Source organism: Salvelinus sp. IW2-2015, linkage group LG23 (genome assembly GCF_002910315.2).
Source record: "Salvelinus sp. IW2-2015 linkage group LG23, ASM291031v2, whole genome shotgun sequence".
Classification (NCBI taxonomy): Eukaryota; Metazoa; Chordata; class Actinopteri; order Salmoniformes; family Salmonidae; genus Salvelinus; species Salvelinus sp. IW2-2015.
This window is the reverse complement of record NC_036863.1, coordinates 25,168,567-25,237,061: the sequence shown is the minus strand read 5'-3', so window position 1 is coordinate 25,237,061 and position 68,495 is coordinate 25,168,567. Positions and strand designations below refer to the sequence as shown.

General features: G+C 42.7%; 5 protein-coding genes across 16 annotated transcripts in view; all 5 read left to right on the top strand.

Annotated features, from left to right (window-relative positions):
- The first annotated feature begins 8,669 nt into the window (after positions 1 to 8,669).
- On the top strand, positions 8,670 to 14,652 carry LOC111950385 (etoposide-induced protein 2.4 homolog). Its single transcript, XM_023967927.2, has 11 exons — positions 8,670 to 8,777; positions 9,925 to 10,072; positions 10,756 to 10,901; positions 11,505 to 11,565; positions 11,704 to 11,770; positions 11,885 to 12,009; positions 12,943 to 13,062; positions 13,283 to 13,394; positions 13,504 to 13,615; positions 13,747 to 13,821; positions 13,949 to 14,652. Exons 2-11 carry the CDS (start codon positions 10,031 to 10,033, stop codon positions 14,112 to 14,114), a joined length of 1,026 nt encoding a protein of 341 aa, XP_023823695.1. The 5' UTR covers positions 8,670 to 8,777; positions 9,925 to 10,030; the 3' UTR covers positions 14,115 to 14,652.
- Positions 14,653 to 16,168: 1,516 nt separating this feature from the next.
- On the top strand, positions 16,169 to 24,467 carry LOC111950419 (dolichyl-diphosphooligosaccharide--protein glycosyltransferase subunit STT3A). The gene is made up of 18 exons (XM_070434442.1): positions 16,169 to 16,254; positions 17,196 to 17,323; positions 17,465 to 17,525; positions 17,646 to 17,767; positions 18,118 to 18,263; positions 18,380 to 18,470; positions 18,561 to 18,667; positions 18,895 to 19,059; positions 19,299 to 19,479; positions 21,192 to 21,347; positions 21,518 to 21,609; positions 21,873 to 22,028; positions 22,288 to 22,570; positions 22,682 to 22,704; positions 22,838 to 22,940; positions 23,364 to 23,552; positions 23,641 to 23,756; positions 24,120 to 24,467. Exons 2-18 carry the CDS (start codon positions 17,236 to 17,238, stop codon positions 24,156 to 24,158), a joined length of 2,118 nt encoding a protein of 705 aa, XP_070290543.1. The 5' UTR covers positions 16,169 to 16,254; positions 17,196 to 17,235; the 3' UTR covers positions 24,159 to 24,467.
- Positions 24,468 to 32,327: 7,860 nt separating this feature from the next.
- Positions 32,328 to 36,406, top strand: LOC111950730 (cytoskeleton-associated protein 2). 9 transcript variants are annotated; one of them, XM_023968571.2, is made up of 7 exons: positions 32,328 to 32,659; positions 32,749 to 32,822; positions 33,355 to 34,166; positions 34,277 to 34,631; positions 34,709 to 34,772; positions 34,938 to 35,205; positions 35,388 to 36,406. In XM_023968571.2, exons 2-7 carry the CDS (start codon positions 32,784 to 32,786, stop codon positions 35,662 to 35,664), a joined length of 1,815 nt encoding a protein of 604 aa, XP_023824339.1. In that variant the 5' UTR covers positions 32,328 to 32,659; positions 32,749 to 32,783; the 3' UTR covers positions 35,665 to 36,406. The 9 variants fall into 9 exon arrangements, with proteins under 9 accessions (XP_023824339.1, XP_023824343.1, XP_023824341.1 ...); XM_023968575.2 differs by having other exon boundaries at positions 32,329 to 32,443; positions 34,709 to 34,760; positions 34,941 to 35,205; XM_023968573.2 differs by having other exon boundaries at positions 32,329 to 32,443; positions 34,709 to 34,760.
- Positions 36,407 to 46,469: 10,063 nt separating this feature from the next.
- Positions 46,470 to 55,206, top strand: LOC111950831 (52 kDa repressor of the inhibitor of the protein kinase). Its single transcript, XM_023968732.2, has 5 exons — positions 46,470 to 46,726; positions 47,410 to 47,530; positions 48,025 to 48,132; positions 48,250 to 48,286; positions 48,495 to 55,206. Exons 1-5 carry the CDS (start codon positions 46,638 to 46,640, stop codon positions 50,384 to 50,386), a joined length of 2,247 nt encoding a protein of 748 aa, XP_023824500.1. The 5' UTR covers positions 46,470 to 46,637; the 3' UTR covers positions 50,387 to 55,206.
- Positions 55,207 to 66,539: 11,333 nt separating this feature from the next.
- The window catches only part of LOC111950928 (uncharacterized), a 17,352-nt gene continuing 15,396 nt past the window's right edge, over positions 66,540 to 68,495 (top strand). For all 4 annotated transcript variants that reach the window (XM_023968876.2, XM_023968875.2, XM_023968874.2 and 1 more), the window contains exon 1: positions 66,540 to 66,840. In XM_023968876.2, the coding sequence (XP_023824644.1) occupies positions 66,740 to 66,840 (101 nt within the window). In that variant the 5' untranslated portion in view covers positions 66,540 to 66,739. The remainder of the gene's footprint in view (positions 66,841 to 68,495) is intronic.

The window sequence follows — 68,495 nt, the reverse complement described above, 5'->3', positions numbered from 1 at the left end:
CACACTATCCTCCCCAAGCACAAACCCTCTCTCAATCATGTGCTCACACTACCCTCCCCCTGCACCTTCCACTCACCTGATCTGTCTGACCTTCCCCCACCTCACTTCACCTGCTCTCTCTGACCTCCCCATACCACTCTCCTCTTGAAATGCACCGTTGCCACTGCTGCAGAGTAGAGATGTAGCTACTGTACACACGGGGGTTGGGTTGTGTAAGACACTGCTACATTATATCCTCTTCCCAGTTCTCCTTCCTCAAGTCTCCACACAGATCAGACGCGGCTGGTGCATACTGCTGCAGTCCCTGCCTCTCAGCTACGCTCCGCTGTGTGAGAACGTGTGTGTGTGTGGTGTGTGTGCACGTATTTGTGCAATCACAACCAGCACTGCAGTGCCGGGGAAGAGGTAGGGGGAGGGAGGGAGGGAGAGTGAGGAGAGAGAGAAAGCAAGGAGAAATGGAGAGTGAGAGAGATATAGCGGGAGAGGGAGAGATAGAACAAAGCGAGATATATAGAGCTATTGGAAAAGAGAAAGAGAGAGAGAGAGGAGAAGGAAAGAGAGAAAACGAGAGCCTGCGTCATCCTTTAGTGTCACCAGGGACATTTTTCTGCACTAGAAATGACTGCACTCAGAGCAGAGCGGGAGCAGGAGGTTTAAGAGGGAGGGGGAGGGGGAGGTGTTGTCATTTGGAAACAGCTGAATGAGAGGGGAGGAGGATGCAGGAACACATGGCCCACAGTGCAGCTGGCTGCTTCGGATCACCGTTCACTCTCACCCATTTAAAGGGACCAGCATGCATTTGGTTCACCAGCAGCAAATAGGGCTACCTCATTGGGTAGCTACAGTAACACAATTTCAGGGGTTAGAAGTGGAGGACTTTACAGCACAGACGTAACCTGTAAGCAATTCTAGACCTCTGAAATAAAATGTTTTAATCCATGAATATTTGTTCCACATGAATCAGAAACAGTGATATTGACAATGAACGTTCAATGACAGTTTCTGTCATGTATATGGATTAGGTATTAGTAAATATACTTGAATAACAATTGAACATGCTGCTGAATGTACAGTAAGATAAAGACTATACACAAGGAATGATCAAATGTTACTCTTGTAGAGTACATAAGAAACAGATAAGCAATTCAGGGTAACACTTTCCCCCGGGTACTTTAGGGTAGAATTGTTTCATATTGCCATATAAACATATTTATAGCACCTATGAATTAAGATGCAGTCTATAGAACATTATGGAGCTGTATAGTAAAGTAACAAGGCACAAGATGCTATGATATATTATGAATAAATCACAGATCACCTTACTGCTTTATTATAAAGTTCCCTAATGCTGACAGCATCTACAGTATCATGTGCTATGAATCTATGTTAACGACTTACAGTGAATGTGTACCATTAAGCATACATTACACATCTATACACACATCATAAACATTGCATTATAGCTACATAGAGCATTATGAAAATGTAATTAATATTTTTGTAGTAGTAGCGTGTATGTCGTGTTCCAAAAACACTGTGAATATTCTGATTGGAGAGTGAGCAGAGTGGAGGAGTTAGCTGGGCTTGATAAGGTGATGCCATAATATCAACAAAGACATTTTAAATTAACAAGGCCAGTTAGCTCCAATATATACATACGTTAATCTTTAATAACGGTCTATGTAGCTATGATGCCATGTTGCCATGTTTTTTATGTTTATAGATATGCAATGTAACCTACCTAACCTACCAATGTAACCTACCTAACCTACCAATGTAACCTACCTAACCTACCAATGTAACCTACCTAACCTACCAATGTAACCTACCTAACCTACCAATGTAACCTACCTAACCTACCAATGTAACCTACCTAACCTACCAATGTAACCTACCTAACCTACCAATGTAACCTATACAAGCTTCGGAAAGTATTCAGACCCTTTGACTTTTCCACATTTTGTTACATTACAGCCTTATTCAAAAATGTATTAAAAAATATATTTTCCCTCAACAATCTACACAATACCCCATAATGACAAAGCAAAAACAGAAGGTTTTTTTGTGCTAATTTATAAAAAATAAAAAACGTAAATATTATATTTACATAAGTATTCAGACCCTTTACTCAGTACTTTGCTGAAGCACCTTTGGCAGCGATAACCGCCTTGAMTCTTCTTGGGTATGATGATACAAGTTTGGCATACCTGTATTTGGGAAGTTTCTCCCATTCTTCTCTGCAGATACTCTCAAGCTCTATCAGATTGGATTGGGAGCGTTGCTACACAGCTATTTTCAGCTTTCTCCAGAGATGTTCGATCGGGTTAAAGTCCGGGGTCTGGCTGGGCCACTCAAGGACATTCAGAGACTTGTCCCGAAGCCACTCTTGTGTTGTCTTGGCTGTGTGCTTAGGGTCGTTGTCCTGTTGGAAGGTGAACCTTCGCCCCAGTCTGAGGTCCTGAGCAGGTTTTCATCAAGGATCTCTCTGTACTTTGCTCCGTTCATCTTTCCCTCGATCCTGACTAGTATCCCAGTCCCTGCCGCTGAAAAACATCCCCACAGCATGATGCTGCCACCACCATGCTTAGAGATGGTGCCAGGTTTTGTCCAGACGTGACACTTGGCATTCAGGCCAAAGAGTTCAATCTTGGTTTCATCAGACCAGAGAATCTTGTTTCTCATGGTCTGAGAGTCTTTAGGTGGCTTTTGGCAAACTCAAAGCGGGCTGTCATGTGCCTTTTATTGAGGAGTGGCATCCGTCTGGCCACTCTACCATAAAGGCCTGATTGGTGGAGTGCTGCAGAGATTTAAAAATGTTTTTATTTCACCTTTATTTAACCAGGTAGGCTAGTTGAGAACAAGTTCTCATTTACAACTGCGACCTGGCCAAGATAAAGCAAAGCAGTGCGACAGAAACAACAACACAGAGTTACACATGGAATAAACAAGCGTACACAATAGAAAAAAAAGAAAGTCTATATACAGTGTGTGCAAATGGCATGAGGTGGTAAGGCAATAAATAGGCCATAGTAGCAAAGTAATTACAATTTAGCAGATTAACACTGGAGTGATAGATGAGCAGATGATGATGATCAGATGATGGTGTGTAAGTAGTGATACTGGTGTMCAAAAGAGCAGCAAAGTGAATAAAAACAATATGGAGATGAGGTAGGTAGATTGGATGGTTGTCCTTCTGGAAGGTTCTCCCATCTCCACAGACGAACTCTAGAGCTCTGTCAGAGTGACCATTGGGTTCTTGGTCACCTCCCTGACTATAGGAAGAGTCTTCGTGGTTCCAAACTTCTTCCATTTAAGAATGATGGAGGCCACTGTGTTCTTGGGAACCTTCAATGCTGCAGAAATGTTTTGGTACGCTTCCCCAGATCTGTGCCTCGATACAATCCTGTTTCGGATGTCTACGGACAATTCCTTCAACCTCATGGCTTGGTTTTTGCTCTGACATGCACTGTCAACTGTGGGACCTTATATAGACAGGTGTGTGCCTTTCCAAATCATGTCCAATCAATTGAATTTACCATAGGTGGACTCCAATGTAGTTGTAGAAACATCTCAAGGATGATCGATGGAAAGAGGATGCACCTGAGCTCAATTTCGAGTCTCATAGCAAAGGGTCTGAATAGTGTAAATAAGGTATTACTGTTATTTATTTTTAATACATTTGAAACAATTTCGAAAAACCTGTTTTCATTTTGTCATTATGGAGTATTGTGTGTAGATTGCTGAGGATTTTTTGTTATTTAATCCATTTTAGAATAAGGCTGTAACGTAACAAAATGTGGAAAAAGTCAAGGGGTCAATACTTTCCGAAGGCACTGTATGATTTGTAATATAGCCTAGAATGAATGTACATATTTTTTATTCAAGGCATACAATACAGTAAGTTTTATATTATTCAATTCTCAGAAACAGGCCTTCAGCACCATAGCATTTTGCAATCCTGGTGCATTCTTTCTATGAGTTTCAGTAATGTTTTCAAATGACTAGTACACAATACATATTATGTTATCATTTGTGAAAAATAATAACAATTTGTCCATTGTCAATTTCTTTAGGTTAAATAAAAAGTTGAATGTGAACTCTAAACAAAGACTCAAGCTGAGTAGACCATTAGGTTCACTAAATCAAATAACCTTGGTTTCTACTTACTGAACTCAAAAGTATTTACCACTGGGCCAAAGCCATGTTTAGTCTTGTTTTTTCCTTATAACTGAAAAACAGAAATAAAGAGTCACTTTCTTATCTCAAAATCGTAATAGTTTTCGCTAGAATGGGAACTTCAACAATTCTAAGTAATGTTTTCCCGACAGTAACAGCCAAAGGCAACAAAAGGTCATGGCCTACACAGGAGTGACCTGGAAAGTAAAGCTGCAATTATCAATAACTGTCAATTACGGCCTTGGTTAGTCGGCTAAATACTTGATTTGTTTTGCTAAAGATATACAAACATGTTCCTAATCCTTCTTCTGTTGAGTGTGACAAGTATTGAGCGATTTCAGTGCCAACAGAAATGTTTTGGAATTCCATCATTTTTTATTTGTATTAGGATATAGAATTAGAATTTTATATTTTAGAATTTGTAATGCACAAATTGAATACTTGAATTCAGAAATTGAACTTGTATTTCATAATTTGAAACTGAATTGAATAAATATTGCATTAATTTTTACAATTCTATTTCCAATTGAATTAAATATTCAAATTCAATATTTATATGTTCAGTTTCAATATGGTAGATATTGCATTCGTTGTCTGTGTATCAAGTTTACAAACTATAATTTCATAAGTTTATCAAAGTTTCATATATTCAACTTCTCAGATTCAGTCTCTAAATTAAGATCGAAAACCAGAGACAACATCCTGATAGAATCAAACACTATCTGTGGTCAACAGCAGCTTCTGGCGGTTTCTGAAGCCGATGTGGCATGTTGAATACATTTTCTATCTATGAATTTGACTCTAGCGTTTGAACCGTTTGGGTTAGAAGCTATTATGACCGTTTATGACCCATTCCTAAAAGCTAAGACTGTAACATGGACGTCCCTTCAATTCCGCTCTATGATGATTACAGGCTGCACAGGACACGTTAAAAAGGAGTGTGATAAAAACCTAAATTTGGCCCCCGTAAGAACATAGTTGAATAGCCCTGTCATTGCACTTCTAAGGATAGCCTTTCCACTCCCTATTTKATCTTGCTCTTGTGACCTACTGGGTTTGTACTGGGTCTCCTGCCTGTCACAAGACTGTGTTAGCCCACTTAGCTAAAGCCCATAGGGATTAGTTCAGGAAGTTAACACAAGTCTTAAAGTCTACAGCAAGGTTACTCATCCAAAGAGCGTGGTTCATCGAACCACCTCAATAACATTTCACCCCCTTTCACCTCAAACTCAGATCCCAGAACCAATATAACTGACTGGGTTCAAAATCAGGCCTACTGCACAACAATAAAATGTATTGTGGCAAACAGAAGCAGAAGGATCTGTGCACCCTATTTAATGAGAATGCGATAGAGGTGGTTTGGTGATCCATGCATGTGATGAGCAACTTTGCCTAAGATCTCAAGAAATGTGTTAGTTTGACTGATGAGATTCTAACCCAGGTCTCCTGTGCGCCAGAGAATGCAAAGGTCTCAGACGAGTTACTCATCACGTGAGCGTGGTCATTGAACCACCTGTGTTACACTTCAGTCCCCTTTGACCACTTCCTAAAAGAGACCCATCCAAGTCACAGGACCAATCCCTAGGCTTTAGCTCAAGAGGCTAACGATTTCTTAACACAGTCAGTCACTATACTAACAGTAACACATTTCTAACACAAACAAACATGTCAAACTAACAAGTCTTCCGGTTTTCAGGCAAGGTTCTCATCAATAAGGCCTTTTTCAATAGCGTGGTGGGTTGGAACGCTTTAGGAGGGTGGTCACGTATGTTTGCGAGGCAGAGGTCCTGAGTTTGAGTCTCGGTATGAGCTGAATCACGGGGAAGTGGTACGCGTTAAGCAAGCAGTGTATCCTCCTTTACATTAACTTCCTTAAGTTATCCCTATAGGCTTCAGCTAAGTTGACTAACACAGTCTTGTGACATGCAGAAGACCCAGTTCGAACCCAGTAGGTCACAAAAGCAAGATTAAATAGGGAGTGGAAAGGCTATCCTTAGAAAGGCTATGACAGGGTTATTCTATATTCTTATGGAGGCCAAGTTTTTATCACACTCCTTTCTAATGTGTTCTGTGTGGCCTGTGATCATAATATTTTATTTATATTATTATTTACCCTTATTTTACCAGGTGACTGAGAACACATTCTCATTTACAGCAATGACCTGGGAATAGTTACAGGGGAAAGAAGGGGCGATGAATGAGCCAATTGGAAGTTGGGGATGATTTGTTGGCCTTACTGAAGAGCTCAGTGACTTTCAACGTGGCATCGTCATAGGATGCCACCTTTCCAACAAGTCCTTTCATTAAATTTCTGCTGTGCTAGAGTTGTGCATGGTTGTGACGACAAGCATTTCGCTACACCCGCAATAAAATCTGCTAAATAGGTTGACCTATAAAATTTGATTTGATGAAGTATGTGTGGTGACAGTGTTGAGTCTACAGTGGACTGCTCTGCGACTGAGGAACTCTTTTAACCTATTTTAAAAAGCTGGTATATCAGGGACATTTAAATGTTATCTTTTTTTTAAATTCACCTTCTTCCTCCTTATATGCTGCCCTAGCTATCAGGTCTCAACTTTTCTCTCAAAGTTTTCATGTGGTTTTGGCACAGAGGAAAAGATAGACATTGACTTTGTTCATATTGTTATTCATTCATATCCTGGAAAAAGTGGTTGTCTCTCCATTGACGTCACACTTTGTTGGTCCCATTAGTTCCCAGCATGAGAATTATTAAAGTGTCAATAAGCCTGTCATTCAAAGTATTTTAGTAATGGGAATGGAAAAATTATGTAGGCCTACTACAGTGTTAAATTGTATGAAATCCATGAGTGATGATTCCTTGGAACATTTTATTTACAAAACAAAAAACCTTTAGGCCTACATCAATAGTTGTCACGAGTGATTCACCCAAGGGTCCAGGGTTTCGTTCTAGAACAGGGGTCGGCAAACGTTTTGGCTCGAGGGCCACATCGGGATTTTGAAATTCAACGGAGGGATGCATTTTTGGGGGGACCAACTGTTTGTTAAATTTGCGGGGGCCTCCCGAGTGGTGCAGCGGTCTAAGGCACCACTGAGGCATCACTACAGACCCGGGTTCGATCCCAGGCTGTGTCACAGCTGGCAGTGACTGGGAAGACTCATGAGGCAGCGCACAATTGGCCCAGCATCATCCGGGGTAGGAGAAGGGTTTGGCAGGCCGAGATTTCCTTGTCCCATTGCGCTTCTAGCGACTCCTGTGGTGGGCCAGGCGCATGCACGCTGACACGGTTGCCAGGTGTACGGTGTTTCTTCCGACACATTGGTGCGGCTGGCTTCTGGGTTAAGCGGGCATTGTCAAGAAGCAGTGCGGCTTGGCTGGGTCGTGTTTCGGAGGACGCACGGCACTCAACCTTCACCTCTCCCGAGTCCGTACGGGAGTTGCAGCGATGGGACAAGACTATAACTACCAATTGGGTACCATGAAATTGGGGAGACATTTTTTGTAAATGTCTTGCGGACCGGATTGAAGTGCCCCCTGGTCTAGAAGCATGGTTTAGACTGCTCCTACAGTTTTGCTTCGGTACTACAGTTTAACTGACTCCCGGCCCAGAAAGAAAATTCCATAGATGGCCACAAGTCAGATTTGAAAATTCCTAATAAGACACTTTAGTCATCACCTTTATGCACAGAATATCCATTGAATTATTCCAATAATTGTCGCTGAGGACAATTTTTTCCATCCCTCACAGCCGAAGATAGTCACTGCTCGCGCTGCTCCCTGTTGGCCCGTATAAACTGATGCAACCCGGATATAGACAGTCCATGAATCGGCGAACATGAGTAGATTACCTTGAAAACAACGGACGGACAAATGAACAGTCTCCAGTTAATATTATACCTCAGTGGCATCACCTGGCCTAAATCCCAAAAGTGCAAGCATAACAATGATTTATATACACTAGATGACTGATAGGGGTGCTGTGTTGAAGCCACCATGACTCCACCGTCGTAAAAACTATTTTGGAAGCTATAAAAATTCAAATGTATTTAATGTCTACGTTCATTTTTGCCACATTTATTATATTACAGACACCTTAATGCATACTTTTAAATTATATTATGTGAGCTAAACATAAAATACATTATTTAGAAAAATTCCTTAAAGTATAATTTTTTGAGATTACTAATGTTACTGTCCCCACTACAACAATGCTCATGAAACATTTAATTGAAATACTGTAGAATTCCATTCTGCTCCTAATGGGGAGTGTCAATATGGCCAGCAGGAGGCAAAGCCTCTCAATGACCAATACATCAGCAATCCAGGGTTTATATACCTTATTGAAGCAGAAGCACTGTGGCAGGGCAAGAAAGATACCTAAGGGGGGTCTTTGCCTTCATATCGTGTGAGTGAAGGGAAGTCACTCTGATGAAGTTCAACTTGAGTGGACACAACTTTTAGCCATCATTCCACACCACACTACACCTCCCACAATCCCCTTGGTTGGAGGTTGCCCAATACACAAATTACGGGCCAGGGGTTGGTTTGTTGTTGCAGAAGAGCTAAAGAAACAGCAATAAAAAAAAGTGAATATAATATTTCAGTGAAGGTGTCGCATGAGGTAGGTCATGGGGACTAAATGCTCGATTATCTGACCTGTCTTTAATGTCCGCTTGATTCAAGTAAATCATTTTCGTTGTTAGCTTAGCTAACGAGCCAGTGAGGCAAGTTAGCTTGCGTGCTAACTAGCTTGCACTGTTTGAATTTGATAGATTTAACGTTGGCTAAGTCAGCTTGCACCGTTTGAATTTGGACGATGTAATGTTAGCTAGCTAAAAAAATAAGTTAGTTAGTAAAGTTTGACACCTAAAATATGGACTATTCTTAACTGAACGTATGTACTATATACTAGCTAAATAACGATCTACCGTTAGTTATTCTAAGTAACGTTAACGATGTGGTTACTATACCATGTTTGGTTTTGTATGTGTTAGCTAGCGTTACCGTTTCAGTATTGTCTGCACAAGAAGGTCACAAGTCTGAGGCAAAGCGATGTTTCAACCATGACTGGCTAACAACAGATGGCTGGCTAGCTAGCGAGAAATTGAATTCAGAAATGTTTATTTGATAACATTACCTGATAAGGTAGCTAACTGGCTATTCAATAAATGTCACCAATAAAGCCAGTGAACAATCAGTGTACAGACCCGCTGAGTAAAGTGAACCTGTTGCTCTAAATATTTTCCTGTGTGAATCGTGTTGTGACTGATGTCGACACAGCCAGGTCGCTTGGTTGGGTGGATATAATTTGTGGAACGTTCCAACAGGAATCTGTTCCAAAAACTTCGTAAATAACAAGGTTGCCAACAAACACATACAAAGTTGTATAGCGGCAGAATAAGATACCGGGTAGAATTGGGCTATTTCTTTAAGTTTTTCACTCACCGTCCACGTTTATTCCGAAAAATGTCTCACTCTGGTAGCCTATGGACAAACATTAAGAATAAGCTACGTAGTGAGTTGATGCTTATTCGGCAGCTAATTAGTTAGGTGAATTGATCATGCTACTGTGTATGCGTTGTTTTTTGGCATCTTTGTACTTCACGTTTTTGGAAGAGATTCCTGTTGGAACGTTCCACAAATTATACCCATTCCGCTTGGTTTGCCTCCCTGATGTCTGATGTGAATAAATATAGTCTGTATAACATGACATGCGCCTTTTAATATAATGAGACTTGGAGCAAAGTGACCCTGCTGCTCTCTAACAGCTTTCCTGTGTGGTGTTGCTGGGTGTGACCCTCCCTGCCATGAGAGCTGACCAGGTCCACAGCCACCCCTCCTTCTGCAGTTGATGGATCTGCAGCTGGTCTGGAGATGACAGACAGCATCAGGGCCTTCCTCCGCAATGTTGCGACGGTCAGACAGCAACACAACACACCCTGTCTCTCCACACACAAGTGATAGGCCAACACATAGGGTTAAAGGACTGTACAGCTATGACACTGAATCATGAGGATGTGTACCAACTACCAAGCTCTGTTTAGATCGATTGGGAACTATGTTTTTTAGTTCAATTGAAGCCATCCGCGTGGCCCATTTAGCATTTTTCCTGGTTAATTAGTTTGTTTTTACACAAGACAAGTGAAATGTTTTGAGAAAATGTAAGCTTTTTATTTTTGTCTTGTTTTCTCTAGTCTAAAGGAAGTAGAGCAAACGTTGCTTTGGGGCAAAATCATAGTAGCCTACATTTAGAGGCTTAACCAAATGTTTACCTTTGTGTTGTTTACCTTGAACCTTATCATCTTGCTTTCAGATGGCTAGTGATCCCCTCCACAAAAGCAGAACAAAGATTAGCCTTGTTTTTTAAAATTAATTTACGTTTTATTTCAACTGTGCTACTATGTAACCAAGTGCACTAACGCACATGCTACATGACTTGAATGATATAAGAATGCATTTTGTATTTAAAACACTACTATTGAACTTTTCAACCCACCAAGTCTAACATAGTGTTGCGTATAACATTAGAAGAATGTGCTGTGTTAATTTCCTTTAAGTAATTTACCCCAGTCTGTGCATATTTTCTGTGTGTCCTACAGGGGATTAAGGACTCCATTTTGGGGATTGGAACTATCTCCAAGCTGGATGCCCGCATCCAGCAGAAAAGGGAGGAGCAGCGGAGGAGGAGAGCCAGCGGGGCCCTGGCTCAGAGACGGGCCCAGAGTGAGGAACGCAAACAGGAGAGGTAGGCACTGGCACGTAGGGCTGCAATACCCTATTCACACTGCCAAGCTGGGCTGTCCTGGTCATGTATCCACCACTGTTTCTGTAACTGTGAAAGGGTGATGGGAAAAAAGAATGTCAGAGCCAGCACACTTCTGTTCAGGTTGGCACAATATTGTGGGTATAAGAAAGGGTATACATGTTACATATCATAAAAGTCTACTGCTTAATAGACACTGATATTTTGCAATTTTATTTACATTTCTCCCTCTCAAACCGGATATGCTATTTCTAGTTGTGAACGGTTCATATTAGGGGCTCAATTAAATCCTTAACGCAGAAGTTTAGCTCTATTGCGCGATTGATATCCAATTGAGCCGACATATGCAGTGTTTTCTGTGAATGCAGTCTCCGCTAATGTGTGAACATGGCCTTTAAATTTAAATTGCTCTATAGCACTGAACTTTCACGATACAGATTGAGTTGCGCCCTACGAGTTATGAGTAAAGCCCTTTAATATGGATCCTTATATGCTGTCCAGTGTCCACGATAGGCCAAGGCCTATACCTTTTTGTGCCTATTAATGACAATGGTGGGTGACAATGTGTCATATTCTTTCTTTCAGTGAACCCAAATTAGCCAGTAGGATTTTTCAGTGCTGTGCCTGGAATGGGGGAGTGTTCTGGGTAAAAAATAACACTTTTCTATATTTTAAAACCATTTGATAAATGTATATCATGTATTTTTATGATGGGCAAATACTGTATGTAATACTACGTAGACATTGTTTGTGTTAGTAATCCCCCCTCCGATTCCCTTTGCAGCTCAGTCTGTTTCTCTTCTACCGTGTGTTTATTCCACTGCTACAGACTCTGACAGCAATAATCATCGGTATGTGTGCCTGCCAGGAAAAGTGGGGCGGGTTTACTCCATTATCACATGCTTCATAGTGATTTGTTAAGAACAGTGGTAAAACCTGTCACTCAAAGAGCCATTTCCTGCCAGGTGACCCCTCTCTCCATGGCAACGTGTGGTCCTGGCTGGAGTTCATATTGACCTCCGTGTTCAGTGCTCTCTGGGTGCTCCCTCTGTTTGTGCTCAGCAAGATAGTCAACGCCATCTGGTTCCAGGTGAGGCCTCTGTTAGTTAGGACACAGATGATGATAGACATGTTTTGTGGTTGTTGTAACAAGGGTGGGATATAGCTGGTCAAGGAGAACTGATGCACGGTTGGCACTGGAGAGCACTAGTTGTGTATACTTTTAGTCTAAACGGAATCCTTGGGATGTTCCAACTCTGATGTCGCCCGATTTGAAATTGAATACTGTTAGGTAAGGGTTAGGTTAGGTTTAGGTAAGAGTTAGGGTATGGGTATGGGTTAGGTTTAGTTTTAGGGTAGGGACATCCCAAGGATCCCGGATAGTAGGGCTGCACGATATGGGCAAATCGTTTTTTTTTTACCAATGATTGCGATTTTACAGAACACTGGTGAACTGTTGGAATCTTAGAAATCAAACTATTATTTGGATTCTATGGTTGGTGTTGTTTGGAATGACAACTAATGAAAAGGCCTGGTACAGTCGAAGTTGTTGTGACGGGGTAGAAACCTAAGTGTTGGACAGAGTTTCCCAGGGTACCTTTATTACATTTGAATTGATGGTGTTTTAAAGGAAGATTGGAGACTCTTGCGATATGGATATTGTACATGTCGATATTGCAATTTGATTAATTGTGCATCCCTACAGGATAGCACTAACCATACCTTTTATCATAAGCCAATTTAATGAATAATGGGAAAGGGGGATACCTAGTCAGTTGCAGAACTGAATGCATTCAACCGAATTACGGTCCATGTTGGCGATATAGTTTCCAGCAATGCTCYGGATAGAGTAGTGGCTTTGATACAGTTGAATGTCTCACAGTAGTTAAGAATTTCCCTTGTGTTATTGCTATCTATATTCTCTTCCAGTCTTGAATATTATTGCCTGAGGATCTTGTGAGACGTTAACCTCCCGTTTTACTGTGTAACACATGTTAACGCGCCCTCTGGTTGTCTGCTGTAGGACATAGCTGACCTGGCATTCGAGGTGTCTGGTCGGAAAGCCCAGCCCTTCCCCAGCGTCAGTAAGATCATCGCTGACATGATCTTCAACCTCCTCCTCCAGGCTCTCTTCCTCATTCAGGTAGTACAGCAGTTGACATTCCCATGTGTCTTCAAGTTCATGAAGACTCACTATCAATCATGATCTCACTATCTGTCAAGAGGGTTCTCTAAGGTTATGTTGTAATTAAAACCTACAGGGGTCTTCGGTTTCAACACTGAGAGCTGTGATCCATTACCTTCAATGGTTCGAGTTAGTAATCAACATATTACCTCATCTTGTCTTTGTTGTGGTCCTCTAGGGTATGGTTGTGAGTCTCTTCCCCATCGACGCTATTGGACAGATGGTCAGCCTTCTCCACATGTCTCTGCTCTACTCCCTCTACTGCTTTGAGTATCGCTGGTTCAACCATGGTGAGCCTCCTTTCTACTCAAAGATGTATTTCTTGTCAAAGTATTATACTCATTTTAGGTAATAGGAACTGATTAAAATCTCAACCCATTTGTAACCGTTTCATACAAGGCATTGAGATGCACCAACGGCTGTCCAACATTGAGAGGAACTGGCCCTACTACTTTGGCTTTGGTCTCCCCATGGCTCTGTTGACTGCCCTCCCCTCTTCATATATAATCAGGTAATGCCACTAACATCTTCTCTCTTTCAAGCCATGCACGAGACACTTCCAATATGCAGACTTTCAGTCCTACTGATATCCCAAATCATTCTAGTGATCGATTAAAATGATACTATTTTTTTCTGCTATAGTGGCTGTCTGTTCTCCATCCTCTTCCCTCTGTTCATTATCAGCGCTAACGAGGCCAAAACCCCAACAAAGCTATAGTGAGTATAGTGCACTGCATGCCCTAATAATGACCTGTGATCAAACTGATTCACTTGTGTGAAAAGAGCCAGTAAAATCTTCCCTGCTCACTCAATCTTTTCTTCCCCCCGTGTCTTCCACACGTAGCCACTTCCAGCTGCGCCTCTTCTCTCTGGTTGTGCTGATTAGCAACAAGTTGTTCCACAAGACGGTCCACCTGCAGTCCTCCCTGAACTCGTCCATCTCCGCCGAGAAGCTGCCTACCTCTCCCCACGCCTCTCCTGCCCGCCATAGACACCTGCTCTCCAAGTGATGGCCACCGGGGGGGACGACAACGACAAGGGAGCAGCTCTGCTGCGCAGTAAACCAATGGAGCAGTTGATTCTGTCTGTGGAAGGATCTCTCTTATCAGGACAGGAGGAGGATGTTTGGTTTAAAGCTAGGTTTTATTGTGATTTTAACGATTTTACTACGGCCATTTTCATATTATTTTTGAGCACAGGTCAGGTGTGTTTTTAATGTGAATGACGTGTAAGGAGATTTAACTGCTGTGTGCCTCACACTCAAACACACAGGATTCTTATCTTATTCTCATTCAAATGTTTTGTTTTAATTGTTTTTTTATGTATGATGTGCCATTTTAGTGCTTTAAATTCAGCACAAGCAGTCATATACATTGTTTTTCATCAACAACAACAAAAAATCTGCTCTGTTTGATTGCTACTCAAATGTTTTCCATGTTTTGCTTGTTTAATCTGTTTATCACCCCGTGGCTGATCCCAGACTGCTTTGTATAAAACTCTTGATGTGGAAGAGGGAAAAGGGTTACATTTTTGCCAGGACTCATGTTACTGAATGTTTTGAATGACAGACAGAGCTTTAGACACTGGTCACACGATCCTTGGTATTCCTTTGTTTGAGGAATCAGCACAGGGATGCAGCCAGTGACTAGATGTACATCAAAGCGTGTGTGACTAAAATAAGCCCCTTCTCCATTGAAGGGGGTGACATGTTTGCGACGTTCAAAAGTGGAGCACAAGAGTTGTGACATGTACATTTTTCTGTGTTGCAAGTGACATTCCTTTCACACTGATGGTATGTTGTCTTGTTAATAAATAGCTGTTTCTCTGTAAAGCCAGGGCGTCACTGATACTCCTCTGGCCGGAAACCCAGGAATAATCTTGTGTGGTGAAAACAAAGGGATACTTTTTTTTTTCTGTAAGTGCTTTCTTTAGACTATTGTAACTTGTACACTTTCAGCATGGGAATTGGTCTAAACATCCCACAAAAAAGAGCATCCTTAATTCATCCAAATATATCACTGGTTGTTGTGTGTAAAGTAAGGCTAGCTGTTTTCTATAGTTGTGTATTAGACAGACAGGTGAAGCTGTATGACTCTGCTGCTTGGTCAGATCAGATGACACTGCCAAACTGCTTTATCTACTACTTTGTTCGACTCACTTCTGCTTCGATCAATTGTACACAGAACACTGTAGTGTAGGTACTAGGAAGATGTCACTCCATTCTGACTGATTTTCTCTTGAAGGAAGAAAGGAAGGTGTATAGTGCATACCTTAACAGACAGGAGAAACCCTCTGTGTTTATGTTCCCCTTTGACCAGTGGCAAATCCAAACGGGCTGTGAGGGATTTTTGTTTGACATAATGCCACTTGGCTCTGAATGTTCAACCAAAACCTCACCATGGGGGTTACCATCAATCTTTTACCTAATTTTATCTAATATGTTGGGGGGGGGCAGTATGTAATAATTGTAAGTGCATAGTATTTATGTATCCAGATTGCTATATGTGTGAGATTTTGTAAAAGTATTATGCCTAATTTCAATAAAATTGGTCAGTTTACACTACATCTAATCGGAAGTCATCTTGATTAACACAATTATTTTAGTCTAAAATATTCTATTGTAAACTGCTAAATGTTTCCAACATGGATATTTTATTTAAAACATCTCAACATTTGTAAAATAATTCACAAAATGTTGGTGTTATATTAATGTCCCAATGTAGGTGATACTTTACTGCATAACTGGTTGGAAACTATTAGAGATATTTAACAATGTTAAAAAACCAAATATGGATGTCGCTTTTTATACTGCCAGACCAATTTTATCAAGAAGGGGATTCGCAGATTACTGTTCGATTTTGAGAAAGCGCTCCTCCCTCACCGCGTTTTCCCGTTCACGTCACTGGCCAGAGCAAGTTCAGCTTAATCGAACTCCCTCAAGCTATTTTCTCAGCATTAAGGACACGTCACTGGAAGGAACAGCGATTTATCCGGCCTGTTTGAATGATAGCTCATTAACGAATCAGGAATGAGATAGTTTCCTGAGGGCCGACGCAAGACCAATAAACACGTTGCATAGCTTGGTTGGGCGGGATTCAGCGGCACACAAGGTTGTGTGTGAGAAAAGTGTATGTAACAGGAACGGAGTGGGTAAGTGCCGCTCAAAATAGCTGGAATATCAACATATTCAACGAGATAGATAATTGAAATGCTATTTGGTTCTGTTTGTATGCATATTCTGAAATTGTGTAACTTTGAGAGTAAGTGGAAGAAGAGCTTATGTTCATTCATACAGCTAAAGTTAGCTAGCATGTAAAAAATAAGGCTCAGCCCAGATTCCATTCAACTCGAGCCGTCTTTTTTACAGGAACGTAAAACCCACCAGATGGTTAACTATTTATTGCGTTTAGGACAATACATGCATGCATGCATGCAGATTATTTGCTAGAGAATTAGCTACATTAACGACATTCGCTAGCTACTTGCATTGAACTTGACAATTCCTTAATGTCAGCTATTTAGCAGCATTTCTCAATTACCGGTGTTGCCATGTCTTAAACAATAATAGCCTGGGTTAATTAATTTGGTTGGTCAAGGCAGAAAAATAACTATGAATGTCAATAGAAGGAAAGTTTGCAGCCTAGACGGAGTTGCATCCATTTCCTGGTTTGATTCCTCTCGCCACATCCAACCTGGCGGTGCGCGTGTCCTTATCTGGTTGGAACAGAGTTGGGCACGTCTTTAAACCCAGTCAGTGATTTCATTTGGCAAATAGTGTTAGTATTATAGAAGTTGGTTAATAGATCGTGTGATGTATTTAACATCCGTCAAGTGAGTTTTTCAACAAACACACTTGGGGTTAGTAGTAGAACTTACTCGCCCTGAGTTTGTAGGCTGAAGCTCCATGTTTTTAAACCCAGAAATACAACAAAAAATATTTTTTATTGAATAGATTTGCCTCATGACCGAGCTACTGATCAAGCTACTAAACTGAATGACTGCTGCTCTGACTCATGCACAAGCAATGCAAATGTGGAATGGTGCTTGCTGCCTCACACCTACATGGTTCATTTAGATTTTCTTCCCAACAGGTACAAAGGGATAAGCTAAGTTATCCCTCCCTGCTTGAAGATGACGAAGTTGGGCTTCCTGCGGCTTTCCTATGAAAAACAGGACACGCTGCTGAAGCTGCTCATCCTGTCTATGGCTGCAATCCTCTGTAAGAACACACACTTTACATCCTTTTCTGTTACTCTACACTTATAGTATTCCTTAATAATAATGAGGGCCATTGTCACCTGACTCTGTGACATGAGTAGAGATGATTTAGACATGTTCTTTATTTCCCCCTTATCCTCAGCCTTTTCCACCAGGCTTTTCTCTGTGTTGAGGTTTGAGAGTGTCATCCATGAGTTTGATCCGTAAGTCCACTACCTTATTTTATGATAGTCCCCCCCCAATCGTTCAGATTGATGCCAGTTTACTATTTATAATTCAAATGGTGTTCAAATCCCTTGCATGCTTCGTTTCTTCATCGTCAGGTACTTCAACTACCGGACAACCCGTTTCTTGGTAGAGGAGGGATTCTACAACTTTCATAACTGGTTTGATGACCGGGCATGGTACCCTCTGGGGAGGATCATCGGGGGCACCATTTACCCAGGTAGGTGGGATTACCTGTTCAACACAAGACTGTCCTTGAAGTTATTGGGTGACTATCTAAACATTAGTATGTTCCACTAAAAGAGACTGTCCTGTGTTAAGGTGGCTTTGGGTCATCAACTCTAGTGTCACCTTTTTCCCCCCTGTCATAAAGATCCTTTCTGTGGTTGTGTTGGCCTTGTCCACACATTATTCGGCAATGGCAAGCTAACACTGATAGAAGCTACTTGCCCTTTGTTAACTCTTTCTATTCTGTCCGGGTTCCCCCAGGCCATTTTATGTACTTCACTGAGGTAGGCAGCTTCATAGGTATTGGCTTGTCCTGTGTTAACTCTGTGCCCTGTCCCCCAGGCCTGATGATCACATCTGCTGCCCTGTATCACGTCCTGAACTTCTTCCACATCACAATCGACATCCGTAACGTCTGTGTTTTCCTGGCTCCCCTTTTCTCCTCCTTCACTGCCATTGTCACCTACCACTTTACCAAGGAGCTCAAGGTAGGTTGCAGCACATCAGGTAGAAAGCGTAAAGAAACAAAGGTAACCTACAAACTGAAAATGCTCAAGCGCTCTGAGATGTACTTGTTTTCATTTCTACTGTCTACTTCTTGTAGGATGCAGGTGCTGGGCTCTTGGCTGCTGCCATGATAGCAGTGGTACCTGGCTACATTTCCCGTTCTGTTGCCGGCTCCTATGACAATGAAGGTACAGAACATGCCTCTTCCCCACAGACATGCCCCTCTAAAAGACTTGGCCCTTATGATCTTTAATATATTTTCTTGTTTTTCTTTCCAGGTATTGCTATATTTTGCATGCTGCTGACATACTACATGTGGGTCAAGGCAGTCAATACAGGCTCCATCTACTGGTCCTCCATGTGTGCCCTGGCCTACTTTTATATGGTGAGACTAATGCCTCTAAAATAAAGGAAAATATAAGGATCATTGACAATAAGGAACTTAGAAACTGAAAATTACAGTAACTCAATCCCTGCTAAAGGTTGACACTAGTCTTATGAGGCTTATCTGAAGGAGGCTTACCATGTCTGAAAAATAGCAAATTACATTGTTACACTATATAGCAAAAATGTTAAACCAAATGAACACAACCCTTATGTCTTTGTCTGCAGGTGTCCTCCTGGGGTGGCTATGTGTTCCTGATCAACCTCATCCCCCTCCACGTGCTGGTCCTCATGCTCACCGGCCGCTTCTCCCACCGTATTTACGTGGCCTACTGCACTGTCTACTGCCTGGGAACCATCCTCTCCATGCAGATCTCTTTCGTTGGCTTTCAGGTAAACACTTACCTGTATTCTCTCCCTTCCAACGCATACACAGCAGCTGTCCAGATGTTGCTCTGGACATGCAGTTAGACTGCATGTTATCTTGTGACTACAACATGGGTCCATAAATATGATGGCCCAGTATGATAAAAAAAAAAAAAGATTATATATCCTATTATCACAAATGTTTGCCATTGGAGCGATTTTGGGATGTTACACTCACTCCGTTCACCTCCTTGTCTCCATTGAAGCCTGTGCAGTCGTCTGAGCACATGGCAGCATTCGGGGTGTTTGGCCTGTGTCAGATCCATGCCTTTGTGGACTACCTGCGCAGCAAGCTGAACACTCAACAGTTTGAGGTCCTCTTCAAGAGCGTAATCTCCCTGGTGGGCTTCGTCCTGCTTTCTGTGGGCACCGTGCTCATGCTGACAGGTAAGAAACTCGCCAAGGATCCGCTCAGGAAAATACTCTCAATCAAGTACAGCTTAAGTATTTGAACTCCGGGCCAGAGCAATGTCTCTACTCGGTAATGTAGGCTTCTATTTACAGACCTGTATAGTTGTTCAAAGCCTGTTTGTTCTTGATGATTAACATATACACTGAACAAAAATATAAATGCAACAATTGAAAAGATTTTATTGAGTTACAGTTCATATAAGGAAATCAGTCAATTGAAATAAATAAATTAGGCCTTAACATGGATTTCACATGACTGGGAATACAGAATATGCATCTGTTGGTCACAGACACCTTAATAAGAAATGTAGGGGCGTGGATCAAAAAACGAGTCTGTATCTGGTGTGACCTCCATTTACCTCATGCAGCGAGACACGTTTCCTTTGCATAGAGTAGATCAGGCTGTTGATTGTGGCCTGTGAAATGTTGTCCACTTCTCTTCAATGCCTGTGTGAAGTTGCTGGAAATGTTGATCCAGAGCATCCATAACATGCTCAATGGGTGGAATATCTGAGTATGCAGGGACATTTTCAGCTTCCAGGAATTGTGTACAGATCCTTGCGACATGGGGCCATGCATCATCATGCTGAAACATGAGGTGATGGCGGTGGATGAATGGCACAATGGGCCTCAGGATCTTGTCACAGTATCTCTGTGCATTCYAAATGACATAGATAAAATGCAATTGTGTTCATTGTCTGTTGCTTATGCCTGCCCCTACCATAACCCCACCGCCACCATGGAGCACTCTGTTTACAACGTTGACTTCAGCAAACTGCTCACCCACACAACGCCATACAAGCTGTCTGCGATCTGCCCAGTACAGTTAAAATCGGGATTCATCTGTGAAGAGCACACTTCTCCAGCATGCCATTGAAGGTGAGCATTTGCCCACTGAAGTCGATTACGACGCCAAACCGCAGTCAAGTCAAGACCCTGGTGAGGACGGCGAGCAAACAGATGAGCTTCCCTGAGACTGTTTCTGATAGTTTGTGCAGAAATTCTTTGGTTGTGCAAACCCACAAATTCATCAGCTGTCCGGGTAGCTGGTCGCAAACTATCCCGCAGTTGAAGCAGCTGGCTGTGGAGGTCTTGGTGTGGTTACACGTGGTATTGAGGCCTACTGCCAATTTCTCTAAAATGCGGCAGTGGCTTATGGTAGAGAAATTAAAATTTAATTATCTGGCAACAGCTCTGGTGGACATTCCTGCAGTCAGCATGCCAGTTGCATGCTCCCTCAACTTGAGACATCTGTGGCATTGAATTGTGACACAACTGCACCTTTTTAGTGGCCTTTTATTGTCCCCAACACAAGGTGCACCTGTAATGATCATGCTGTTTAGTCAGCTTCTTGATATGCCACACCTGTCAGGTGGATGGATTATCTTGGCAAAGGAGAAATGCTCACTAACAGAGATGTAAATACATTTTGTGCTTATGGAAAATGTCTGGGATCATTTATTTCAGCTCATGAAACATGGGACCAAGACTTTACATTTGTTATTCCTAGATCAACACATTCTCTAAATTTGAGGTCCTGCAGATTAAAAAGTATTTTAGGAACATACAGATATGGTTAAAGATAAAACTCATAACCCTATACCCAATAAATATCAGAACCAAGTGATTTGGTAGTGCCTTGTTCATTTGTCTCGACTTGACTGTGTTGTGATTGTTGCGTTTCTCAGGGAAGATCTCCCCCTGGACGGGTCGTTTCTACTCGCTGCTGGACCCGTCCTATGCCAAGAACAACATTCCCATCATCGCCTCTGTGTCTGAGCACCAGCCCACCACCTGGTCCTCCTACTACTTTGACCTGCAGCTGCTTGTCTTCATGTTCCCAGGTAAACACACTCAATCAGTCTGAAATGGTAGTCTTGCTGGTGAAATGACACAGCAGAGTGATGTTTAGGTAAATGGATTGATCAGAATACTGTTGTGACAAAGGTACAAATAACATGTAAAGGAAAACATTGTGGTGATTTAATGAACCTGCTTTTCTTCATACTGACAGTGGGTCTGTATTACTGCTTCAACAACTTGTCTGATGCCAGGATCTTCATCATTATGTACGGAGTCACCAGCATGTACTTCTCAGCTGTCATGGTAAGTCGGCCTGCAGATTAGCTCTTGAATGAGAGGAATAATTGAAATGTGTAGTGTCTAATATACCAATATTTACTTTTGTAGTAGGAATTGCACATGGTACCTGTCAGTGCTCCCCTAGGCTCGCTCCATCCATTATATTCATGCAGTCTGGCAACGCTTGATTAGTTTTCTCCTATTGTATGTTGTGCAAGCAGATGAGCTCCCAGAAAGAGACTACGTAGCAAGTTATGTTCAACTGATTTGGCTGCTTCTCTCCTCAGGTGCGTCTGATGCTGGTCCTGGCCCCAGTCATGTGCATCCTGTCAGGCATTGGTGTGTCCCAGGTCCTCACCACCTACATGAAGAACCTGGATATCAGTCGGCCAGACAAGAAGAGCAAGAAGCAGCAGGACTCCACCTACCCCATCAAGAACGAGGTAAGAGAGGAAGGATACATCAAGGCATCATGATGCAATATTGGCCCCCAGATGGCACTGTTCAATAAATGGTTTTTAATGTCACCTAAATGCAACTTTGGCATGTAGCCATTTGATACTGGATGTCATTCAAACTGATGAAGTCAGGGCATGCATTTGATAAGGGTCATCATGGCCTGGTCCAGTTACAACCCCTAGGSACTGTAGATCTGAAAGTAGTATTAGGTCCCTGATATCCTGTACCATTTTTGTCTACCAGGTGGCCAGCGGGATGATTCTGGTCATGACCTTCTTCCTCATCACCTACACCTTCCACTCCACCTGGGTGACCAGCGAGGCCTACTCCTCCCCCTCCATCGTCCTGTCAGCCCGCGGCGGAGACGGCAGCCGCATCATCTTTGATGACTTCAGAGAGGCCTACTACTGGCTCCGCCACAACACCCCAGAGGATGCTAAAGTGATGTCATGGTGGGATTACGGCTATCAGATAACAGCCATGGCCAATCGGACAATTCTAGTGGACAACAACACATGGAACAACAGTCATATCGCGCTGGTAAAGACCCTGTTGGGATGTCGGAGTACGGACTGAGCTGAGATCACTTCTCAGGCCAATCGGACGAGGATAGGTGACAACAACACATGGAACAACACGCACATCTCCAGAGTTGGCCAGGTGAAGTGTTTATTTTTTATTTTCTCTGTATTGATTCCTTTACATGGGACTGACATGTGGCAATCCTATCATCCCTTAATGTGTGGTTGATACCTCTGAACTATATATGAACTGTGTTTCTGTTGAACGGTAGGCCATGGCGTCCACCGAGGAGAAGGCCTATGAGATCATGCGGGAGCTGGATGTCAGCTACGTCCTGGTCATTTTTGGTGGACTGACGGGATACTCCTCAGACGGTAAGTCTACAAAGCCAGTGGAAACTATCAATGCCCATCACTCTATGCAATCACTCTTGGATTATTATAGCTTCTTATTATTACATGATGCATATTATTACAGCTTCTTAACATATCTGTTTCAGATTAAGTTGTCATTGCCACATTCATGAATCAGATCAGTGGTAAATGCATTTATTGGTTTCATTTTTGATAAGATGAAAATGCATTGAATTGAAGGTTTTGTTGATATCAAAATTTAAATGCATCTTATTTTTAAGGTTGTCATTCGATTTGGGGTGGGGTCGCAATAAATTATTGAGGAAAACATGGGGTCCCCAGAAATTCTGGTGGTTAAAGTTTGAATAARTCTGCGTTAGATAATCTTTAATTTAAAAATATAACTCATGCTTTTGGTCTGCCAACACGTCTCTCTCTGTGCAGACATTAACAAGTTCCTGTGGATGGTGCGCATTGGGGGCAGCACAGACACAGGGAAGCACATCAAGGAGCACGACTACTACACCCCCACTGGAGAGTTCCGTGTGGACCGTGAGGGCTCCCCTGTCCTGCTCAACTGCCTTATGTACAAGATGTGCTACTACCGCTTTGGACAGGTCTACACAGAGGCCAGTGAGTAACCCTGCCTTATTATGACACTGTGGGTGTCAAGCTTCTATTCATATTGGCCCTAGTCCTGATGTTCTAACCCTTGTTCCAGAGCGCCCCCCTGGCTATGATCGAGTGAGAAATGCTGAGATCGGCAACAAGGACTTTGAGCTGGATGTGCTGGAGGAGGCCTACACTACAGAGCACTGGCTGGTCAGGATATACAAGGTATATCTCCTCCTTGCTATGGTCTTCTACTCTCCTCTGTATTTATTCAGTCACCCGTAGAGTACCAGGCCAATCCAGACTGTATCGCTACCGGACGTGATTGGGAGTCCTATAGGGCGGCACACAATTAGCCCAGCGTCATCCGGGTTTGGCAGGTGTAGGCCGTCATTGTAAATAAGAATGTTCTTAACTGGCTTGCCTAGTTAAATAAAAAATAATTCCAGAGGCTTTTWAAAAAAAATCATTACATGTAGACTCTACATGAAAAAGTTGCGATGTGAGAGTATAAATTCTATTTCCTTATTTGATGCCAAGGAGTCAAAATATTTATTACGATTTATTAACGGTCTTTTTTACCTTCAGGTGAAAGACCTGGATAACCGAGGGCTATCACGGACGTAAAGCCCTCTGACCCATCAGCGTTCATAAACCCCTTTTAGCACTGAGAAAGCCTTCCCCTGTGGTCTGCAGATGAGTGTGAAATTCAACTTTTTAAAAAATTGTTTTTATATATACTTTTGTTGGGAATTGCAGAAAGTTTTTTTTATTTTACCAATGTGGCGTTTCTCTCGTCTGGGAATGGCAGGAGGTGGTGTTTCATAATGTCCAATCAAATGTCAAATTATTTCTGCAATCAATGGCCAAAATAACAATATTGTCAGTCGGTGAGCTTTTACAATGTGGTCAATAAAAGCGGGATAAATGTGAGAATGTCTGTCTGGTTTTGAATTTGCGTTGTATTTACAATACCATGCCATCTTTGGCAGATTTCTTTTTCCCAAGAGCTCTGAGTCAAGATTTGGCAACCATGCAACTCAGAATGCTTTTTTTTTTTAATGATTTTGCTTGCTGAATACCAAATGCATACAATAAGCAATAATGGGAGATGGTATGATTTGAACTGGGGGGGAAAGAGGGTGGGTACTACTGTGTGTATATACAGTTGAAGTCAGAAATGTACATACACCTTAGCCAAGTTTTTCACAATTCCTGACACTTAATCCTAGTAACAATTCACTGTTTTAGGTCAGTTGGGATCACACCTTTTATTTTAAGAATGTGAAATGTCATAATAGTAGAATGATTTTATTTCTTTCGTCACATTCCCAGTGGTTCAGAAGTTTACATACACTCAGTATTTGGTAGCATTGCCTTTAAATTGTTTAACTTGGGTCAAATGTTTTGGGTAGCCTTCCACAAGCTTCCCACAATAAGTTGGGTGAATTTTGGCCCATTCCTGGGCTGGTGTAACTGAGTCATGTTTATAGGCCTCCTTGCTCGCACACGCTTTTTCAGTTCTGCCCACAAATTTTCTGGGGGATTGAGGTCAGGGCTTTGTGATGGCCACTCCAATACCTTGACTTTGTTGTCCTTAAGCCATTTTGCCACAACTTTGGAAATATGCTTGGGGTCATTGTCCATTTGGAAGACCCATTTGAGACCAAGCTTTAACTTCCTGACTGATGTCTTGATGTTGCTTCAATGTATCCACATCATTTTTGTTCCTCATGAGGCCATCTAGTTTGAAGTGCACCAGTCCCTCCTGCAGCAAAGCACCCCCACAACATGATGCTGCCACCCCCGTGCTTCACGGTTGGGATGGTATTCTTCGGCTTGCGGGCCGCCCCCTTTTTCCTCCAAACATAACGATGGTCATTGTGGCCAAACAGTTCTATTTTTGTTTCATCGGACCAGAGGATATTTCTCCAAAAAGTACGATCTTTGTCCCCATGTGCAGTTGCAAACCGTAGTCTGGCTTTTTATGGCGGTTTTGGAGCAGTGGCTTCCTTGCTGAGCAGCCTTTCAGGTTATGTCGATTTATAGAACTTGTTTTACTGTGTATATAGATATTTTTTTACTGGGTTTTTCCAGCATCTTCACAAGGTCCTTTGCTGCTCTTCTGGGATTGATTTGCACTTTTCGCACCAAAGTACGTTCATCTCTAGGCGACAGAACGCGTCTCCTTCCTGAGCGGTATGACGGCTGCGTGGTCCCATGGTGTTTATACTTACATACTATTGTTTGTACAGATGAATGTGGTACCTTCAGGCGTTTGGAAATTGCTCCCAAGGATGAACCAGACTTGTGGAGGTCCACAATTTTTTGGGGAGGTTTTGGCTGATTTATTTTGATTTTCCCATGATGTCAAGCAAAGAGGCACTGAGTTTGAAGGTAGGCCTTGAAATACATTCATAGGTACACCTCAATTTGACTCAAATTGTCAATTAGCCTATCGGAAGCTTCTAAAGCCATGACATAATTTTCTGGAATTTTCCAAGCTGTTTCAAGGCACAGTCAACTTAGTGTATGTAAACTTCTGACACACTGGAATTGTGATACAGTGAAATAATCTCTGTAAACAATTGTTGGAAAAAGTACTTGTCAGGCACAAAGTAGATGTCCTAACCGACTTGCCAAAACTATAGTTTGTTAACAAGAAATTTGTGGAGTGGTTGAAAAACAAGTTTTAATGACGCCAACCTAAGTGTATGTAAACTTCTGATTTCAACGGTAGGTAGGTAGTGGTACTTGTGGTCACGTTTCACAGAAAAGGAACAAGTTTTTCTAAATGGGTCACCAGGTTCCTCAAGATCCAAGACTTGTCAGAACTTTTCACTAAACACAATTTCTGGATATTATTTGTTAGAATTCCATCATGAGGATGTCGAAGAAATGTCTGTGGTAAAAAAAAAAATGGATATATTAAATAAATTAGCAAGTATAACTGAAAGTTTGACATGATCTTCCAATAATGACCCTTGATGTGGAATATAACTTCTTTTTTTTCTCTACCCAAAACAGTGTACGGTTCTTTTGTTTGCGATAATTTCTCTGAAACAAAGTGAAGCCTGGCCTAGTTATGGCTAGTGCTCTGTCAATCCAWTGTGGTGGGTAGGATGCCTTGGTTTAAAGGTTGGCTGTATTAAGCATTCATCTTTTTAGAGCCTGAGGTGTGTCAAACACCCATGTAACTGACATGCCATCCCAAAATAAATAATGTTGTGTCGCAAAGGCAAAAAGGGGCTTCCAATATGTCAACTGAAGAGCAATAGGTGCTGGACTTTTACTMCTGGTCCATCCTGAAAGATCTTTTGCTGCTTGCTGTTTTGGAGAAGGAGTGTTCAATCACTTCAAGGTTTGTCTCATCAAATCCTTAATGGTTTTTCTTTTTAAATAGCCTTTAGAATGTATGAGCTTTCATTATGTATGATACACCTTAATTGCGTTGTAATTTCAGGTGAAGAAATTGGCTGAAGGAGATGTAGAAGGGGCAAGGGGGGCATCTTACAGTAATTTGTTTTTCAATGTTTTGGCTGGGAATTTGGATATACTGTCAGATCCAAAATGATTGTCAGCCTTGATGATAATTAGCTAAATAGATTTTTAATATATTTTTTTTAAGGGGGGAAATATTTAACAAGTAACAAAAACAATTATTGCCACCCCTGTTTTCAATACTCGGGCACAAATCTGTTCCTGTGGAAACAAGATATTGGTGTGCTCCGCTCGCCTTGGGCTGCAACATGCCCAGGTAGCCTTAGCATCTCCCCGGCTCCTGTCCACACTGTGCCCTCTTCACTGTGAAGAGCCTCCATCGCAGGCTAGCACACGCCAAACTAGCCTTAGTCGACAGAACCCTAACATGGGAGCCGGCGTCCCCGATGGCTCACCAGAGCCGATGGATATCACCACCGGGAATCGTGGAGTGACGGCTATTGTGGGCGTCATCCCCAACAGTTCTCGGTGTGGACCTGCAGGACGTGTGCAAACACGCTGTGAATAAACTGGTGATTCCCTGGCCCAATGCAGTAGCAGAGACCACCACATCCCGCTACTAGGGTAAGAGGTTACCCAAAGCCAAACGGGCAGCCAGGCAATTTCTACCAGTCTTCCCAGAATTGCCTGGAGGATTACTCGTACCTGGAGTACATCTTTCTCCTCCATGAACCCTGTCCAAGGTGGGTCAGTGTTGGACTGTGTTGACATGGTGGGGATTAGGTTTGCCCACATGCCCCCCCATCGAACCCCTGGTGGCTTCCTATCTACACCCCAGCCAGAAGTCCTCCATGACCTTGACTGTCCCCACCATACCAACCAAGTATGAGCGCTTCCAGTCCTCTGTGACAGAGGTGGTCTACAGGTCGGTCGCCACAGCGGTGAGGGCTCTCAGCACCGCCTCCATGCTCTCGGCATACTAAGCTGAGCTACAGGAAAAGCTAGCGGTCACACTGGAGCCAGGTCTATGGGATGAGATCTGTATTGCAACAGACCTCAACCTGCGTCTGCTTAAAGCCGCTGTCCAGGCGTCAGGAAGAGCGATGGGGCTCATGATATCCCAGGAGAGGGCTCAATGACTCAACCTATCCACGGTGTATGATGGTGAGAAGCTGTAGATCCTGGAAGCTCCAGTAGACCCTYAAGGCCTTTTCGGTCCCACCGTCAAGATGATACAGAAACGGTGTGAGGAGAAAAAGAGGGAGGGTGAAGCCCACGAAGATACAGCCCTGTGCCTCGCCACACCTTCGCCCAGGCTGCAGCAGGTCGACCCTCCTCGACCTTTAAGATCCCCAGATGCCCAGCCTCCCAGGCTGCGAGCCCAGGGCAGCAGAGAACCTTGGACATTAAGGGACCCTGGTCTAAGAAGCCTCCCTTCCCACCCAGAGAACTGGCAGGCAAAGCCACTGCGGCTTTTACTCAATATTTCCTGGTTCCAAAAAAGGGGGGTGGCATACACCTGATCCTAGACCTACGTGCTCTGAACAGGGACATGAGAAATGTTGACACTGCTCTGCTACGTTCTGTGTGCCCAGGTGATTGGTTCCTATCCGTCAACCTGAAGGACGCTTACTTTAGCATCTCAATATACCCTCCTCACAGGAAATTTCTTAGATTTGCTTTTCAAGGCGTAATCTACGAATTTCTGGTGCTCCCTTTCGGCCTCACTGTCACCTCATGTTTTTATGAAGTGTACCGAGGCAGCCATAGCCCCACTTAGAGAGGGGCATTCGGCCGATGACGTACATAGATGTTTGTTGCTGTACGCGCAATCGAGATAAGAGGTCTTACAACACAGTCAGCTTCTCTTGGAACACCTGACATTTATAGGTTTCAGAATAAACACAGTAAAAAGTGTTCTGATTCCCACGCCGACAAMCTCTTTCCTAGGTTTAATCCTAGATCCTGTATCATTCAAAGCTTTCCTTTCAGTGGAACATATAATAACTTTACAAGATTGCGTAGCAGAAGGAACCTGGTCTCTTTGAAAACATGCCTAAGGCTACTAGGTTTGATGGCATCGGCTTTAGTAGTTATTTGGATGTTTGAATATGAGGGTTTCAACAATGGGTCTCTTCTCTAGGTCTCAGTGTTTCAGGAATGGTGCACTAAATCACAGACAGTGCAATTCCAGTGCTCTGTCCCGGTAATCCTGTCGTTTCTACAGGAATTATTAGAAAAAGGAAATGCTTTTTCTACTATTAAGGTATATCTAGCAGCTATTTTGGCTTGTCATGTGGGTTTTGGGAGCACGACAGTGGGGCAACACCCCCTTGTCGCCTGTTTTATGAAGGGTGCATGTCGTTTGAGTCCGGTGTCCAAACAGCTTGCCCCATCATGGGATTTATCAATTGTTTTGGATGCTCTATGCCAACAGCCTTTTGAGCCCCTGAATCAGGTGGAGCTAAAGATGCTTTCATTTAAGACTGCTCTATTACTAGCATTGGCCTCTGCCAAGCGTGTAGGTGACATTCACGCACAATTTGCACCCGGTAAGAAATCAAATCAAATTTTATTGGTCACATACACGTGATTAGGTATCATTGCGGCCTAACTCCGCCTTTATCCCGAAGATTATTAACCCATCTTTGATATGTCTTCCCCTTGAGCTGGTAGCTTTTTATCCCCCACTGTTTTTCTCTCCGGAACATCAACGGTTTTATATGTTGTGCAGGACTAAGGGATTTAGAAAATGTGATCAGTTGTTTGTTTCCTGGGCGAAACCTCACACAGGTAAAGCGCTCACTTAACAATACCTCTCTCACTGGATAGTGGAGGCTATCGCTTTGGCCTACACAAGTTAGGGTCTTCATTCTCCTGCTGGCCTACGGGCTCATTCCACTAGAGGAATGGCTACGTCCTGGTATTTATTTAAGGGCATATTTATCCAAGATATTTCTCTCAGCAGCGCGTTGGGCTTCGCCTCATACATTTGCGAAGTTTTATAGGCTCGATGTCACTGCACTGACCCTGGCGCATGCTGTTATACGTGTAGGATATTCTGAGGGGCAAAGCCCATTTGTGTGATACATCGCACAGGGCAGTCGGTCGTCAGGATAAGACATTTACATTTACATTTAAGTCATTTAGCTGACGCTCTTATCCAGAGCGACTTACAAATTGGAAAGTTCATACATATTCATCCTGGTCCCCCCGTGGGGAATGAACCCACAACCCTGGCGTTGCAAGCGCCATGCTCTACCAACTGAGCCACACAGCATGGTAGCAACACAACATGACAACACAGCATGACAACAACATAGCATGGTAGCAACACAACATGACACCACAGCATGGCAGCAACAACATGACAACACAGCATGGCAGGGGGTGTAAAGCCATAACACATGTTTTTCCAGCAACAGACTATGATCAATAATGTCAAAACTCGGCAAGGAATTCTAACAAAACAGACCCCACAATCGTTTTATCATACATTTTTCACAGCCAATCATCAGTCATTTGTGTAACTGTGCTTGTTGAGTGTCCTTCCCTATAAGCGTTATTAAAGTCTGTTGTCAATTTGTTTACTGTGAAATAGCATCTTGTCTGGTCAAACACCATTTTTTCCAGAAGTTTACTAAGGGTTGGTKACAGGCTGATTGGTCAGCTAATTGAGCCAGTAAAGGGGACTTTACTATTCTTAGGTAGAGGAATGACTCTAGCTTCCCTCCAGGCCTGAGGGTACACGCTCTCTAGTAGGCTTAAATTGAAGATCTGGCAAATAGAATATCGTCTGCTATTATCCTCAGTCATTTTCCATCCAGATTGTCAGACCCTGGTGGCTTGTCATTGTGGATAGACTACAATAATTKTTTCACCTCTTCCATCCTCACTTTACGGAACTCATAAATTAAAATGCTTGTCTTTCATAATTTGGTCAGATATACTTGGATGTGTAGTGTCAGCYTTTGTTGCTGACATATCATCCCGAAGTTTGTCTGGCCAATGAAAAAAATCATTGAAGTAGCTGGAAATATCAGTGGGTTTTGTGATGAATGAGACATCTGATTCAATGAATGATGGAGCAGAGTTGCCTTTTTACCCAGAATGTAATTTAAGGAGCTCCAAAGCTTTTTACTGTCATTCTTTATTTAATTTATCTTTGTTTCATAGTGTAGTTTCRTCTTCTTTTTATTCAGTTTAAGCTTATCAATATATACAATCTTATAAGCTTATCTGGCAACACAGGGCTTGTAAGAGGACTTTAGGTTATGACTGTAACCCAGGTTCTCTGATAGTATGAGTGAGGTATTTCACTTATTGGGTATACTGACTCCTGTATTATTTTTGAAAGACTCAGAGACGCTGCGTTGGACGTTTTTTATAGGGTAGGAGGGACACCCTTCCCCGACACACACGTCTCGACGTCCAGCCAATCATGGCTGGCGTAGTGTAATAAAGGCTTCTGACGAATACGCTGGGGGCGTATCCCATAAGTGAAATACCTGACCCATACTATCAGAGAACTGGGGTTACGGTCGTAACCTAAAGTTTTTCAAAGCCAAACCCACCACTCGTGTGCATGGCCAAAGAGCTCTATTTTAATGTTATCTGACCAAAGCACCGGTTCTAATCCAAGTGCTAATGCCATTTAGCAAACTCAAGGTGGTGCTATGATCAGATGACATACAAATAGAGCTCTCTCGCTCTCTCATTCAAGGGGCTTTATTGGCATGGGAAACATATGTTAACATTGCCAAAGCAATTGAGGTAGATAATATACAAAAGTGAACAGTAAAAATTACACTCACACAAGTCCCAAAAGAATAAAGCCATTACAAATGTAATAATGTATATATAGTGTTGTAAGGATGTACAAAAGAGAAAATAAATATGGGTTATATTTACAATGGTGGTTGTGCTTCACTGGCTGACCTTTTCCTGTGGCAACAGGTCACAAATCTTGCTGCTGTGATGGCACACTGGTATTTCACCCAGTAACGTTAGATATTGGAGTTTGTCAAAATCGGGTTTGTTTTCGAATTCTCTCTCTCATAAATGGAGGAACTTATTTAGAATAGTGAATTTGGTGATTTGCTTACACAAATGACCTAGGTCAATACAGTAGCATGAAAGTGATTTTATAAGTTATATAAAATGCCTCCCTATCCCATCTGGGGTGTTGCAGGCAGCCAGTAGTTTAGGAATTCTATTATGGTTCAAACATTCAAAAGTGCAGATGGATGCCTTCTCAGATGAACCCGCCCAGACCCTCCTCCAAAATGTCCCATGACCTCATTTCGAGACATTCGATTGGCTAAAATTAGTTTTCCCTGACAACATCCGGACCAATCTTATTTTTCATTATACAGCGCGAAAGTTGAATGGGTTTGTTTTGTGAGAGACGTTTTAGCTTTTGTCTCTGCCCGTCGGTTTTCCTCTTTGTCGACAATACATTCATTAACAAGGTACGCGCGATTATTTATTTTTATCCTGGTTCGCTAGTTAAACCTTCTGGATTGAAATTTACACCCGACTTGATCGTTTTCCAGCAACCTCTTACGCTCTGTTTCCAGTTAACTACCTACGGGTTGCAGGCCAACGGTCGACAAACGTTCATAATATATAACATAGTATTACTAGTTAGTAAACTGCTAGTTAGGTAGGCAGCTAGTCGTCAAAACGTACGTTTTAGAATCAGAATTCCTTGTAAAAAAAAATCCCACAAATATTCTAGCTCTGTTACTGATCACCTATATTTATATTTTTTTAGGGCAATAGGGGATTTGCCTTTTGTGCCCGAAGAAAATGGCCACAGTTACAAGAAAGAACACCAATTTAAAAAAGGTAAGGTAAATATGGGTGCGTTCGTAAATTCTCTCTGGCTATCTAATCCGATTTCAGAGCAGAATTACTGATGAATTTACGAACGCTCAACACCCGTTGCATATGGCGGGTGTCAGTAAACGTCGGGGAAAAAACGTCATTAAATTGTTTCCAGCAGCACAGCACAATCACCGACGGTCTGGATAACATGTAAACAGCCTAACCAGCTCTGCTAGGGCGAGTAAAATGGTCAGTGTGATGTTCTCTCATTTTGTGTCTAGAAGTAGCTAACTAACATTAGCCAGTTAACGTTAGCTTGGGTGCTTGCCTGCCGTTGAGGTCAGAACGCTTGGATCAACTTGCCATAGCGTTCAGTGTGCGCTCTGATCGTTCCGAGGGCTAAATACTCTGAATTTACTACCGCCCAGAGCACACTCTGGCACTCCAGATTGAATTTACAACCCCCCCCCCACCAAGTGCTTAGGGGTTGGCCTATCTATGTATTACGTCTAATTTATCTGTCTTGTTTCTTTGTCCTGTCTGCTATTATTAGGGCAACAAAGAGAATACCAAACCAACAAGTGGATCCACTAAGTGTTTAATTACCAGAGCTGCTCCTACTAAAACAGTGGCTGCTCAATTTGCCCCTCTGCATTCCAAGAGCAATAAAAAGGAGGACTTGGGAAAGGGAGAGGATGCTCTAAAGAAGGTCAAGACAGAGCAGAAAGATGTGATGGCAACAACCACTGGCAATACGAAGAGACGCAACACCTTCAGCCAAGCCTTCCTCACCAAACAGGCTGTCAGACAGAGAAAGCTGGTTGCAGATGCCCCAAAGCCTCCAGCTACCGTCCCAGTCAAACCTGTCCCTGGCGCATACAAAGGCAAGGTTGTCCAATCCAAAATAAGCTCCTTCAGGAAGCCTAGTGGCCTGGAAGGAGGGCTAGAAAGCAAAGCAGCTGCGAAGACRGCTGTGTCCAAAGCTAAGGGCCAAAAGCCTGGATATTTGACAAAGTCCAAATCTGTTGCTGATTTTCCTGGGCGTGACACGTTTAAGCCCCCCCAATCGTGTCAACCCTCAAGATCCAAGTCTGTGTCCAATGGGCCTCCTCCAGTCTCCAAGTGTCCAGTCCCAGCTATATGCTGTCCCACGGGCGTTCTCTCTGCAGTCCCTCCTTTCAGAACTGCTCCATTTACCACAGCTCGCCCAAGCTCCACTAGGTCTGCCATGACATCTAAGGGGAAAGAGCTACCGCAGGGCACCAAGCCTAAGATGACAGTGGCAACTGACAAGGTTCACAAGATTCCAGTTGCCAGCACCCGAAGCCAGTACAGGGCTATCACAGAGACGGCTGAAGAGAGAAGGTTTGCGATTTTATAATTTTTTAAAATTACATTCTTGAAAATTGTCAAATAACTGTTGGTAATTAGGTCAAGTGCTCAAAATTGTTTTAACTGATGTTTTTGATTCCCAGGACAAAGCTGGCAGAGTGGCTGGCATCCAAGGGAAAGACTCTGAAAAGGCCTCCCATATCAGCAGTGGCACCCCCAAAGTCTAAACCATTTGTGCAGCCAGAGCCTGAAGTGCACCCAGAATCCACAGCTGTCTCTCAACTAAAGACCAATGTTGCGCCTCAGCCCGTTGACCAGGAGCCACAACAACCTGTTGATGAGCCTGAACCGACTGTTCGGCTTAAAAACGACCAGGTGGTCATTGAACAGGAGGCAGCCTGTGCCTCAACTCCACTGACAATGAACACGACATTGGACCTGCTTGACAACTCTGATACAGATTTTCTTCCTGTTGATCCAGAGGTCAGAATGAATTATGTAAGAAACCTATATACTGTTTTATTCATCAACTCTTAAATATAACCTCATTGCCTCTGTCGTATGTCTTATCACAGATTGTGGTCAACCTTCGTGATGCATTGGAGAAGCCCTCAGCATGTGTGGATGGTACATTTTGTGGTTAATGCATTTACATTCARAGCGAACAGAAATACAGACGAATTTACTTGCTCATTTGACGTTGTCTGCCTAATTCAAATTATGCAACACAAAGGCTCAAATCGTGTAAGAGATGAACTTGTTAACTGTAGTAACGTGTTATATTCATTGGTGTTTCTGTTTTAGAAGACCCGAATGAGAAAAGGGATGAATCTGAAGAGAAAATGGTGGAGAGACATACAAATAAGGAATTTGAAGAAAGGAATGAGTCTCCTGTGAATAAGGATGTTGAAGTGAAATGTGACGTAGGAGAGGGAGCTTCAGAGCAGAAAGTAAGGAAGGGTTATATTGATGAAGTTCATGACGACGGTGACTGTTTGATGGAGACGACACCAGAGGCAGACGGCACATCAGTGGTGAAATACAGTGTGAAGACAACTCCATACCTGCAAAGGTGAGATTTCTTGTCTTTAAAAATACCTGCTGTAATCCTGTTATAACATCACTTCCATTTATAGCAACTTCTGGAGGTCATGGAGAACAGCACTACTTTACATCTCTATATTGAAATGTATATTAAACRGACATGGCTTTCAACTAATCACAAAATGCTGTCCATCTCTTTCCCCCCTCTAGTGTTAAGAGAAAAATCGACTGTGAGGCATGTGCAAGTGGTTCCAGGCGAAAGAGCACCATCAAGGATCTGAAGTTCCTGACACCAGTCCGTCGTTCCTGTCGCATCCAGCGAACAGCATCCCGCCTGCCTGGGATGCTGACAGACCATGACACCTGTGTGTCCTCGCTGGCTGAGCTGGTGAAGCTGGACGACGATGCCAACGCCTACATCTACAGGAGGAACCCTGCCCTTCTGGAGGACCTGRCTGACCATCCCAAAGACCTGGAGAGGTTCTGAGTCTTTGGATGATTGTGAAGAGGCACTTTACAGAAGGGGTATTAAAATAATGAAAATGGATGATTTGCTATTTTACYTAATGTTAATCCAAATTGTGATAATATGGACTGTGTGGCAGACTAATATTACTGATCCACTAAGACTGGGTGCCTCAATTAGGCATGCKTTTTTGTTCTTCTGTTTCTTATTTCTTTGTGTTGTCACTTCTCATAAGGAAGACTGGTTTGCTATACCTTGATCTGCTACACCTATTTTATTTGTTATTGTATATATTATCTGTTTTTATGAATGTATTGTTTGTTCTTTTAATGGCAGAGTTGATACGTTAATATCTACCACACAGTTTTACCATATATTTAATAATGTACAACACAGCTTTTATCGGCAAATCTGTGTTGCACATCAAGGAAAAGTGACATAACCTATTTTTTTAGCAAAATAGGTGTCTGGTAGAATTATTGCTGTTGCAATTTTAAATGGGAAATTCCAATAAATTGACAACTCACTGGCTGCAACTTGCCTCTTGATAGACAGTAATGCTACCTAACAAGTTTTAGAGGGCCAAACATGAGCGATGTCAGAACTCTTTAAAAATGTTATGTGTAGATTGAGCAGGAATATCTTTAACCACACAACAGGTGTAAGCAGAGTTTCTACACCAAGTCAATGAGAAGTGAAAAATTATTCCTTAGATAATTGTCATGATTAACGCTGTCTTAAATAAAACTGTATTTGACAAATGTTTCTGAATACAACAGGTGTTGACCTTCAGTGAAATGCTTACTTTACAAGCCCTTAACCAACACTGCAGTTTTTAGAAAAATAAGTGTTAAAGTATTTACTATATTAACTGAAGTAAATGAAAAAGAGCAACAAAATAACAGTAAAGAGGCCATATAAAAGGGGTACAGTGTCAGTGTGGGGGCACAGGTTAGTCGGGGTATTTGACATAATGTATAGGTAAATTGACTGCATAGATAATACATAGTGAGGGGGGATCAATGCAAATAGTCCAAGTAGCCATTTCGTTAGCTTTTCAGGAGTCTTATGGCTTGGGGATAGAAGCTGTTAAGAAACCTTTTGGACCTAGACTTGGCCCTCCGGTACCGCTTGCTGTGCAGAAGCAGTCTATGAGAACAGTCTATGACTAGGGTGCCTGGAGTTTTTGGCAAATATTAGGGCCTTCCTCTMACACTGGTATAGAGGTCCTGGATGGCAGGAATCTTGGCTCCAGTGATGTATTGGGCCGTACGTACTACTCTGTAGTACCTTGCGGTCATAGGTCGAGCAGTTGCRYTACCAGGCGGTGATGCAGCCAGTCAGGATGCTCTCGATGGTGCAGCTGTAGACCTTTTTGAGGATCTGGGGACCCATGCCAAATCTTTTCAGTCTCCTGACGGGGAATAGGCGTTGTTGTGCCCTCTTTAAAATTGTCTTGATGTGTTTGGACCATGACAGTTCGTTGGTGATGTGGACACTAAGGAACTTGAAGCTCTCAACCTGCTCCACTGCAGCCCCGTCAATGAGAATATGGGTGTTTGCTCGGCCGTTCTTTTCCTGAAGTCCACGATCATCTCCCTGATCACATTGAGGGAGAGGTTATTATCCTGGCACCACACTGCCAGGTCTTTGATCTCCCTATAGGCTGTTTCATTGTCAGTGATCAGGCCTACCACTGTTGTGTCGTCGGCAAACTTGATGGTGTTGGAGTCGTGCTTGGCCATACAGTCATGGGTGAACAGGGAGTACAAGAGGGGGCTGAGCACGCACCCCTGAGGGGCTACTGTGTTGAGGATCACCGRGGCAGATGTTACCAAACCTTACCACCTGGGGGTGGCCCGTCAGGAAGTCCAGTTGCGGCATACAAATTGGTGTGGGTCTAGGYTTTCTGGGGGTAATGGTGTTGATGTGAGCCATGATCAGCCTTTCAAAGCACTTCATGACTACAGACGTGAGTGCTACGGGTCAGTAGTTATTTAGGCAGGTTACCTTGGTCTTCTTGGGCACAGGGACTATGGTGGTCTGCTTGAAACATGTTGGTATAACAGACTCGGTCAGGGACAGGTTGAAAATGTCAGTGAAGGCACTTGCCAGTTGGTCAGCGCATGCTCGGAGTACGCGTCCTGGTAATCCGTCTGGCCCCGGAGAGCGTGATCACACAGTCGTCTGGAACAGCTGGTGCTCTCATGCATGCTTCAGTGTTGCTTGCCTCGAAGCGTGCATAGAAGTAATTTWGTTTGTCTGGTAGCCTCGTGTCAATGGGCAGCTCACGGCTGTGTTTTTCCCTTTGTAGTCCATAATAGTTTGCAAGCCCTGCCACATCCGATTAGTGTCAGAACCGGTTTAGTTAGATTCAATCCTAGTCCTGTAATGCCTGTTTGATGTTTCGTCAGAGGGCATAGCTTGATTAGATTCCTGTTCCTTGAATCTGGCAGCTCTACCCTTTAGCTCAGTGTGGATTTAGCTTGTAATCCATTGCTTCTGGTTGGGTTATGTACGTACGGTCACTGTTGGGGCGACGTCATCAATGCACGTATTGATGAAGGCAGTGACTGAGGTGGTGTACTCAATCCCATCGGAAGAATCACGGAACATATTCCAGTCTGCTTGCAAAACAGTCCTGTAGTTTAGGATCTGCGTCATCTGACCACTTCCATATTTAGCGAGTCACTGGTACTTCCTGCTTTAGTTTTTGCTTGTAAGCAGGAATCATGGAGGGAGAGCTTTGTACGCGTCTCTGTGTGTGGAGTAAAGGTGGTCTAGAGTWTTTTTWTTTTTTTTGGTTACACACGTAACAGGCTGGTAGAAAACGGATTTAAGTTTCCCTGCATTTAAGTCCCCGGCCACTAGGAGCGCCGTCTCTGGATGAGCATTTTCTTGTTTGGAGGCAGCTGTTCTATCTTGCCGATGCAAGGAAAACCCAGCCAGCTGTATGTTATCCATGTCGTCGTTCAGCCACAACTRGGTGAAACATAAGATATTACAGTTTTTAATGTCCCGTTGGTAGGATAGTCTTGATCGGGAGCTCATCCAGTTTATTATCCAATGATTGCACGTTGGCTAATAGGACTGACAGTAGAGGCGGGTTAACAGCTCGCCGTTGGATTCTTACAATGCACCCTGACCTACGACCCCTATATCTCTTTCTCTTCTTCATGCGAATGACGGGGATTAGGCCTTGTCCGGTGTCTGAAGTAAATCCTTTGCGTCCACTCGTTAAAGAAAAAAACTTTGTCCAGTACGAGGTGAGTAATTGCTGTTCTGATATCCAGAAGCTCTTTACAGTCATATGAGACGGTGGCAGAAACATTATGTACAAAATAAGTTAGAACGTGAAAAAACACTCACAATAGCACAATTGGTTAGAAGCCCGTAAAACGTTTGCCATCTCCTCCGGCGCTGTTGTAGTTGAACTTGGTTTTACTCCAACCTCGTAAAAGGGAAAACTGATACGTTTTCAATTTCATCAAAAAACTGGGAGAGGGGCAGAGAGAGGCATTATTTTAACTCATTCAAAGAGGAGACATAACTTTATTGACATAACAGTTAGGAAATGGTCATCACATGCATGGAACTTCCTTCCATCTCATATTGCTAAAATAAACAGCAAACCTGGTTTCAAAAAACAGATAAAGCAACACCTTGCAGCACATCTCCCCTATTTGACCTAGATAGTTTGTGTGTATGTATTGATATGTAGGCTATGTGTGCCTTTTTAAAAATGTATGCAGTTCTGTCCTTTAGCTGTTCTTGTCTATTGTTTCTGTATTATGTTTCGTGTTTGGTGTGGACCCCAGGAAGAGTACCTGCTGCTTTTGCAACAGCTAATGGGGATCCTAATAAAATACCAAATACATACTTACACACAGGACACCTCCACGTCCTCCTCTCTTAGTGCCACTGGGCTTGTTCAACATTGCAGCCAACAGTGAAAGCTTGCGTCATAAATAGCTAGTCATTATTTGTAGGTCAGTCAGTCACAATTGAACCATGATCCATTTAAGCAATAAGGCCCGAGGAGGTGTGGTATATGGCCAATATACCCAGGTAGAGGGCTTTTCTTATGCATGATGCAACGCGGAGTGCCTAGATACAGCCCTTAGCCGTGGTATATTGGCAATATACCACAAACCCCAGAGGTAGCCTTACTGCTATAATGATCTGGTTACCACGTAATTGCAGCAGTAAAAATAAATGTTGTCATATCCTTGGTATACAGTCTGATATACCATGGCTTTCAGCCAATCAGCAATCAAGCTTGAACCACCCAAGTTTATAATACGGTTTTTGAACCTCCAGAAAGGAAGAGAGGCCCATCTTCTCCCTCCGCAGGCGGCATGTTTTCGTTGTTTCGCCAACAAGCAAGGAGTTTTTGTATGGAGGTCAATGATCGAATTTGTCAAGAAAAAAACGACGGGCTTACTTACTAAGTAAGTTTATTTGATCGAATACACGTTTCGTAATTCTTAAATTAAGAGTGTACTGATATCAGTACCTGTCAAAAGTTTGGACACACCTACTCATTCCAGGTTTTCTTCTATTTTTACTATGTTCTACATTGTAGAATAGTAGTGAAGACATCAGAACTATGAAATTATACATATGGATATTTTTAGTAACCAAAAAAGTGTTATAATAAATCAAAATATATTTTTTATTTAAGATTTATCAAAGTAGCCACCCTTTGCCTTGATGACATCTTTTCACTCTCTTGGCATTCTCTCAACCAGCTTCATGAGGCAGTCACCCTGGAATGCATTTCAATTAACAGGTGTGCCTTGTTAAAAGTTAATTTGTACAATTTCTTTCCTTAATGCGTTGAGCCAATCAGTTGTGACAAGGCAGGGGGGGGGGGTATACAGAAGATAGCCCTATTTGGTAAATACAAAGTCCATATTTGGCAAGAACAGCTCAAATACACAAAGAGACAACATTCCATCATTAATTTAAGATGTGAAGGTCAGTCAATCCGGAAAATTTCAAGAACTAAAAAAAAAAAGAAATTGCAATCCAAATAAATGCTTCATAGAGTTCAAGTAACAGACACATCTCAACATAAACTGTTCAGAAGAGACTGCGTGAATCAAGCCTTCATAGTCGAATTGCTGCAAAGGAACCACCACTAAAGGCCACCAATAAGAAGAAGAGACTTGCTTGGGCCAAGAGACAGGAGCAAATGGACATTAGACCGGTGGAAATCTGTCCTTTGGTCGGATGAGTCCAAATTGGAGATTTTTGGTTCCAAACGCTGTGTCTTTGTGAGATGCAGAGTAGGTGAACGGATGATCTCCACATGTGTGGTTCCCACCGTGAAGCATGGAGGACAAGGTGTGATTGTGTGGGGTGCTTTGCTGGTGACACTGTCTGATTTATTTAGAAGTCAAGGCACACTTAACCAGCATGGCTACCACAGCATTCTGCAGCGATACGCCATTTCATCTGGTTTGGGCTTAGTGGGACTATGTAACGATGTGCACTGAGAGTTGGGAAGCAAGCTCAGGGAGTGAGTGTTTTAATAAAATAAACGAAACATAATACAAAACAATAAGTTAGAACAATGAGACATATTTCACTGGATYTTTAAATGTGAAGCATCCGCTTGGCGATTCCACTCACTACCAAGTATGGTAGTGAGAGGAAGCCCACCTCTCACCACCATATTTTCTCCTCTCACTAGTGGGAGAAGTTCGAACGAGATAGAATTTGGCCGACATTCTGCAAATTTTCTCAAAGAAACATTTGATCTCAATAGAGTTTCTGTTKCCAAAACTATAATATGTTATGAACAGAGTGGACTACGGTTTGTAAACTTTAACCTTTGCATAAGTTTTAAAAAATTGCATTGTTTAGAAAGAGTGCAAATGCACACTTCGCAGAGTAGGCGTTCCCTAACGGAAATATGCCACTATGGCTAATTTGTTCCCATTGGAAACGACAGYCTGTGGTCTATGCTGTGGTCTATATTGGTTTAGTTATACAATTATTTGTCTGAATGAACCAGAGGTAACTCATTTCTGGTACGTTGCCTATGCCCACGGCAATGGGCTGCGCGTGCATTCTGGGCGATTTTGGGTCAAGTAGTGCTCTCCTTCAAGGAGTGAATGGACAGATAGAAAGTTGCACACTCCAACACTCAGACATAATTTACAAACAAAGCATTGTGTTTAACGAGTCTGCCAGATCAGAGGCAGTAGAGGATGACCAGGGATGTTCTCTTGATAAGTGTGTGAATTGTACCATTTTCCTGTCAAAATGTTGGGTGTCAGGGAAAATGTATGGAGTAAAAAGTACATTGTTTTCTTTAGGAATGTGGTGAAGTCAAAGTAAAAGTTGGCAAAAATATAAATAGTAAAGTAATGTACAGATACCTCAAAACTACTTATGTAGTACTTTAAGTTGTTTTACTTAAGTACTTTATTCCACTTATATCTAGGTGCCTCAATTACTTCGTACCCCTGGACATAGACTCTAGATTATTACGTGTTTTACTTTTCTATTATTATCATTTTTTTCTTTCTCTCTGCATTGTTGGGAACGGCACGTAAGTAAGCATTTCACTGTTAGTCCACACCTGTAGTTTATGAAGCATGTAACAAATACAATTTGTTTTGACCATAGCATATCAACCCAGAGCATATCGGACTGCTTTAATCTACCACATCTCCGGATTCCTACCGCAAGTGCTGAACCTTTACTCTGGATCATCGCAGCTAGCTAGCTGCTATATGAGTGGCGACTTCTGGCTAACGTCTCTGTCCCGAAGCAAGCTCCAGTTAGCCTGGAGCTAGCCTTGAGCTATGCCCATCTCCCGGCTAGCCAAAGAGATCCATCAGATAATTCCTGAGCTTCAATATCACTTTTGCACATTGGCCTGGACCCTTTGCTGCCGACACAGAGCCCCGCCGGTCCATCACGACTGGTCTGCCGACATAACCGTCCGAGGCAGTTTCAACAGGCACTCTCGTTGCGACGTCCCCCTGTGGCCCATCTGCTAGCTTACTAGCCCCGGCCTGCTAGCTGTCTGAATCGCCGTGTCTCCAGCTGGCTTAGCTACTCACTGGACCCTATAATCACTTGGCTACACAATCCTCTCCCTAATGTCAATATGCCTTGTATATTGCTGTTTTGGTTAGTAATTTCTGTCTTATTTCACTGTAGAGCCTCCAGCCCTGCTCAATATGCCTTAGCTAGCCCTTTTGTCCCACCCCCCACACATGCGCTGACCGCACCTTTCTTCAGAGCTCGTACTGTTAGGTGACCTAAACTGGGACATGCTTAACACCCCGGCCATCCTACAATCTAAACTAGATGCCCTCAATCTCACACAAATTATCAAGGAACCTACCAGGTACAAGCATAAATCCGTAACCATGGGCACCCTCTTAGATATCATACTGACTAACTTGCCCTCTAAATACACCTCTGCTGTCTTCAACCAGGATCTCAGCGATCACTGCCTCATTGCCTGCGTGCATAATGGGTCCGTGGTCAAACGACCACCCCTCATCACTGTCAAACGCTCCCTAAAAAACTTCAGCAAGCAGGCCTTTCTAATCGACCTGGCCCGGGTATCCTGGAAAGATATTGACCTCATCCTGTTAGTAGAGGATGCCTTGTTGCTCTTAAAAAGTGCTTTCCTCTCCATCTTAAATAAGCATGCCCCATTCAAAAAAAATTGAACTAAGAACAGATATAGCCCTTGGTTCACCCCAGACTTGACTGCCCTTGACCAGCACAAAAACATCCTGTGGCGTTCTGCATTAGCATCGAATAGCCCCTGCGATATGCATATTTTCAGGGAAGTCAGGAACCAATATACTCAGTCAGTTATGAAAGCTAAGGCTAGCTTTTTCAAACAGAAATTTGCTTCCTGTAGCACTAATTCCAAAAAGTTTTGGGACACTGTAAAGTCCATGGAGAATAAGAGCACCTCCTCACAGCTGCCCACTGCACTGAGGATAGGAAACACTGTCACCACCAATAAATCTACGATAATCGATCATTTCAATAAGCATTTTTCTACGTCTGGCCATGCTTTCCACCTGGCTACCCCTACACCAGGTAACAGCTCTGCACCCCCCACAGCAACTTGCTCAAGCCCCCCCGCTTCTCCTTCACCCAGATCCAAACAGCTGATGTTCAGAAAGAGCTGCAAAATCTGGATCCCTACAAATCAGCTGGGCTAGACAATCTGGACCCTCTCTTTCTAAAATTATCCTCCGAAATTGTTGCAACCCCTATTACTAGCCTATTCAACCTCTCTTTCGTATCGTTTGAGATCCCCAAAGATTGGAAAGCTGCCGCGGTCTTCCCCCTCTTCAAAGGGGGAGAGACTCGAAACCCAAACTGTTATATACCTATATCCATCCTGCCCTGCCATTCTAAAATCTTCGAAAGCCAAGTTAACAAACAGATCACCGACCATTTCGAATCCCACCGTACCTTCTCCACAATGCAATCTGGTTTCCGAGCTGGTCATGGGTGCACCTCAGCCATGCTCAAGGTCCTAAACGATATCATAACCGCCATCGATAAAAGACAGTACTGTGCAGCCATCTTCATCAACCTGGCCAAGGCTTTCGACTCTGTCAATCACAGCATTCTTATCGGCAGACTCAATAGCCTTGGCTTCTCAAATGACTGCCTCGCCTGGTTCACCAACTACTTCTCAGACAGAGCTCAGTGTGTCAAATCGGAACGCCTGTTGTCCGGACCTCTGGCAGTCTCTATGGGGGTGCCACAGGGTTCAATTCTCTGGCCGACACTTTTCTCTGTATATATCAATGATGTCACTCTTCCTGCTGGTGATTCTCTGATCCACCTCTACGCAGATGACACCATTCTGTATACATCTGGCCCTTCTTTGGACACTCTGCTAACAAACCTCCAAACGAGTTTCAACGCCATACAACACTCCTTCCGTGGCCTCCAACTGCTCTTAAGTGCTAGTAAAACTAAATGCATGCTCTTCAACCAATATCTGCCCACACCCTCCTGTCCGACTAGCATCACTACTCTGGACGGTACTGACCTACAATATGTGGACTACTACAAATACCTAGGTGTCTGGTTAGACTCTAAACTCTCCTTCCAGACTCACATTAAGCATCTCCAATCCAAAATTAAATATAGAATCGACTTCCTATTTCACAACAAAGCCTTCAATCATGCCGTCAAACATACCCTCGTAAAACTGACTATCCTACCGATCCTGGACTTCGGTGATGTKATTTACAAAATAGCCCCCAACACTCTACTCAGCAAACTGGATGTAGTCTATCGCAGTGCCATCTGTTTTGTCACCAAAGCCCCATATACTACCCACCACTGCGACCTGTATGCTCTGGCTGGCCTTCACTACTTATCCGTCGCCAAACCCACTGGCTCCAGGTCATCTATAAGTCTTTGCTAGGTAAAGCCCCGCCTTATCTCAGCTCACTGGTCACCATAGCAACACCCACCCGTAGCACACACTCCAGCAGGTATATTGCACTGGTCATCCCCAAAGGCAACACTTACTTTGGCCGCCTTTCCTTCCAGTTCTCTGCTGCCAATGACTGGAACGAATTGCAAAAATCTCTGAAGCTGGAGTCTAATATCTCCCTCTCTAACGTTAAGCATCAGCTGTCAGAACAGCTTACTGATCACTGTACCTGTACACAGCCAATCTGTAAATTGCACATCATCATCTGCACATGTATCACTCCAGTATTAATGCTAAATTGTAATTATTTTCGCCTCTATGGCCTATTTATTGGCTACTTCCCTACTCTTCTACATTTGCACACACTGTACATAGATTTTTCAAATTTTCTTTTGTGTTATTGACTGTACGTTTGTTTATGTGTAACTCTGTGTTGTTTTTGTCGCACTGCTTTGCTTTATCTTGGCCAGGTCGCAGTCGTAAATGAGAACTTTTTCTCAGCTGGCCTACCTGGTTAAATAAAGGTGAAATAAAAAAATTGCCACCACGCACATCTAGAAATGTTATGTAGTCTAACATGCTTCCTCCATGCAGTAGATGGCGCTAACACGTTTAATTCTGAAAGGTTTTACATTTTCGTTTTTTGGCTGACACTGGCTGTCTTTTTTATTTTATTCATAACTAATCAATACAAAAAAGTACATGGGGGAACACATTTATAATTCTAACATCTTTTTTGTTGCCAGAGTTTTTTATTGTCTTAAAATATAGTTCCATTTATTTTTGCAAGGTAATAAAATGTGGTGTTTTGCTTGTCAATTTACATTTGTGAATATACAATTTGGCCAAAATAATAATGAAATGAATTACATAAAATTGTTTCAACTTATTTCTACCATAAGTAAAGAATCCAAGCAGCACATTTCCCTGTAATAGTGTAAAATCTTCATAAATGTGTTAAATTATAAATCTACTGATGTCTTGCCACAGATTCCTTACATGAATACAATGCTAAAAAAGATGCAACACTGTTTCTGGGTGGTCATTACAAAAGGTACAATTTTAATGTGTGTTTTTTTTTTACTTCTTCATATTTTGGTTGGCAGGATAATATTTATGAATAATTTTTAAAGAAAGTTCCTTCATTTTGTTAATAAGTACCTATGTGTGTGGCAACATCCAAACTTTTTTCCAAAAGACATTATCAATAAAACCATTCCAATAAGGCATGACATAAGGTATAGTTGAAACAAGGCTCGTTTTTCTCTGTTGTTGAGTGGACTTCCTACCCAATTGAAGTTGACATTTAAAACGGTTAAGGCATCCCAACGATCCCAAATAGCGTTGATTATTGTGACAGACATGCGCACTGGGATGTGACGTTAGCAAAGCATTGTGGGAAGATGGTTTATTCGCGCGTCCCGTTGTTTCCACCAGGATTCAAGGCCACATCTAGCACCGCAGCGCGCTCGTCTATTCTTTAGTAATTTCAGGGTAAAGTGAATATTCAAAATTACTTTTGAAAAGTAGCATATTAGCAAAACTAACAATGTCCAACTTTTGCTCTGCTCCGAATTGCACCATAAGAAGCAATGAGTCAGCATCGCCATTCTTCAGGTTTCCAAGGGACACTGAAAGGTATAGTAGCAATCTGACTAAGTTGTGGTTCTTTGCTTGACATTACGTACGTTACTGACTTAATAGCACGGTAAGGTAGCCTAACGTTAGCTGTTAGCTGTCAGCCAGAGATGTGCTTCGAGTAGTATCTAGCCTACTAGTTAGTTTTGCTGCATGCTTGCAGAGATAATTGCATAGCTAGCCTTTTGGGTTTTGTAAATCAGTAGGTCTTATTTTTAATACCAGAAAGCTAGCTTACTAGAGATGGCTTTCGGAATGACACAATGTTTTAGTTTGCATGTTCTTGTCAACGTGGCACACGTGATTATACCATTGTCGTCTATGGTAGTCATCACAGGAGGTTGGTGGCACCTTAATTGGGGAGCACGGGCTCGTGGTAATGACTGGAGCGGAATGGGTGTAATGGTATCAAATACATACATTTGATGCCATTCCATTTGCTTCGTTCCAGCCTTTATTATGAGCCGTCCTCCCCTCACTAGTCTCCACTTAATCATATCTATTGTAATGAAACAGTAGGGAGCAGGTCTCGAGCCCGAGGTCCGGCGCGCTATCGACTGTGCAGCAAAAGCATGCTCAAGCGGCAAAGTCGACTTCCGCGCTTATAAACCCAGGGTCGTTACACTATGTTCAGTGATAGTTAATTGTATACATTTGAATTTTGTTTTGTCTGTCTTGCACAGATGCAAGCAGTGGGTGGACAACTGCCATTGCAAGGATCTTGAAGATAAAACACCTGACCAGCTAAACAGACACTACAGACTTTGTGTTAACCACTTTGAACCATCCATGATATGTAAAGCAGTAAGTGATGTTGATGCTCGAGCTTAATGTTTTTTTGGACTAACTGAAGCATATAAAGGTGTAACATGGAGAAATTGCTCTGCCATTTTCTGGTGGCTAAAATTCTAATAGTATAATTTCAGTTTGTGACAAAACAAGCAATGAAAGTGTAGAGGATCATTGTACCATCTAAACCGCTGTGAAATATATTTTCAATAACCAAAATATTGTATTTTCAGTTTGAAGCTGGTGTACAAAACCGAAAATAAGATGCAAAAATGAAACTTAAGAACAGGAAGCATATAAATATATCACATAGAACTGACCTACTTCTTAGACTTGCGTTCAATGAGAATGATGACTAACATTTCTATGTGAATTTGGTCGTCACCCAAAAAGTTAAATATGTAGCTTTAACATTTGAAATGGATGTAGTTGAACAGAGATGTGCACCTCAGTGCTACATACCCATCAAATAGGTTAGGTTAATCTCTTATCATCTTTCATATTTTCAGAGTCCTTACAGGACAAAGCTGAAGGATAATGCCACACCAACCATCTTTGACTTAACAAGCCACCTCAATAATCCACAATGTAGGCAACGCAAGAGGATTAAAGAGCTGGTATGGGTTTCTTCTGCATTTACCAAATCACAAGTCAAATACTCAGTGTATTTTTTACAATTTTTAAAGGCTTCTTCTAACAGTTTGGTATTGACTGTTTATTTCTTTCTATTGTAGAGTAATGCAGAAGCAAGACAAATGAAAGAGAGGAAAAGTAAGTTGTGCATCCGATTTACGTTGAACAACCGTTTTTGTTGAGGCTGTTTTACAATGTAATATGATAATTATCAAGGTTTAAATTTAATGACCAGTAATGAAGGACGTCTTTCTCTCTTCATCATAAGACAATGCACGATCACAGGACCCACAAGCAAAAAGTTACGTTAATCCTCTTTTCCCAATATTGATTTGTTTGTCTATAGAGGACTCGGTGGACCAGTCAAAGACGAACAAAAATTATGCAGAAGGTCAAGTTGACCCTGAGACAAACGACACCACCCAYCTGACCTCTAAGGAGAAGGAGCATAGAGAATACCTCAAATCACTATTTGAAGTTATTGTAGTGTTGGGCAAACAAAACATACCTCTGAATAGACATACCAAGGAGGTGCCGGAGAGCAAGTGCCTTACTCCGAGCAACTTCAAGGCGTTGTTGGAGTACCGAATGAATGCTGGTGGTGACGAAGCTCTTAGGAAAAGGTTTGAGATGAGTGCTATGAACAAAGAGTGCTGTACCWTCACCCAGCAGATGCAGATGATGGAGGTCTGTGAGAGTTGCATCCGTGAGGAGCTCTTACAGGAAGTCAGAGAGGTTCGCTTCTTCTCATTGGTCACCGACGATGTGGTTGAGATCTCTGGCGAGAGCCACCTCCCCATGTTCTTGCGTTTTTTGGACCAGGCCAACTGCTTGCGGGAGGAGTTTGTGGGATTCCTTCCATTTGAGGGAGAAGATGAGACCCTGATGGAGAGGCTGCTGACTGAGGTGACAAAGAAGTGGGGTTTAAATATGGACTACTGTAGAGGGCAGGCCCACTTCAGCTCCGGTGTGCATTCTAGCAAAATGAAAGCCATTGCAACCAAACTCACAGAGATGTACCCCACAGCAGTATACACACCAAGATCCACCTGTGCCTTAAATGCCTCACTGGCAAGTGGAGTGGCCTTGACAGGCGTTCAGATTGTCATGTCTACTTTCAAGAAGATTGAGTCTTTTTTCAATGAGGCTTCTTCACTGCAATTGGAGTTGGAGAATGCCATCTCCATTTTCTACCAGGGTAATGAAGAGAAGGCCAATGATCTGAAAGAGGCCTGCCGTACCAACTGGACAGTGAGACATGATGCATTCGAGGTGGCAGTCGATGTCCTGGAATCTCTTCTGCTCTGCATGGATAGTGTTCACGATAATGAAGATCTGAGGTGGAGTGACCAAGTCACAAATGATGCCTTGGAGATATCAGAGGCTCTGGCTGATTTTGAGTTTGTTGCAACGTTGGTTGTGCTGAAAAACACCCTGTCATTCACAAGAGCCTTTGGCAAGAACTTGCAAGGGCCAACGATGGATGTCTACTTTGCTGCCAACAGCTTGACCGCTGTGTTGCACTCGCTGAACGAGGTCTCGGATAACATTGATGTATACCATGAGTTCTGGTTTGAAGAGGCTGTTAACCTAGCCGCTGCACTGGAGATCCCGGTCAAGGTTCCCAGGCTCTACTTGAGAAAGCACCACGCAGAATCTGGAACAGAGATCCAGCCTGAGAGCTACTTTAAAGAACACCTGACCGCCCCGGTGGTGAGCCACGTCATCAATGAACTGAACGACCTCTTCTCTGAAAACCACCTCAACGCCCTGAGATGTCTGACGCTCGTCCCTGCTGTCATGGGGCAGCTGAAGTTCAACACTTCTGAGGAGAACAACGTGGAGATGTACAGGAACGACCTTCCCAATGCAGACACTCTCCCCACTGAGCTGCACTGCTGGAGGGTGAAGTGGAAGCACAGGGGCAAGGTGACACTGCCCTCCACCGTCCATGAGACGCTGCAGCTGGCTGAAGTGAAGTTCTTCCCCAACGTACTTGCCTTCTTGAGGGTGCTCTGCAACCTGCCAGTCCTGAGCCTTGATGTCGATGGCGATGCTTCACGTAAACGCTTTCAGATGTACTTGGAGAACACACCTGACAAACACAGGTCCAAGAGTCTGGCGTTTCTGAACATACATTATAATGCCAGACATGACCTGGATGTCATGGTTGATAGTTACATTAAGATGTACCCTGAAAATGAAAGTCATGAGCAAGTATGCCAGCCTGTTGACTAAATTACTTGTTCTTTTATGTTAGTAGTAGTCTGTCCTTAGCATTTGTGACCTGAGCTTATCTATCACCTATTGGGTGTTTGATATGTTGAAACCACTTATTTTGGCTCTATATGTTTACCAATGACCAATGCAAATATATGCATTTTTTGTTGTTGGGGAAAATCAATCGTTAGTTTTAAACTGCAAAAAGTATGTGGACACCTGCTTGTCGAACATCTCATTCCAAAATCATGGGCATTAATATGGATGGTGAAGCGTAATTCATCACTCCAGAGAACGCGCTTCCACTGCTCCAGAGTCCAATGGCGGTGAGCTTTACCTCTCCAGCCGACGCTTAGCATTGCGCATGGTGATCTTAGACTTGTGTTAGGCTGCTCGGCCATGGAAACCCATTTCATTAAGCTCATTACGAAAAGTTATTGTGCTGACATTGCTTCTTGAGGCAGTTTGGAACTCGGTAGTGAGTGTTGCAACTGAGAACAGACGATCTTTACACGCTTCAGCACTCGGCGGTTCCGTTCTCTGAGCTTGTGTGGACTACCACTTCGTGGCTGAGCTGTTGTTGCTCCTAGATGTTTCCACTTCACAATAACAGCACTAACAGTTGACCGGGGCAACTCTAGCAGGGCAGAAATTTGACAAACTGGCTTGTTGAAAAGGTGGCATCCTATGACTTTGCCACATTGAAAGTCACTGAGCTCTTCAGTAAGGCAATTCTACTGCCAATGTTTGTCTATTGAGGTTGCATGGCCGTGTGCTCGGATTTTATACACCTGTCAGCAACGGGTGTTGCATAAATAGCCAAATCCACTAATTTGAAGGGGTGTCCACATACTTGTGTGTACAGCACCTTCAGAAAGTATTCATACCCTTTGACTTGTTCCACATTTTGAATAAAAAAATTGGTGAAAAATACACATTTATTCCTTCTACAATACCCCATAATGACAGTGTAAACATGTTTTTAGATATGTTAGCACATTTATTGAAAATGAAATGCATTAATATCTCATTTGCATAAGTATTCACACTAGGGATGCAGGATATATCGGTGAACATATTGGAATCGGCTGATATTAGCTAAAAATGTCTAGTTTAACGCCCCGATGTTAAAGCTGACGTGCATACCTATATAATGTAGGTACATGATGCCACGTAAAATMTTGCGCTATACGTGCAACACAGCATTCCTAAACTATCTCACAATGTCTGCTGTGGATCGAGCAGTCATTTGAAAGAGTAAAAAAAATGTCAGCGAGACAACTCAAAGGCGAAATCCATTAAAGCCAATATAATGGAATCCATTGCCCTTGACAATCAATCGTTCTCTGTCGTGGGTGATGTTGGCTTTCGCGACTGGTCGAGCCCCACCAAGTGCGCTATTTTTCAGATGTTGCACAGTAATGGCGTCYCTGCTATTAGCTTCATGACATGCATACTATGGAACGCCGTTTGGGTCTTTGCGTGTCAAAAAAGATACAGTAGCACTGTCAAAGCTGTACAAAAAAATCTGCAAACACAGGCCACGAACGACGTGTTTACAATACCGCGTTGGTAATAAAGCATAATTTGTTGGACCGCAACTTCTGGGGTAGCTAGCTTGGCACCTAGCTAACACCAATACAACCAGCCTGAAAACAATGACCAATAGAACCTGCAATCATTTATATTATTCTTAGCAATGATTTAGGAATCCTTGTGAGTAAGTATTAGCTAGGTTGTCACTTTTTGTTCAGCTATTGAAATTGAACTTCAGTTCATGAAAATAAATAGCTAGTCAGCAACATAACCCTGTTGCCCAAAGCTAACGTTATAAGCAGCCAGCTAGCTTCATCTGGCTAGTGAGGCTCGACCGCAAAGGGTTGTTGTGAAGCTAGCCACAATAAGGATTAGGCACAATAGTGGAATTTGCAGTTTGCCTTCAAAATAAAAGTTTGTCATTGACAGTGATGCAAATGAATACAAATAGAATTATGCCATTTTTTWTTTTGAACGCTAACCACAAAGCCTACTATTGTGGCTAGCTTTGCATAGATGGGTCTGACCACCATGAATCAAATAAAAATAATTATAATTAGGGTTATTTTAGATGACACCTACTATATAGTTAGCTAGCTACTGAAACGGATGTTGTGTTAATTGACATATCTTTTTTTGACACGCAAAGACAAATGGTGTTCCATAGAAATCCTGTTTGAGAATGGAACGATTTGAACAACGAAACAGCACAGCAAGTAAGTGAAGTAAATAGGTTTTGATTATGTTTTACTGGTAATGGGGACATGCGTAAATGCCAACAAAATAACTTTTTGGTGTGCGTGTGTGTAACCTTTTATTTAAGTCAGTTAAGAACAAATTCTTATTTACAATGACGGTACGGACGACGACGGGTAAATTCTGCGCCGCACTATGGGACTCTCAATCACAGCCGGATGTGATACAGCCTGGATTCGAAACAGGAACTGTAGTGATGCCTCTTGCACTGAGATGCAGTGCTTTAGGCCGCTGTGTGTGTGTGTGTGTTAAATAATTAACTACTAGAATGCTTAAAAGGCCGCTAAAATTGTAAATATCGGTATCGGGTTTTTTGGCAAGGAAAATATTGTAATCGGCCAATAATGTCATATCGGTGCATCGCTAATTCACTCACACCCCTGAGTCAATACTTTGTAGAAGCACCTTTTGGCAGCGATTACAGCTGTGCGTCTTTCTGGGTAAGTCTCTAAAGCCTTGTTCACACTGCAGGCCGTAATGCTCAAATCAGTTTTGTTTTTCAAATCTGGACTACAGACAGCACGTAACAAGCGACKAAATCTGATTTATTTGTGTGTGTTAAGACAGCAGTCATTTGCTGACACTGCTATGCTAGTTGTCATAATATGACGGGTGTGTGCAGTGGTGTTCCCTATCACAACAATGCCTGCCATGGTCATTTCCCAGTTGCATTGAATGTTCAAAATCATAGTGTAAGAACAGTTTTCTAAAGCCTCAAAGGATAAGATGATCCAACTTTAAAAACGAGTCCTAGCTAGGTAGCTGTTTTGGTTTGTAGCTCATTCAATAATTTTGTTTGTAAACAATTAACAAGCTAGTTGGCTACCACAAGTCCTTGTCAAACTGTCAACAGAGTAAGTTAGCTAGCTAGCTAGCAAGCAAGGAGATATGCCGAATAACAGTCTAAAAACCACTTAAGGGAAAATCAGATTTGAGCGTTCAGACACAAGTCACATGGCCAGGAATCAGATTTGTATCTGACTCCAAACCACCTATGAAGTTGGTTTGAAATGTAGCTTGGAATATCAGATTCCATGTGCTTTTTGGCCGGATATGCAAATAAATAGGATGTAAGTCACTTTAAACTGCCAATGTGAACATGACTTAAGAGCTTTCCACACCTGGACTGTGCAACATTTTCCCATTTTGATTATTTGGCAACATCTTCAAGCACCTTCAAATTGGTTGTTGATCATTGCTAGACAACCAACTGTAACTCCGTCTTCTTGGTAAGCAACTCCAGTGTAAATGTATTTAACTAGGCAAGTCCYTAAAGAACACATTTTTATTTACAATGACGGCCAAACCCGGATGACGCTGGGCCAATTGTGCGCTGCCCTATGGGACTCCCAATCACGGCCGGATGTGATACAGCCTGGATTCGAACCAGGGACGCCTCTTGCACTGAGATGCAGTGCCTTAGACCGCTGCGCCACTAGGGAGCCTATTGGTTAGGGCGTTGGACTAGTAACCGAAAGGTTGCAAGATCGAATCGCCGAGCTGACAAGGTAAAAATCTGTCGTTCTGCCGCTGAACAAGGTAGCTAACCTACTTCCTAGGCCGTCATTGAAAATAAGAATTTGTTCTTAACTGACTTGCCTAGTTAAATAAAGGTGTAAAAAAAAAAAAGAAGGGAAATTCTGTTTTTGCTCTGGGATTTTGCCTGTGCTAAGCTCCATTCCGGTTCTTTTCTTTATCCTGCAAAACTCCCCAGTCCTTAACGATTACAAGCATACCCATAACATGATGCAGCCATCACTATGCTTGAAAATATGGAGAGTGGTACTCAGTATTTTTTTTGTATTGGATTTGCCCCAAACAACTTTTTGTCCTGAAAAGTGTTCATTGCTTTGCTGCATTTTTTTTTCAGAATTACTTTGTGCCTTGTTGCAAGCAGGATGCATGTTTTGGAATATTTTTTTTCTGTACAGTCTAACTTTTCACTCATTGAATTGGGTTAGTATTGTGGAGGAACTACAATGTTGATCCATCTTCAATTTTCTCCTATCACAACCAATAAACTCTTAACTTTATTACAGTCACCATTGGCTTCATGGTGAAATCCCTGAGAGCTTTCCTTCCTCTACAGCAACTGATTTAGGAAGGATGCAGGTATCTTTGTTGTGACTGGGTGTATTGATACACCATCCAATGTAATTAATAACTTCACCATGCTCAAAGGGATATTCAATCTCTGCTTTTTTTTATTTTTTACCCATCTACCAATAGGTGCCCTTCTTATCGAGCCATTGGGAAACCTCCCTGGTCTTTGGTTGAATCTGTTTGAAATTCACTCATTGACTGAGGGACCTTTACAGTTATCTATGTGTGGGGAACTGAGATGAGGTAGTCATTCAAAAATCATGTTGAACACTATTGTTGCACACAGTCCATGCAACTTATTATGTGACATGTTAAGCAAATTTTTACTCCTGAATTTATTTAGGCTTGCCATTACAAAGGGGTTGAATACTTACTGTGTCAAGACATTTCAGCTTTTCATTTTGAATGAATATGTCAATTAAAGAAACAGAATTCCATTTTGACGTGTGTGTGTGTGTGTAGGCCAGTGAATGAATACATTTTTTAAAAATGTAATCAATTTTAAATTCAGGCTGGAACACAATTTGGAAAAAGGYGTGTGATTTATTTTCTGAAGGCACTATGTACAGTTTAAACTCAACTTTTTTTTTTTGTCTTGAATTTCTGCAGTAGTGGTATGTGGGTAAAATCCAGTTTTCTGTGCAACTTGCGGTAAATCGGCTGCTTGTGGGAGGTGAAGTAGATGACGCATATCACAGTTACGTGATCTACAGCATGGTTAAGCAAGTTCATGTTTCCGACATTTTCGGACCACTGAACTACTGATTTAGAGCCACAGAGTTGTAGCAAAGAAAACAGTAGCTGCCTCCACTATTTCAGCACCATTTCAACATCAAATCACCTCTGCTCAGTGTAATACAGTGACAACTAACAGGCTGACAACACCGCTCGCGTCGCAAAATAAATTTAMAAATCTGTTATTCAATTATTGCACCTACACTGCTCGCGTGCGCCAACGAGCGTCTGCATTTGTAAGGGCTAAAATAGAAGTTGTTTCTATTCCTGACGCAGATCGCGCTGCAAGTCCTGCCTCTCCCATCTCCTCATTGGTTTATAGAAGCAGGTACCCATGTGCCATCTCCTCATTGGTTATACCCACGTGGGTGACTGAAAGACGAACGAAGTCAGTGGCGGTATTGCACCTAATTTATGATTGTTGCCAATCACAATATAAAGTCAAGAGAAGAAAAAGCCTGGAAGGTGGAGAGATGACTAGAAACGATTCYTTTGACCGTTTTATGTGTGGATTAATTGGCGGAGTAGAGGACCTTGTGCATTTCAGGTAAAATAACAACTCAATGTTTGTCTCAGGACAAATTAGCTAGCAACAGCAATTTTTTTGTTGTCCGAGGCTACATGGGAAAAATGGTTGCTCGCTAGCCTAACTTCCTTTCATMGGCAACGTTAGCTAGTTAACATTAGCCTTCTACATCTAGCTACTGTACATCTTGAACTTCCATCCTCTCAGGTCAGGGGCACAACAATGTATGATTTAATGGTTGGATCAGAATCGCAGTTATAATCATTGGCCAGGATGGAGATTTTAAGTAAAACCACAAGTCCAAATCCATAACTGCGTCCATGGCTAATTTAGGAAAGGGACAATTTTAGCTAGCTAGCCACCGGAGGACAACACAACTAGATGCAACAGTTCAAGTTTTTCTGTTAATGACGTATGCTCTCAAAGCGACTTGATAGGAGACGCCAAATCCAAGCTAGCTTCCCTTGATACTTTTTTTGCGCTCGTTCAGTTTAGCTCAACGCTGACTGGCAGATTTTAAAAAATAATAATTTGTCAAGGGAGGCCAAATGCTCGCTGGCTTCCCTTGCATTCAATGCTACGTACGGGTGGCAACATTGTCATACTCGTTTGAACCAGACAGTATTAGATAATGGCCTACACGTAGACACCGAGGGTCGCTATTTTGCTCGCTCGGATGCTTTCTCCTGTGAGATACATTGTCTCTTGCAAATTGAAGGAAAATTATTAAACACAGACAAAATGTAACGGTATTTTAAAAACATTTTGAGGAAGCCTGGTTTCTCTTGGCGTCCATGAATACATGCCACTGAATTTATGTATAGGTAATTTATGTTTATGCAACTGGAAATGTAATATGTAAACTTGTCTTGTTCCCAGTAAACACTAACACCTTTGACCGACCAAAATGCGTAGGGAATATGTAGTTTGGCGAGTGTTTACACATTGCAAGACATCAGAATAGCATGTTGATGCTTGTCAGACATAAACAATTTAAAATGTAGACATTTATAAATAAACCTGCAAGATGTCTTGCCAATTAGCATACTCTCCATACTACATCTTGATGTATCATGTATGCATCAGGCTTATGTTTAGATGTACAGTTTGTGCAATCTGGGTTGAAGTGCTCCCTCTTGTAAAACCAATTTGAATGAAATACAGTTGATGTAAATTGTATTCATTTTGTAAAAATGATCGTTCAAAATTAAGATAAATGAGAATTGCAATTATTGTCATTAATTTGTTAATTACACTATTTTATTTGGGTTACCTGTTAGTTTGGGTGATAGCATTATCTCTGAAATAAATGGATATAATATAAACACTTTCTAATTAGAATCAGATGTATTTTTTCAACCACAGAGTTTTCAAACCTTTTCCATAGGCTCTTTGGTACAACCATTAACTCTTGTCATGTAACGTGAGAAGTACGCAGTACATTTCATGAGCCTCGTGGTATTCCGATATCACCTACTCGGTTGTCATAACTGTATTTTTGAAAATTCAGGATATCAAAATACATCTGATATTACAGTACTCTACTGCATACATAGAGAGAAAATACGCAGATATCCACGTTTTACAAGATTCAGAGATCAATGAAGATTGTGACTAGAGAGAGTAAGGCTACGCCCGGAGGTGACTTTTCGTAGCAGGTTAGGAGAGCATTTTAGCTAACCGTAACCTAAGTCTTCTAACCTGCCACGTGAATTAGCCTAATCGCTACGAAAAAGTCACTTCCGGTCGTATTTGTACTCCTATTAGTCAGAACCATTGAGGTATAATAACGGTCAGAACCCTCAATGCGCCATTAAGCCTAGCGGTGTGTTGATTTTCGCTTTGCAAATGTCTTCATCCTAATTAGAGTAGCTTAACTTCCGGTTTTCGGAATTTGCCTTCAAAATAAAAGTCTACGTAAAATGCTATGCGTATGATATTACATTTTTTGCATAGTACATGACGTTAAAATGACTAATTAGGGGGGACAAATCAAAACTAAAAAGTACTACTGTTTATATAAGAAAGTAGTAATTCTGCCGCCTCTGGTCTCTTGGCATCCCATCATATATACACTGCTCAAAAAAATAAAGGGAACACTTAAACAACACAATGTAACTCCAAGTCAATCACACTTCTGTGAAATCAAACTGTCCACTTAGGAAGCAACACTGATTGACAATAAATTTCACATGCTGTTGTGCAAATGGTTTAGACAACAGGTGGYAATTATAGGTGATTAGCAAGACACCCCCAATAAAGGAGTGGTTCTGCAGGTGGTGACCACAGACCACTTCTCAGTTCCTATGCTTCCTGGCTGATGTTTTGGTCACTTTTGAATGCTGGCGGTGCTTTCACTCTAGTGGTAGCATGAGATGGAGTCTACAACCCACACAAGTGGCTCAGGTAGTGCAGCTCATCCAGGATGGCACATCAATGCGAGCTGTGGCAAGAAGGTTTGCTGTGTCTGTCAGTGTAGTGTCCAGAGCATGGAGGCGCTACCAGGAGACAGGCCAGTACATCAGGAGACGTGGAGGAGGCCGTAGYAGGGCAACAACCCAGCAGCAGGACCGCTACCTCCGCCTTTGAGCAGGAGGAGCACTGCCAGAGCCCTGCAAAATGACCTCCAGCAGACCACAAATGGTGATATATATATATACTCCTGACTCTGACATTGTCATATTTAGATTCTTAATTCCATTATTTTACTTTTAGATTTGTGTGTATTGTTAGATACTACTGCACTGTTGGAGCAAGCATTTCGCGACACCTGCAATAACATCTGCTAAATATGTGTATGGACCAATAAAATGTCATCTTATTTGGCCCTCCCGCCCCTACGGGAGGGRTGCTCTCGCTCAGTTCGGTCAAAGCTCTTCTCTGTCTTGGCACCCCATTGGTGGAACCAGCTTCCCCCTGAAGTTAGGACAGCAGAGTCCCTACCCATCTTCTGAAAACATCCAAAACCCTACCTCTTTAGAGTATATTTAATAATCACACAGCACCCCTCCCCCCATTAAAAAGGGGCTTTCTTGAATGAACATTCATGCTTGTTCATTGTCACATGCGCCAATACAACAGGTGTAGACCTTACCGTGAAATGCTTACTTACAAGCCCTTAACCAACAATGCAGTTCAAGAAATAGAGTTAAGAAAATATTTGCTAAATAAACTATTCAATTTTTTAAAAAAATGTATAAATTAACAAACAATTACATAACAATAACGAGGCTATGTACAGGGAGTACCGGTACCAWGTCAATGTGTGGGGGTACAGGTTAGTCGAGGTAATTTGTACATGTAGGTAGGGATAAAGTGACTATGCATGGATAATAAACAGCGAGTAGTAGCAGTGTAAAAACAAAGGTAAATGTAAATAGTCAGGGTGGCCATTTTGATTAATTGTTCAGCAGTCTTATGGCTTGGGGGTAGAAGCTGTTAAGGAGCCTTTTGGAACTAGACTTCGTGCTCCGGTACAGCTTGCCGTAAGGTAGCAGAGAGAAGAGTCTTAGACTTGGGTGACTGGAGTCTTTGACAATTTTCTGGGCCTTCCTCTGACACCGCCTAGTAAATAGGTTCCTGGATGGCAGGAAGCATGGCCCCAGTGATGTATTGGGCCATACGCACTACCCTCTGTATTTTTTTATTTAACCTTTATTTAACCAGGTAGGCCAGTTGAGAACAAGTTCTCATTTACAACTGCGACCTGGCCAAGATATAGCAAAGCAGTACGACACGGACAACAACAGAGTTACACACGGAATAAACAAACGTACAGTCAATAACACAATAGAAAAAAATCTATATACAGTGTGTGCAAATGAGGTAATATTAGGGAGGTAAGGCAATAAATAGGCCGTAGTGGCAAAGTAATTACAATTGAGCAATTATACACTGGAGTGATAGATGTGCAGAAGATGAATGTGCAAGTAGAGATACTGGGGTGCAAAGGAGCAACAAKAAAAAAATTATAATATGGGGATAAGGTAGTTGGATGGGCTATTTAGAGAGGTGCAATGATCTGTGAGCTGCTCTGACAGCTGATGTTTAAGGTTAGTGAGGGAAATATGAGTCCCCAGCTTCAGTGAATTTTGCAACTCGTTCCAGTCATTGGCAGCAGAGAACTGGAAGGAAAGGCAGCCAAAGTAGGAATTGGCTTTGGGGGTGACCAGTGAAATATACCTGCTGGAGCGCATGCTACGGGTGGGTGCTGCTATGGTGAGCTGAGATAAAGCGGGGCTTTACCTAGCAAAGAGTTATAGATGACCTGGAGCCAGTGGGTTTGGCGACGAATATGAAGCGAGAGCCAACCAACGAGAGCATACAGGTCGCAGTGGTGGGTAGTATATGAGGCTTTGGTGACAAAGCGGATGGCACTGTGATAGACTGCATCCAATTTGCTGAGTAGAGTGTTGGAAGCTATTTTGTAAATGACATCGCCGAAGTCAAGGATCGGTAGGGTAGTCAGTTTTACGAGGGTATGTTTGGCAGCATGAGTGAAGGATGCTTTGTTGCGAAATAGGAAGCCGATTCTAGATTTAATTTTGGATTGGAGATGCTTAATGTGAGTCTGGAAGGAGAGTTTACAGTCTAACCAGACACCTAGAATATGTGGACGACTACAAATACCTAAGTCACAACCATCCAGAGTAGTGATGCTGAACGGGCGGGCAGGTGCGGGCAGCAATCGGTTGAAGAGCATGCATTTAGCTTTTCTTGCATTTAAGAGCAGTTGGAGGCCACGGCAGGAGAGTTGTATGGCATTGAAGCTTTTCTGGAGGTTAGTTAAGTGTCCAAAGAAGGGCCAGAAGTATACAGAATGGTGTCATCTGCGTAGAGGTGGATCAGAGAATCACCAGCAGCAAGAGCGACATCATTGATGTATACAGAGAAGAGTCGGCCCGAGAATTGAACCCTGTGGCACCCCCATAGACTGCCAGAGGTCCAGACAACAGGCCCTCATATTTGACACACTAAACTCTGAGAAGTAGTTGGACCAGGTGAGGCAGTCATTTGAGAAGCCAAGGCTMTTGAGTCTGCCGATGTCAATCACCGCATTCTTAAAGAGTCGAAAGCCTTGGCCAGGTCGATGAAGACGGCTGCACAGTATTGTCTTTTATTGATGGCGGTTATAATATTGTTTCGGAGTTTGTGCGTGGCTGAGGTGCACCCATGACCAACTCGGAAACCAGATTGCATAGCGGAGAAGGTACGGTGGGATTCAAAATGGTCAGTTATTTAACTTGGCTTTCGAAGATCCCAGAAAGGCAGGGTAGGATAGATGTAGGTCTGTAACAGTTTGGGTCTAGAGTGTCTCCCCCTTTGAAGAGGGGGATGACCGCGGCAGTCTTTGGGGATCTCAGACGATACAATAGAGAGGTTGAACAGGCTAGTAATAGGGGTTGCAACATGCGGTGGATAATTTTAGAAAGAGAGGGTCCAAATTGTCTAGCCCAGCTGATTTGTAGGGGTCCAGATTTTGCAACTCTTTCAAAACATCAGCTGTCTGGATTTGGGTAAAAGAGAAATGGGGGAGGCTTGGGCAAGTTGCTGTCGGGGGTGCAGGGCTGTTGACCGGGGTAGGGGTAGCCAGGTGGAAAGCATGGCCAGCCCTAGAAAAATGCTTATTGAAATTCTCAGTTATCGTGTATTTATCGGTGGTGACAGTGTTTCCTAGCCTCAGTGCAGTGGGCAGCAGGGAGGAGGTGCTCTTATTCTCCATGGACTTCTCCATGAACTTTTTGAAGTTTGTGCTACAGGATGCAAATTTCTGTTTGAAAAAGCTAGCCTTTGCTTTCCTAACTGCCTGTGTATATTGGTTCCTAACTTCTCTGAAATGTTGCATATCGCGGGGGTTATTCGATGCTAATGCGGTACTCCAAAGGATGTTTTTGTGCTGGTCAAGGGCAATCAGGTCTGGAGTGAACCAAGGGCTATATCTGTTCCTGGTTCTTCATTTTTTGAATGGGGCATGCTTATTAAAGATGGTGAGGAAAGCACTTTTAAATAATAACCAGGCATCCTCTACTGACGGAATGAGGTCAATATCCTTCCAGGATACCCGGGCCAGGTCGATTAGAAAGGCTTGTTTGCTTATTTCCTTATACAGCTGACTGAGTGCGGTCTTAGTGCCAGCATCTGTCTGTGGTGGTAAATAAACAGCCACAAAAAGTATAGCTGAAAACTCTCTAGGCAAGTAGTGTGGCCTGCAATTTATCACAATATACTTTACTTCAGGCGAGCAAATCTAGAGATTTCCTTAGATTTTGTGCACCAGCTGTTGTCTATCTTGCCGGTACAGCGTATATCCCGCTAGCTGACTATCCATGTCGTCATTCAGCCACGATTCCGTGAAACATAGGATATTACAGTTTTTGGATGTCCTGTTGGTAGGATATTCGTGATCGTACCTCGTCTAATTTATTGTCCAACGATTGCACGTTGGCGAGTAGTATTGAGGGTAACGGCAGCTTTCTCACTCACCTTCTCTGTGTCCTGACGAGGCATCCGGCTCTTTGCCTCTGTACCTGCGTCGCTTCCTCTTGCAAATAACGGGGATGTCGGCCCTGTCGGGTGTTTGGAGAATGTCCTCCTTGCTGTAGAAAAAAATCTTTGTCTAATCCGAGGTGAGTGATCGCTGTCCTGATATCCAGAAACTCGTTTTTGCCGTAAGATACGGTTGCAGAAACATTATGTATAAAATAAGTTACAAATAACGCAAAAAAACCCCACATAATAGCACAATTGGTTTGGCGCACGTAAAACTGCTGCCAGTTCTTCCGGTGCCATTTGTGTAGGGGTAGCTATAACAAGTGACAACGGTGAGAGACTTGTTTCTGGAAAGTTGGATTTTTAGAAGTAGAAGCTCGACTTGTTTGGGCACAGACCTGGATAGTATGACAGAACACTGCAGGCTATCTCTGCAGTAGATTGCAACTCCGCCCCCTTTGGCAGTTCTGTCTTGTCGGAAAATGTTATAGTTGGATGGAAATTTCAGGATTTTTGGTGGCCTTCCTAAGCCAGGATTCAGACACGGCTAGGACATCCGTGTTGGCAGAGTGTGCTAAAGCAGTGAATAAAACCAACTTAGGGAGGAGGCTTCTAATGTTAACATGCATGAAACCAAGGCTTTTACGGTTACAGAAGTCAGCAAATGAGAGCGCCTGGTGAATGGGAGTGGAGCTGCAGGGCCTGGATTAACCTCTATATCACCAGAGGAGCAGAGGAGGAGTAGGATAAGGGTACGGCTAAAGGCTATAAGAACTGGCTGTCTAGTGCGTTCGGAACAGAGAGTAAAAGGAGCAGGTTTCTGGGCGCGGAAGAATGGATTCAAGGCATAATGTACAAACAAAGGAATGGTAGGATGTGAATACAGTGGAGGTAAACCTAGGCATTGAGTGACGATGAGAGGGGTTTTGTCTCTAGAGGCACCATTTAAGCCAGGTGCGGTCACCGCATGTGCGGGAGGTGGGATAAAAAGGGGTAGCTAGGGCATATTGAGCAGGGCTGGAGGCTCTACAGTGAAATAAGACACTAGTCAATAACCAAAACAGCAATAGACAAGGCATATTGACATTAGGGAGAGGCCTGCGTAGCCAAGTGATCATAGAGACCAGTGAATAGCTAGGCGAGCTGGAGACACGGCGATTCAGACAGCTAGCAGGCCGGGGATAGCAGAAAGGCCTTAGGGTGACGTCGCGACGTTAGTCTGTTGTAGCCCCCTCGGACAGTTACATCGGCAGACCAGTCGTGATGGATCYGCAGGGCTCTGTGTAGGCAGTAAAAGGGTCCAGTCCAATTGGCAAAATAGGTATTGTAGCCCAAGAAATTGGCTGATGGACCTCTTCAGCTAACAGTCTGATATGCTATCGACAGCTAGCGGACTGCGGCTAGCAGGCTTGGGGATGGGCTTTCAGGGGACGCTGCGACGGAGGAGCCTGTTGAAACCCCCTCGGTGGATTACGTCGGGGTAGACCAGTCGTGATGGATCGGCGGGGCTCCGTGTCGGCAGTAAAAGGGGTCCAGGCCAATTGGCAAAATAGGTATTGTAGCCCAAGGGGTGGCTGATGGACCTCTTCAGCTAGCCGGGAGATGGGCCTAGCACGAGGCTAGTTCCAGGCTAACTGGTACTTGCTTCGGGACAGAGACATTAGCCAGGTGTAGCCACTCGGATAGCAGCTGGCTAGCTGCGATGATCCAGGTGAAAAGGTTCAGAGCTTGAGGTAGGAATCTGGAGATATGGATATTTAGGGAAGAAATAGCAGTCCCCTATGCTCTGGGTTGAATCGCGCTGTGCAGACTGGCAGGAGTTGACCGGGCTAAGGTTAGCTGATGACCGCTAGCAGTGGCTAACTGACTTCTAGCTAGTTGGCTAGCTTCTGTTGGGGGTTCCAGTTTGTGTTAATTAACAGTCCAGCAGGCATCGGGCTGTGTAGTCGAGTGATCATAGGGTCCAATGAGCAGCACTAGATGAAACGGGGATCAGTTCGGTAGTCGTTTACTACGTTGAGCGAGCGGGAGACAGGGCCTTCAGGGAGCTAGCAGGCCGGGGCTAGCAGATGGATCATCACCAAACATCCACAACGCAGAGGCCGGTTGAGAGCACATTGGCCGAGTTACGTCAGCAGACCAGTCGTGATGGATCGGCAGGGCTCCGTGTCGACAAAGGGTCCAGGCCAATAGGCAAGAGAAGTGTTGTAGTTGGTGTACTTCGTTTGCTAGCCGGGAGATGGGCCTAGCTCGGGGCTAACTGGTGCATGCTTCTGGACAAGGGCGTTAGCCACAACAGCTCCTCAGTAGCAACTAGCTAGCTATGAAGATCCGGTGTAATGGTTCAGAGCTTGCAGCAGGAATCCGGTGATGTAGTGGAAAAGAGCAGTCCGATATACTCATGGCTGGTATCGCGCTGTACAGACTGGCAGGTATTATCCGGGCTATCCAGGCTAAAGCGGAAGGAGTCCGAGCTAAAGGTAAAGACCGCTAGCAGAGGCTAACAATGACTAAATAGCTAGTAGCTAATTAGCTGGCCAGCTTCCTGATGGAGGTTCCAGTTATAAGGTCTAAAAAAAATTAGCTGATCTATCACATTGGGTGAGGTGGGTTGCAGGAATGTATATTTATTTTGAAAATGGAAAAAAGAGTTTACAAAAAACCCGAAAAATACAATATTTACATGGGACGAAAATAAACACGTCTTACTGCTGCGCCATCTTGGATTATACTGTAGCGCCTTACGATCGGATGCCGAGCAGTTGCCATACCAGTCGGTGATGCAACCGGTCAGGGTGCTCTCGATGGTGCAGCTGTAGAACGTTTTGAGGATCTGGTGACCCATGCCAAATCTTTTCAGTCTCCTGAGGGGAGAAAAGGTGTTGTCGTGCCCTCTTCACGATTGTCTTGGTGTGTTTGGATCATGATAGTTTGTTGGGGATGTGGACACCAAGGAACTTGAAACTCTCGACCTGCTCCACTACAGCTCCGTCGATGTTAATGGGGGCCTGTTCGGCCCTCCTTTTACTGTYGTCCACAATCATCTCCTTTGTCTTGCTCACATTGAGGGAGAGGTTGTTGTCCTGGCACCACACTGTCAGTTCTCAGGCCTTCTCCCTTTAGGGTGTCTAATCGTTGATCAGGCCTACCCCCGTTTTCGTCAGCGAACTTAATGATGGTGTTGGAGTCGTGCTTGGCTACGCAGTCGTGGGTGAACAGGGACTACAGGAGGGGACTAAGCATGCACCACTAAGGGTGTTGAGGATCAGCGAGTTGCCTACCCTTACCAGCTGAGGGTGGCCCTTCAYGAAGTCCAGGATCCAGTTGCAGAGGGAGGTATTTAGTCCCAGGGTCCCTAGCTTAGTGATGAGCTTTGTGGGCACTATGGTGTTGAACGCTGAGCTGTAGTCAATGAACAGCATTCTCACATAGGTGTTCGTTTTGTCCAGGTGGGAAAGGGCAGTGTGGAGTGCGATTGATATTGTGTCATCTGTGGATCTGTTTGGGCGGTATGCGAATTGGAGTGGGTCTAGGGTTTCTGGGATGATGGTGTGTTGTAAGCCATGACCAGCCTTTCAAAGCACTTCATGGCTACTGACGAGAGTGCTACGGGGCAGTAGTCATTTAGGCAGGTTACCTTCGTATTCTTGGGCACTGTGTGGTACATATCCAGCAACACTCCATATTATTCAGATCCCCATATATAGATTTTACAGTCCCCACTGAGTATTCCCCAACCCACTTTTACATAGGCACAAATATATTTTTTCTTCTCTAATAGCCAATATGTAATGTATGCACAATTTGCTTTGGGGGCTATATTTGACCTTGGAACATGTTTTAAAACACACATTTAATGCAAATGTCACTTAAATATGAACAAATAAGAATCATTAATGTTAAGKTTATTATTTTTCATTCGACTTAATAAATACATTTTAAAGAAAATGTTCTGCTACTACGTAGGGAATTTGGAACGTTTTCGAAATTCTGTGACCCGGAAGTACTTTTCTAGTGTGGCTGACAAGACTGATGTTCTTCCTGATTTATGAACACACAGGCAACTTACTACACCACGCAACTAATCAACTTTTCCCGGAATTAAATAATGAACTTAGCTACAAAGTTAATTTCAAGACTTTGTGCTAATATTGAGCTAAAGATTCAAAACGGGTGGATTTCTTATTAATTTTACGATGCACGACTTCTGAACGACCAGTGAGTGCATGGATCCCAAAATGCCCAAGCGCTGTGCCGCACCAAATTGTAATATCTACACAGATAAATCAGATGTCGCCTTTTTCAGATTCCCTTTGGACCCGGAGGGGTAAGTTATGTTAAATAGATTTCAATCCCTTATTAACTCTAGCTACTTTTAAAGTTATCTTTGTATTCCTCATTAGCATTGAAACAGTACGGAGTCAGCTAGCTAGCTAACCTAGCTTGTGCTAGCGTTGATGGTAATAGTTAATGTCAAAGATGGTACTAGCCAATTAGCTTGCTAAAAGGCTACATTCTGGTTGAGGAATCGGATGCAGTATTATTTATCTAAGGATCCATGAAAAATCTGTTTTAGTGAGAGGGTAGTCTCTGAGCCCACAAAGTTATGAAAACTATCTTTAATCTGACAACTTCCTCTTGCAGTTGTGTAAATAACACAATTGGCTAGCAGACTATCTGGCTTTGATGTAGCTAGCAGGTAATAACAACCTCRCCATGTTGATTATGGTCCAAATATGCTGATGTTGAGACAATGCATTTGAAGTCCATGAGTGTGAGGTTCATGAATATAAGTCCCCCGAAAATAGTGATTAGAAATMGAATATTACAGAAGTTCGTGGGGCCAATGTTGTCATTTTTTTTCTATTCGTTTTTCAACAATTCAGTCGGTCTCAACTTAGAATAGTAGGAAGTTAGAATATTAGTATACACAAGGTGCAATTTTGAAATTTGGTTGTACGTCATCTGTTTTATTCTTGATACGTTCACTGATGGTCACTCAATTAGACCATGTCAGCTAACATTTTTGAGATTGGTAAATTAGTCTAGCAGCCAGCTACCGGGACTTTGTAATCATGGTCGAAAAATACCGGCCGGGGTGCRCCCATTTGATTTTGTTAGTCTCACTCAGATATAATATTGAAAACTGCAAACGTTTCTCTCCACCCTATGGCAAAATGTGTAGGATTGCAGGAAATTATCTGTAAAACCTTTTTTTTTTTGTCCCTCCGTGCACCCTCTATGACTTCTATGACGATTTTAACCCACTTAACCCCAGCATTTATCCATCATTGTAAAGCCGTAGTTATTTTGTTGATTTGACAGTCATTTCTCAAGATTTTTATTTATCTATTGTGATTAGTGATGCATTTACGTCTGTCCCTCAATTTAAGGTCAACCCTGTTATGTGAATGGAACTCTCGTTTTAATATGTTGAAACTATTCCTTTTAAAATATATTTTTCAAAAGAAACATTGAACATCTAATTGTCAAATCATAGCATAAAAGTAGGTGAGTTCTACTCTTTTTTGGCAATTTGAGGTTTTGTGGTGGATAACTAACCCTGTTAGTTTTACCCATAGATAGTCAGACTAGAAATGTAAAAAAATAAAAATAATTGTGAAGCATGCTTTCAATTGCAACTCACTGTTGCACACAAAACGCTTCCATTCCCCATCTCAAAAGGGATTTATGGGTGATTTTAAGATGAAACCTGTTACTTAATAGGTGCTTACTATAGTATTTTTTTTTTTTAGGAGTTGGGGAAAACAAGTTTTTTATAATGTTGAACATGTTAAGGCATTAAACRGCTAAAGCCTCCATTATACCAAAATTACAGAGCCTTCAGAAAGTATTCATACCCCTTGACTTATTCCACATTTTGTTACAGCCAGAATTCAAAATTGATTTAAATAGATTTTTTTCTCTCACCCATCTACCCACAATACCCCATAATGACAAAGTGGAAACATGTTTTTATAA

What these genes read in the sequence shown, in the direction of transcription:
- LOC111950419 (XM_070434442.1), top strand. Translation starts at nt 17,236, where the DNA reads ATGACGAAGTTGGGCTTCCTGCGGCTTTCCTATGAAAAACAGGACACG. An exon ending in CACCGTGCTCATGCTGACAG is followed by an intron (nt 19,480 to 21,191) that starts GTAAGAAACTCG and finishes TGCGTTTCTCAG; the next exon opens with GGAAGATCTCCCCCTGGACG. An exon ending in GACGGGATACTCCTCAGACG is followed by an intron (nt 22,941 to 23,363) that starts GTAAGTCTACAA and finishes CTCTCTGTGCAG; the next exon opens with ACATTAACAAGTTCCTGTGG.
- LOC111950385 (XM_023967927.2), top strand. Translation starts at nt 10,031, where the DNA reads ATGACAGACAGCATCAGGGCCTTCCTCCGCAATGTTGCGACG. An exon ending in TCTGACAGCAATAATCATCG is followed by an intron (nt 11,771 to 11,884) that starts GTATGTGTGCCT and finishes ATTTCCTGCCAG; the next exon opens with GTGACCCCTCTCTCCATGGC. An exon ending in AGGCTCTCTTCCTCATTCAG is followed by an intron (nt 13,063 to 13,282) that starts GTAGTACAGCAG and finishes GTGGTCCTCTAG; the next exon opens with GGTATGGTTGTGAGTCTCTT.